At 42.2% G+C, this 56,674-nt stretch overlaps 1 protein-coding gene and 1 long non-coding RNA gene across 2 annotated transcripts; both read right to left on the reverse strand.

Annotated features, from left to right (window-relative positions):
• Window positions 1-11,074: 11,074 nt before the first annotated feature.
• LOC117470686 lies at window positions 11,075-13,709 on the reverse strand. Its single transcript, XR_004554712.1, has 3 exons — window positions 13,671-13,709; window positions 11,180-11,282; window positions 11,075-11,091 (listed from the first exon to the last, which is right to left on the reverse strand). It is a non-coding gene; the product is annotated as an uncharacterized LOC117470686 (long non-coding RNA).
• Window positions 13,710-25,972: 12,263 nt separating this feature from the next.
• LOC117470687 lies at window positions 25,973-38,172 on the reverse strand. Its single transcript, XM_034115513.1, has 2 exons — window positions 37,959-38,172; window positions 25,973-29,033 (listed from the first exon to the last, which is right to left on the reverse strand). The coding sequence occupies exons 1-2, from the start codon at window positions 37,964-37,966 to the stop codon at window positions 27,530-27,532; spliced, it is 1,512 nt and encodes a 503-aa protein (XP_033971404.1). The 5' UTR covers window positions 37,967-38,172; the 3' UTR covers window positions 25,973-27,529.
• Window positions 38,173-56,674: the final 18,502 nt, after the last annotated feature.

Below are 56,674 nucleotides of genomic sequence, written 5' to 3' on the forward strand. Positions count from 1 at the left end.
TAAAACCACCCCTTGTAAGACCACCAGGGCACGAGAATGACCATCCCTCCACAGAAGGGGGGGTGATGCCGTGAAGAAGGCCGCCGAATATGGATGCTGATGGGCGGACACAGAAGCACCATAAACCACCCCCTTGTAAGGTCACCAGGGGCACGAGAAATACCCTCCAGCCCAGAAGGGGGGGGTGATGCCGTGAAGAAGGCCGAATATGGATGCTGATGGGCGGACACAGAAGCACCATAAAACCACCCCCTTGTAAGGTCACCAGGGGCACGAGAATACCCTCCACAGAAGGGGGGGGTGATGCCGTGAAGAAGGCCGAATATGGATGCTGATGGGCGGACACAGAAGCACCATAAAACCACCCCCTTGTAAGGTCACCAGGGGCACGAGGTTCTGGTGGGTGTGAATACCTGTGTTTAGTCCGTGGGGGAGTGCTTAACTGTGGGGGCCCGGGGACTCAGGGTGTGCAAGGTTATGGAGGTCCCACTGTTAGGGGCCCATGCTGGAGGTAATTAGTCCGTCCTTGGGGCTCTGTGAGCGGGCAAAAAGAGGTGATTTCCCCCTGGTCTCTGCTGGAGGTGCAGAGTCCCACTGTTAGGGGCCCATGCTGGAGGTAATTAGTCCGTCCTTCGGGCTCTGTGAGCGGGCAATGAGAGGTGATTTTCCCGGTCTCCGCCCTGGAGGTGTGAAATAAACAGAGTCCCCCTGTTAGGGACTGGTGCTGGAGGTCTCTAGTCCGTCCTTCGGTGCTCTGTGAGCGGGCAGAGAGAGGTGATTTTCCCCTGGTCTCTGCTGGAGCTGTGAAAGAAACAGAGTCCCACTGTTAGGGGCCCATGCTGGAGGTAATTAATCCGTCCTTGGGGCTCTGTGAGGGGGCAGAGAGAGGTGATTTCCCCCTGGTCTCTGCTGGAGGTGCAGAGTCCCACTGTTAGGGGCCCATGCTGGAGGTAATTAGTCCGTCCTTGGGGCTCTGTGAGCGGGCAGAGAGAGGTGATTTTCCCCTGGTCTCTGCTGGAGCTGTGAAAGAAGAAACAGAGTCCCACTGTTATGGGGACATGCTGGAGGTAATTAGTCCGTCCTTGGGGCTCTGTGAGCGGGCAGAGAGAGGTGATTTTCCCCTGGTCTCTGCTGGAGCTGTGAAAGAAACAGAGTCCCACTGTTATGGGGACATGCTGGAGGTCTCGAGTCCGTCCTTCGGTGCTCTGTGAGCGGGCAGAGAGAGGTGATTTTCCCCTGGTCTCTGCTGGAGCTGTGAAAGAAACAGAGTCCCACTGTTATGGGGACATGCTGGAGGTAATTAGTCCGTCCTTGGGGCTCTGTGAGGGGGCAGAGAGAGGTGATTTCCCCCTGGTCTCTGCTGGAGGTGCAGAGTCCCACTGTTAGGGGCCCATGCTGGAGGTAATTAGTCCGTCCTTGGGGCTCTGTGAGCGGGCAGAGAGAGGTGATTTTCCCCTGGTCTCTGCTGGAGCTGTGAAAGAAACAGAGTCCCACTGTTATGGGGACATGCTGGAGGTAATTAGTCCGTCCTTGGGGCTCTGTGAGGCTCCGATGGTTGGTGCAACGGAGAAGGGGAAAAGGTCCCTGGGCTTCATTTCCCCTACCCTGTGAAAAAGATTCATCCATACTTTTCAAGCTACCGTCCGCACGAAATCGGAAACCCAGTTTTTGGGTGCACTCAGAAAAAAAACGGTTGTTGCAAATCATGGAAGAATGTATCCGCTCACCAAGCATTCCCAAGGAATGGAGGGCACTTTGCAGGTGACTCTACCCGATTTTGAAGCACTATCTTGGGGCATAATTTTTACATTTTCCTGGTTCTCCAAATACTTTAAGTTTGACATTTTGAGCAATGGAGGAATGCAAAGGCACTTTGCAGGTGACTCTACCCGATTTTGAAGCACTATTTTGGGGCATAATTTTTACATTTTCACCCTATTCCCTGGTTCTCCAAATACTTTAAGGTTGACATTTTGAGCCATGGAGGAATGCAAAGGCACTTTGCAGGTGACTCTACCTGATTTTGAAGCACTATTTTGGGGCATAATTTTTACATTTTCACCCCTTTGCCTGGTTCTCACAAAAGTTTGAGTTTGATCATTTCGTCCATGGAGGAAAGCCAGGGGAGTCGACAGGGGACTCCTGCGGGGTCATGAGGCACTATTTCCGGGTACTTTTTTTCATTTTCACCCAAATTTCCCTGGATGAAATTTTTTTTTTTTTTTTTTTTTTTTTAGCCCAGTTTTGGCCACAGCGTTGCCTTGAGGATAGGACCGAGATATGACAGACTCTCTGGCCGCCTCACAAGTCACTATTGTCGGACATTTTCTTTGCTTTACCCCGGTTCTATCACTCTTTCCTCCTTTGACCATACAACCCGTTTCCTGCTGGTTTGGTGCCTGGTTCCGGGGTACCCCAAACCCTCTCATGGTCAGGGCACCATGTATTGATGCATCGGACCCAATGTTGCCATCACCAGCACCGCGTTGGTGCGGAGGTGGGACCATCTGACCCGGTGATAACCCAATACCTCCCTTGGTCCATGCACCATGAATTGATGCATCGGACCCAGTGTCGCAACCACCGATCACGCTAACGCATATAAACGTAGAACTATAACATAATTTTGATCAAATTCATTGTGTGTGTTTCAGTAAGGATGTCATCTGAATGCCCGGTGTGCAGACTCTTCTATCTGGCATTGTACAAACACCTTAAGCACAAGCATGCAGTGCGGAACTTGGAGGAGAGGGAAATCCTCCTGAAAATAGCCAGTGGAAGGATAAATGTTCGGACCAAACCCTGTCCCATCGCTGGGTGTTCGTACGCTGGGAAGAGACTGGACCGTCATGTAAAATATGACCACCCTGAGTTGTCCCGACATGAGGCACAGCAGGTCATGGCAAGGCTGAAGCATAGTGTGGCACTGCAGTTGCTCCATGACCTCTGTGAGACTAACCCCATCATTGGAATGGCTACATCATTGGATATAGACAATGAGGAGGAATACCCCGGGCACCCTCCACCCTTCTCCCCACATACCGAGTGTGACAACGAGGACTGCAGGCAGGTGATGCTGGAAAACGTGGCATTGAGGGCTCAGAAGGATGCCCTCAATGATGAGGTGAAGACCCTGCGCTCCAGGCTGAAAAAGGAGCTAAAACCCAGGAAGCAGAGTGCTGCTGTGCTTGAGGAAGAGGACGAATGTATACGATTTAAGGGCCTGGCAATCCCAAGTACCTCCGGCATAAACACAGTAGCCTCAGGCAGCAATACCCCTGTGAAGAGCCCGGTGAAGACTGTCATGCTTGCAGTAGCCTCCGGTAGCGAGACCCCTGTGAAGAGCCCGGTGAAGACTGTCATGCAGTCCCCAGTAACCTCTGGTAGCGGGACCCCGGTGAAGACTGTCATGCAGTCCCCAGTAACCTCCGGTAGCAAGACCCCTGTGAAGAGCCCGGTGAAGACTGTCATGCTTGCAGTAGCCTCCGGTGGGAAGAGACCGGTAAAGAACCCTGTGAAGAGCCCAGTGAAGACTGTCATGCTTGCAGTAGCCTCCGGTGGGAAGAGACCGGTAAAGACCCCTGTGAAGAGCCCAGTGAAGACTGTCATGCTTGCAGTAGCCTCCGGTGGGAAGAGTACGGTCAAGAACCCTGTGAAGAGCCCAGTAAAGACTGTCATATTACCAGTTTCCTCCGGTAGCGAGACCCCTGTGAAGAGCCCGGTGAAGACTGTCGTGTTTGCAGTAGCCTCCGGTAGCGAGACCCCTGTGAAGAGCCCGGTGGAAACTGTCATGTTTGCAGTAGCCTCCGGTAGCGAGACCCCTGTGATGAGCCCGGTGGAAACTGTCATGTTTGCAGTAGCCTCCGGTAGCGAGACCCCTGTGAAGAGCCCGGTGGAAACTGTCATGTTTGCAGTAGCCTCCGGTAGCGAGACCCCTGTGAAGAGCCCGGTGAAGACTGTCATGCAGTCCCCAGTAGCCTCCGGTAGCGAGAACCCTGTATGCCGGAAGACCCGTGCGTCTAAGCTGGCTAAGGACTTGCCCCTCTCCCTCAAATTACTGGTCCACTGGGTATGGACGGGGGAATACCATGCGTGAAATCACGTTGCCTAGAAGCATGGAGGCGTACCTTCAGACATACTTGGATCATTGTTTGGGTGTCGCTCCGACAGTAAAACAGAAAGACAATGTTCTGTCGAAGATCAGCCGGATAAAGAACTTCATAGTATATATGGCCCATGGTGTTAACCGCCTGTCAGACTGGCTGTTCCTAAGAAACATGAAGATGATCCGTGGCTGGAGCGAGTATATTGTAAAGCCGGGCCGGGCAGTCACAACATCAGAGTTCTTCCTGAAGAATGTGAACCAGTTCATGGGGTACATGTCTGAGTCAAAGCCCCGGGGGTGCAGGCTCACCCAGTCTGATATGACCCACATAATGAGAGAGGTGAAAGCCAACATGAAACACTTGAATAAGGCAGTCACTCTACACCAGTTTAAGGTGAAGAGGAACAAACTGGATCGTCTGCCGAGCCAGGCGGAGCTTCTGGCCACCATGGCGGCCGCTGAGAAGCGCATCCCGGAGCTCCTCGACCTGATGGCCGGCACGCCGACCTCAACCACCCAGAAGCTTCTCTATGGCTATCTCACCCTCCATTGGAGCCTCCTGTATGGCCACCGTACGGGCGTGTACGCAAACATGAAAAACAGTGAGGTCTTAGAGGCAGCCATAAGGGGAACTGCTGAGGGCTACATCATCCATGTGCAGGATCACAAGACGGCCAAGACATATGGCGAAGCACAGCTGGCGCTTACAGTAGAGGAGTTTAGCTGGGTCATGCGGTGGATGGGGATTAAAGAGGCATTGCTGGGTCCTCAGAATGAATTCTTCCTTTTCACAAGGGGGAATCGGGCCTCCAAGAACCTGAACGCTCACTTGAAGAGGGCATGGGCTGATGCTGGGCTAGAAACAGCCGTCACCTTCACAACCTGCGCACTGCCCTGGCTGACAATATCAAGCATCACCAAGATCCAGAAAGCCGGTCGATTCTCGCCAGGTTTATGTGTCACGACGTAACCACGGCGGACCGGTTCTACGCGAATGCGCCAGGAATAAAGGAGGCATTGAGAATCCGCTCCATGTTCAGGGCGTCATCAGATGCGGCAGCAGCTGCATCATCATCAGAAGGATGTCTACCGCTGTCAGATGGGGAGACCTCCGAAGAGGCCTGCTATAACAGTACTGCTTCTTCTTCAGAGCACGAGCAACCTGATGGGTCATTGGAGCGGCAGCAGCAGCGGAAGCGGAAGCGGGAGGGAAAGAGGCCAATGAAGTCGGGACCGGGGCTGGTTGACACTCCTGATGATGGGGTAGGGGCCGTGGACTCAACCTGTTTGCCCTGGTGCACCGTACGAATTAGACGCCTAATTTGGTCCCCAGAACCCCGCTAAACATTGTGAATATGTATACCGTGTATATAATTATTATTATTATTATAGTCCCACTGTTAGGGGGCCATGCTGGAAGTCATTAGTCCGTACTTTGGGGGTCTGTAAGCGGGCAAAGAGAGGTGATTTTCCCCTCGTCTCTCCTGGAGGTGTGAAATAAACAGAGTGCTACATTTTGTAAATAGCAGTGTTTTTAAATGTATGGAACAGTGTTTTGTCTCTTTCAAAACTCTCCCGTCATTGGCCGGATACATGGGGACGATTTTATATTGACTATGACCATTAATATTCCAGTGAGACAAAGTACGTCCGGTGACGGGAGTGATCCCATGTTAATTTTGTCCAAAAACCAGAGCATTCCCTCATCTTATGTGAGGGTCCAAGGACAGAGGGGGTCCTATTCATATTCTGTACAAACTGCAAAGTGCACTGAGACAAATGTAAAATGTGTGATATTGGGCTATATAAATAAACTTTGAATGATTGAAAAGACCTCAGTCTCCTCAGTAGATAGTTTGCTCTTTCCCTTCTTGTACAGAGCAGCAGAGTGATCAGACCAGTCCAGTTTATTGTTCAGATGAACACCCAGGTATTTGTAAGATCTCACAATCTCTATGTCCGCTCCCTGGCCACCCAATAGCCGCTTTCACACCAAGTACTTTGCCGTACTTAGTGCCGGCATTTAGTGCCCCGGCACTTAGTACCCCCATGGAACTAAGTACAGATCGCGTTCACACCGGAATAAGTTCCCTGAGGGAAGATTACGCAAATGAGCCGCTGACGTCACTTCGTCTTCTTCTGCTTTGGGTTTACTGGCAGGCCGCAAACAACTTCACGGCGTATACTGCCACCCGGAGTCCCCGGCCGGAAGTCCCCGGAGTTGGGGACTGGCTTCAGTAGAAGCTGCTGGGACTCCCAGCAGCTTCTACTGAAGCCTTCCGAGTAAATCGCTAGAACGCCGACACCTCCTCATCACTCCACCGCTCCTATGTCTTTTTTTGTGTTGCCATAAGTTATTCTCTCTCCGTTGGTGCGCGGGGCTAATGCTAATGCTAATAATGCTAATGCCAGCAAATACAATGGCGGCTTCACCAAACCTTTCAGAGTTTTACGGGGCGTGGTTTGCAATTCGCCCAGCCAATAAAAATTGGTACTTTTTTCTCCCCAGGATAGTACCACCTTAGCAGGCACTAAAAATGGGGGTAAAAGTTAAGTACTCTTTTTGGTGTGAACGCAAAATAAGGGGTACTAACGGAACTAAGCGGGAAAAGTACGGGGAAAAGTACTCCGGTGTGAACGCGCCTAATGATTTACTAGTGATAGGAGACAGATAAAATATGTCAAAAGTTTAGCAAGGCCTCCAAACTTGGTACAGGGACACATGGGGCCTGTGGGTCACACCCACAACGTTTGGGGGCCATGCACACCTGTTGACCCCATTAACCTGTTAAGCCCGAGAGCCCCCGGTACCGGCGCAACATCTTGCAGGAAACAGTGTCTGAGGGCATGTTCATTTAATAAAACTATGAATGTTTTATATCCATGTAACGGGAAGAAACTCATCTAACTGATCATTTTTATTTTTTTTCAAAAGAAAACCCACAATGCTAACACTGAGCCTCTGAATTAGCAACGAGCGAAAAATGCTAACACCTTACTGCACCGAAAATCACTCACAAAACCTTATTATTTATCTCTTCTCGACATCCATGACATCGTTTCACATCGAGAGGTGACACAGAATCGATGGACACCAACATTACCACTGAATTATACGTATTTGCGACGTTATAAGCAAAAACCGACATCAAAACAGGTGACGCTAGGTAGCTAAAAATGCTAACATTTTTACCTTGGCTCTGTAGTCTCTCCAAAGTGGTCTTCAATGGCATTAAAACGATGAAAACGCCGCTGAAATTAATCCATAGGTTAATCTAATGTGTCTGTGTCCCTTTGAAATGATTTCTGATCATCCATAAGCATTAAAACTACTTTTCCGTTTCCAGATGTCAAAGCTAGAGATAGGTTCACTCTGATGGTAAATTACATGCGCGAAGCCCCCACCTCTTCTCTTCACAATGAGTGTGTGTGGGGGACTCCCCCTTCGATTCTATTGGCTCTAACGGTCAGAAAGAGGTGTCAACCATCAAAATCGAGCAAGGGGGGCCAGAGATATGGAAAATCCACCCAAATGACCCCAGAAGTGGTTTCTTTTTGCTAAATCTCTCTAAAAAGGTCAAATTTCACTTGTTTTGCTTCAATCTTGATACAGGGTACTTATTATATGTTGTACTTTGGATTCCTAAAGCTTTTAGTCTACCTTACCATCATCCAAGGGTGGTTTTCACTATAAGTAAAAAATAATCTTTGGACGGACACTATAATTTACAGTTTTTTACTATGTAAAATCTGAATTTTCTTTAAAATAAAAAACATCTATATTGATTCTGACTTTTCTACATCCAACTCACAGGTTTATCATTACTTTGAGAAAAAAGATTATTGATTTAACCCTTTTAGAAGGGAAGATATGGTAATTTGTTCTGGGAATGTCATTTTCGAGCCTGAGACCTGAAAAACAGGCTCAGGGCTTAACAGGTTAACACCAGTGGCGGCAGGTTGAAAATATTTTAGGTGGGGCTGTGGAAATGGTTATTTTTTTAGAAAAGACCCCCTAAATTATGACTTCTGGCGATGTTAGAGGGGGGGGGGGGGGGGGAAGAATTTGAGGCTTAAAAATATGAGAAGACTGATCAATACCTCCATAACTTCAGTGTGGTTAGCTATATATCTTCCAAAACTTCCAAACACCTTGTCCTGGACATAGTTTCTACAGCATAAACTGTGCTAACAAGCTGAGATTCCACAGATTCTAGAAATATAAGTATCATCACTGAGCGATCAGAACTCGCGACAGGGGAAGCAAATACAGACATCACACGACGTAGCTTTAGGTAGCAAAACACGGAGATATGCTCACCTTTTGCAGAATAACAATTCTGATCAAAAATGAGAAAAACGCAGCTGAATGTTAATCCAATGTGTCTGTCACTTTGAAAAAATGATTGATGATCCATAATTCCATTTTTATGTCAAAAACGGAGTTTTCATTAGCTGCTAATGGTAGCTTCCAGAGTGTATGACAGCTTCCTGTTTTGTCTCCTTGGATACGAGTCCAAACAACTCACCGACTGCACCGGGCGCTCACGTAGGAGCCCTGTGACCATCAGATTTGACGACGCTGATTGGCTGAAATTATGTTTCGGCGGCATAGTTTAAAGATAGCAACAGTTGGCTTCTGCTGCACTTGCTGCCCTCTCGTCTGGGCGCTGTACATAGCGCCCAGACGAGAGGGAGTAATGATACACGGGCAAGGCCAGGCAGGAAACATGTGACTTATCAGTAACTTTAGACATCGTAACACAATTTTAAACGAGATTTTATTGTAGATTATACATTTTACTGATACCAATTATATAATATTTACCTTGTTCATTAAAAATAAAAATAAAAATAAAAAATATATTTTTTAAATATATATATTTTTATTTATTTAATTTTTAATGTGGGAAGAGGGGGGGCGGTGCCCCTATGGGCCGGCCGCCACTGGTTAACACACTTGGGAGATATAAGTCCATGTCCACTTCACATACAGGACACTGTGCAGTTATGTATGCGAAGTGGACTTATAGACCTTCGATGTATGAAGGTCATCCTCCCTGATGTAAACTGAAGTGCTGCTATGAGTAGCTCAGTATACACAAAAGGATAATACTTTGAAGACTAAATGTTATTTTGATTTAAATGATCAAGGATATGGCTTCACACTAAGGAACAAATATTTGATAGGACTAGATCCTACGAAGGAAAGAAAAGCCAAAACATTAAGGCAGCCTCTTGTCATCGGTTTGTATTACCCAATGTCTGCCTGACTGGGTGTTCTTACTCCGGGGCTGTCCAGGTATCGTAGAAGGCAACTTAAAGGAATTTACCTTAGAAGATTGGCCGGGGGTTTGAAAAAAAATTAAACCTGTGAATTATTGATTATATCTCAGAAGTTTACTCCGGAGGGAAATAACTGTCCCAATGTAACGAGAGAAGTAAAAAAAACCCTGTTAAGAGTATAGACCATTTATTTAAATTAAACTATCCCACACATTTGGATTGGGAAAACGTTAAAGCAACTATTTGCCGTCCTCTCCTGTTTTAAGGTAAGATTGCACGACTGCCACATTCACACTTAGGTAGGGCCACACCTCACTACAGAATCCTCTGGGATCTCTTAAACAGATGTAGTCGTCTGCCTTCAAATAGCAATTAATTGAACCTGGTTCTCCAGAAGTTAGCAGAGGTAAGACCTTTCAGAGGTGGATCCGAGCCTGGCGGTGAACTTTCATAGACTCAATAGCTTCTGATAGGTCAATCAGTAGGTCTGATTAATAGTCAGAGATGAATACAGGTCCACCAACGCAACAACAGTTAATTTAAATAAGACAACATGTGATCATCTGTCCGTCTGAAGGCCTGCTGGTCTAAACAGAGCAGCATGGACACTGTCAGGACCTGAATGGTAGATCATCTGTAGTTCATAGTAAATGTATATTTGTACACACCATAAATATGGAGTCCAGGTCAGTGTGATGCTTCGGGGCAGACTGATCACTGGGAACCTCTGAGAACTCCTGCAAAACTCTGTGGAGAAAACATCAAGAACATTTAAAGACTCTAATCTGCACACAGCTGACTGAAGGTGTTCTGAGATGAAGACAGAATAACAGCGTAACTGTGGCTCAGCAGGTGGAGGGGGGGGTTATTCTCCAAAGAGAGTCAGATAGTAACAGAGTCCAGTTTGGAATTCTTACCTTTCATCAGCACTTTGTCCAGCTTTAAAGTTCATAGGAGACTGCATAGAAAAGTCACTCTTCATGGACACACAGCTGGGATCAGGTCTCTGCTGCTGGATCCTGATAAAGAACAGAGTAATAAAACCACCAGACACCTCACGCAGCCCTTCATGCCATTAAAAGCTCGCTTCCTGCCGTCAAACAGAAGGGGGGGTTCGTGATTCATGATTAATGTCTTAATTTGGTAGAGTAATCTGTCTTTGCTCATTGTACGATTCATAATACAAATATAAGTAATTAGAAACCAACTTAAGAGAGGTAATTTGGAGGCTGGAGCAGTCCAGTTTTAAATTATTACCTTTCATCAGCACTTTGTCCAACTTTAAAGTAAGGAGGAGACTCCATAGACCAGCCACTCTTCATGGACACACAGCTGGATCCTGGTCCATCTACAGGTACATTTACAGGTCCAGGTTCTGGTCTAGGTTTAAATTGCGGTCCAGGTTTCTTCCGCTGCTTCCTGATACAAACAAGTCAAAATGAACAAAGTTAGTTATAGCAGATTCTCTCTGGTTCCAGTTCATGGATCAGTTTGCTCTTCCTTTAGCTTCACATCAGTTTCAGCTGTCCAGTTCTTCTTTAGCGTCCCACTTGAGGACATCTGACTTCTAACAGAGAAAAAACAACAACAGGAAATACACAACAACACAAGAATCAAAGAAACATCTCTGAAAAGATGGAGTAAGTTAGAAGAACCAAAGAGCTAACAGAACAATGTCCGAGGGTGGTGTTTGCTCTGGGCTGGAACACAACACACAGAGCTCTGAGTGTGAGTAATGAGTGCTGAGCTGTGACACGGAGAAGAGTCATGGACAACTGGAGATCTCACCTCTGAGCTTTGGTCTGGTGGTCATGTTCCCCACACAGAGAGCTTTTAGAGGGGGGGGCTCCCTCCTCTCGGTCCTCACACTGATCCATAGCAGAGCCTCCACCTTCACACAAACACAACAACATGTTCATTCATTACAACCAGCTTTACATCACAGGACACATCAGTGCTCCTCCTCTCAGATATTCAGGCTGACAGGAACCTTGATGGAGCCTCAACAGGATCTGATCAGGCCAACATGTGTCCCTCAGCCCCAGGCCCACAGAGACTCAGTGTGTTGACCCCTAAATATATTTGGGGTGTTAGAGTTTATTAAAGCACACCCAACAACGTACTGTTATGTGTTGATCCACAAAATATTAACAGCCCTGCCTCCAAGAAAATGATGTTCCATAAAACAATCTGCACTCTCAATGATCTTTGGACGGAACAGATTCAAGATTCAAGATTCAAAGGTTTTATTGTCATATGCACATAAGCTACATTGTAGGAATGGCAATTCAATTCTGATGTTTGGAATAAAGGTTGTCGGTTTGTTACGACTCTGCTCATCTCTTCCTCTTCAGTTCTGTGTCTGCCTGCATCTGATTTGAGGACGCCGTCACACCCTCAGAAAAACACATCTGGTGTAACCAGTGCCAGAAACCCAGTCAGTGAGAGGTGATGTAGTTCTACCAGTTGACCACTAGATGGTGCTAACTGAACGTCTAATGGAATTAAGATTAGCACTGATATGTGATGAAGCAGCAGTGTGGATCACATGATTGTCTGCCTGACCACACACACATTGTGAGATTAATTATATATTTATAAAAACCTTTTCTTATCATTAACATTTTTGTGAAACATGTTGATAAAGCGTATTGTTTGACAGAGATGTCTGACCTACATCTGCTAACTCTTCCTGCAGCTGCAGCAGTGTGTAACGGGTTACACCATCTACACTCAAACAATGATGTGAACCGTCAAACAACCAAAACACAGCATGACAATAAATAATGGGACTCCATTTCCCAGAAGCATCCACTGGTGTCAAAGCCTCCATCACTACCTGTACCTGCAGCCTGATCAGCTGGTGAGGAAGACTAGCTCTGGAGTTGGAATTAAAACTGGACAATCTGGAGGAGGTGCTGAGGGGAGGAGGAGGAGGAGGAGGAGGAGGAAGCTGGACTGTATCCTGTAGAACCCCTCCCCCCCCTCCATGCAGAGAGAGAGAAGATGAAGAGTTCAGACTCGTCCCTCCATGCAGAGAGAGAGAAGATGAAGAGTTCAGACTCGTCCCTCCATGCAGAGAGAGAGAAGATGAAGAGTTCAGACTCGTCCCTCCATGCAGAGCTAGGGAAGATGAAGAGTTCAGACTCGTCCCTCCATGCAGAGAGAGAGAAGATGAAGAGTTCAGACTCATCCCTCCATGCAGAGAGAGAGAAGATGAAGAGTTCAGACTCGTCCCTCCATGCAGAGAGAGAGAAGATGAAGAGTTCAGACTCATCCCTCCATGCAGAGAGAGAGAAGATGAAGAGTTCAGACTCGTCCCTCCTCAGCTCAGCACCAAGCTTTCATGTAATACATTTCATGTTTTAACAGTTTGTCTTAACAGCTACTTACCTGTATATCATTTGTATTTTATTATCCTTGTGTGAATCTGAGCTGTCCTGCTTTTCTCTCTCAGCCTGTTGCTGCTTAAACTCCTGAGTTTCAACATGGGGATTAATAACGGTCCATCTCATCTCATCTGATCTCATCTCATCTCTTCACCCCAGGTGAGACCTTCCCATGGACCCAGGTGAATAAAAGCAGCAGCCTCCATTGTTCTCCTCTCCTCTGAGCATTACAAATCAGCCTCCCACAAAACAATGTTCCGGTACGACTGCATTCTCAATAACACAACAACACAACTACTGGGTTATGTTTAGAAAAATATACAAATAAGGAAGTTAGTTATGTAAATGCAGTTAGGGACTTTAATCACAATTACATTTTCCCTATGCCTCTTTTGTGGACAATTAGAGAAATATTCTTGATCGGTCAAAATCAGAATACAATAAGTAAAAGCAATTTTATTGATATTTATTTTTGATATTGAGGTAATCCAAAAATAACAGAAAGTAATCAGGATACATTACCCTTCCCACTTCATCCATGCACTTTAGGTCAGAGTATGAAGAGTTAAAAATAAATGCACCTCAGTCACATGATCAGAGTTCTTAGACCGGTTCTGACACACCCTGCATTTTTCACTGATGATGTGTGTTCTGTATGTTAGTGATCTAAGATAACAATCAGACTGCTGCTCATTCTACCTGAGAAACACTGACAACAGAACATGGAAATCTTTCTAAATTCATTCTGCTTTAACTCAGAGAGAAACACAATATTTCAAACAGATATTTAGAATCAGCATGAAGAAACGTGTCCAGGTAAACAGAGACACAGCACAATGTGATCAGAGTGATCCTGATGATGAGACAGATTCCTGTGGGAGCATTCTCACCTGCTGAACTCTCTCCAGGTCCACTCACAGACTCTCTCCAGGTCCACTCACAGACTCTCTCCAGGTCCACTCACAGACTCTCTCCAGGTCCAATCACAGACTCTCTCCAGGTCCACTCACAGACTCTCTCCAGGTCCACCCATAGACTCTCTCCAGGTCCACTCACAGACTCTCTCCAGGTCCACTCACAGACTCTCTCCAGGTCCACTCACAGACTCTCTCCAGGTCCACTCACAGACTCTCTCCAGGTCCACTCACAGACTCTCTCCAGGTCCAATCACAGACTCTCTCCAGGTCCACTCACAGACTCTCTCCAGGTCCACCCATAGACTCTCTCCAGGTCCACTCACAGACTCTCTCCAGGTCCACTCACAGACTCTCTCCAGGTCCACTCACAGACTCTCTTCAGGTCCACTCACAGACTCTCCAGGTCCACTCACAGACTCTCTCCATGTCCACTCACAGACTCTCTCCAGGTCCACTCACAGACTCTCTTCAGGTCCACTCACAGACTCTCTTCAGGTCCAATCACAGACTCTCTCCAGGTCCACTCACAGACTCTCTTCAGGTCCAATCACAGACTCTCTCCAGGTCCACTCACAGACTCTCTCCAGGTCCACTCACAGACTCTCTCCAGGTCCACTCACAGACTCTCTCCAGGTCCACTCACAGACTCTCTCCATGTCCACTCACAGACTCTCTTCAGGTCCACTCACAGACTCTCTTCAGGTCCACTCACAGACTCTCTTCAGGTCCACTCACAGACTCTCTCCAGGTCCACTCACAGACTCTCTCCAGGTCCACTCACAGACTCTCTCCAGGTCCACTCACAGACTCTCTTCAGGTCCACTCACAGACTCTCTCCAGGTCCACTCACAGACTCTCTCCAGTTCCACTCACAGACTCTCTCCAGGTCCACTCACAGACTCTCTCCAGGTCCACTCACAGACTCTCTTCAGGTCCACTCACAGACTCTCTCCAGGTCCACTCACAGACTCTCTCCAGGTCCACTCACAGACTCTCTCCAGGTCCACTCACAGACTCTCTCCAGGTCCACTCACAGACTCTCTCCAGGTCCACTCACAGACTCTCTCCAGGTCCACTCACAGACTCTCTCCAGGTCCACTCACAGACTCTCTCCAGGTCCACTCACAGACTCTCTTCATGTGTGGAGGAAACTCAGCTCTTCCTCGTCTGTCCTGTGTCTGCATGCATCTGATCTGAGGACGCCGTCACACCCTCATCAAAACACCTCAGAGTCACGTGGAAACCGGTGCAACAGGGACGAGCCGTCAGAGGAGGAAGAGCAACACCTGAGTTCAAATATATTTACCTACAAAATACACAGCCTGTAACATTTCTGTTTGATAGAGTCAACACCATCAAACTGGGCTACAAAGAGATGGAGGGACGGGCTCACTCCCCCATGTTACTCTCTCTGTATGACACCATTGTCATGTTTGTAGACCCAATATTACATGTTCAGCTACGACCTCTCTCTCACTTACAGAGGGGGGGGGGGGGGGGGGGGGGGGGGTTTCTACAACACAGTCACTGAAATGTTGGTCCAGATCAAGAGGAGCGTGGACTTTATTTATAAGTGAAGGTCTGACCACCTGTAGGCCTGTGTGAGTAAAGAACCCTGAGGATCCTCTCTCTCTCTCTCTCTCTCTCTCTCTCTCTCTCTCTCTCTCTCTCTCTCTCTCTCTCTCTCTCTCTCTCTCTGTGTCTCTCCGGCTGGGCGTGGCTGATCTATATTTGGACTTGCCACTACTCACCTTCACCAGTTTTTTCCGCCTGTTTGTTTCCCTGCCCTGAGGCCTGTACTACGCAGCAGGATTTGTGGTTAACCTGAAAATGACATTCCAAGAACAAATTATATCTTCCCTTCTAAAAGGGGTAAATTAATAATCTTTTTTCTCAAAGCAATGATAAACCTGTGAGTTGGATGTAGAAGAGTCAGAATCAATATAGATGTTTTTATTTTAAAGTAAATTCAGATTGAACATAGTAAAAATATTTAAATTATAGTTTCCGTCCAAAATAAAACCCATTACTTATAGTGAAGACCACTCTTGAATGATGGGATAGTAGACTAAAAGCTTTAGGAATCCAAACTATAACATATAATAAGTACCCTGTATCAAGATTGATGCAAAACAAGTGAAATTTGACCTTTTTAGAGAGGTTTAGCAAAATAAACCCACCTCTGGGGTCATTTGGGTGGATTTGCCATATCTCTGGAACCCAATGGTCGATTTTGGTGATTGACACCTCTTTTGAACCGTTAGAGCCAATAGAATCGAGGGGGAAATCCATCTAAACATGATGGTGAATGAAAGTGATGTGCAGCCAGCATGCCCAAAACCGGAAGCTCGGTTACACTCTATATGAAAACTACGTTTATTGACCTATATGTTATGATGGATTATCAGTAATCATTTCAAAGTGACACAGAGACATTGGATTAACCTTCAGCAGCGTTTATATGCGTTTTAATGCCATAAAAAACTATTATATTCGTAAAGTGTACAGCTAATATATATATATCAATTAATTTGATATAAAACAATATATTTTTGAGTGGGCTGTATCTGTCGAAAACTGCTAGCTACTGTCTGCTGTAAGCACCTACAATAGGTAGGAAACATGAAGGTCCAGTGTTAACAAGTTAACCTAGAGGCCGTTTTATGATAACGTACTTATACCATTGGAATCTGTGGAATCTCAGCTTTCATATGATATCTAGTTTGTGCAGATTGGAGGAAGCAAGGGTCGGCAACCCTTGGGACCGTAACCAGTGGCACACTAGGAATAAGTGTGCAAAATATTTAAATTGTATTTTCGGATCCTGAACGAGACCACCGGCAGAGAGCGTCTCCCCCTGCAGAAGGAAGCCATGCACGCAACGCAGCGCAGAAGGATATCTTCTATGCCCCGCTCTCTTGAACTCCAGTCAACTTTCTGCTGCTTTCCTCCATGGTGAAACGATCAGGGGTGTAGCGCACTTCACACATTGCAGTATAAGGAGCTGCACATGCCGCTTTTTTTGCGTGGCTGTGTCTTTAGTTGAAAGCCCAGTGGCGATCTGCTCATCCGACATTGAAAATAATATGCTACACAGCGGCGGACTGGCCAACTGTGTGTTCTGGAGAATCACAGTACGTCCGGTCGACAGCGAACCGAGCCGGTCGCCAGCGGGCCGTTGACGACTGGGCTCGGTTAGCTGACGGCCGGCACCGCCCTTTATTTATTTAACTGTGTTTAAACGGCATTGTGTAAGTTGCGCTGACAGATGACAGAGCCCCGCCCCCCAGTTGACAGTTCACGCCCCCCCCCCCCCCCCGTTGACAGTTCACGAGCGTCGACCTCCCTCCAGCTGTGGGGCAATAGTATGAAGCTGCAGCGTCGGAGGCTGCACTCTCAGGACCGCACCCTCAGGACCATAGTGGTTTTGCAACATCGCCACCTAACGGATTGGATGACCGCAAAAGTAGACACAACCATCTAAAAATGCATGAAAATCGCAAAAGTAGACATTTACAAGCATGAAAATATGTTTTTATTATTATTATTATATTTATTATTGTTTATTTTATTTATTTTTTACAACAACAATTTGTTGTTAATATCAAATGTATTTTGTATGTCAGATGTAAAAAGATAGTCTTTTATATTTGTCTTATCAAATTTGACATACAACGTAAATATATATATATTGTAGTAATAATGATATCATCTATTTATAATTGTAAATGTATATTGTATGTAGACATACATTTATTATATATATTTTTTTATTGTATTACACCTTCTAAATAAATCAAATCAAATGTGTCTCTGAAGAGGTGCTAGATTACTGAAAAACAACTGTTAGTGTGTTTATGCACCAGGCTGCAAAAGATAAACATACAATTTGACAGAGAGGCATTTCAGTGCAGAATACATTTATTGGGCACAATTTCCACACTGGATTCTTCAATCTGCTGTTGGTCTGCTGTTGACCACCTTCTCCTGGGAGATATCCATTCTGGCACTCTGTCGTGGCACTCTGAACACTGGCTGAAGGGTTCCCTCGAGCAAGCTTCTGGCCTCCAGAGTCCAGAAGGCAAACCTTTGGCCATGCCTTTGAAACAATAAGAACAAGATGTAATCTAAAGTATTGCATAGGGAAAGGCTAAGGCATTGGTGCACAATTGATATGCATAAATGATCTCAACAGATATTTCCATCCAGAGTCTTACAGCTCTTGTTACTGATGGTCTACTGATCTGTAGATGGTTAACCTAATATAACTAACAGATGTTATATTGACATGCTACTGAGTTTGTTGACAGATTGTAGATAATCTACAAGTGACCCTCAAAATAAAGTATTACTGAAATTAAAACACACATATTGTTAAGGGCTTTCATACCCTTGTGTTTCAAAACGCTCCATGAGAATAATAATAACTGACTAAAACACCTCATGCAATATTGCAAAACATGTCAGAATTATGAGACTGTCCGATAAACAGTAAACAGGCAGTCAGCACAGTTAAGATTATTTACAATGAATTCAAATAGTAATACAATGACTATTAAAGAAGCATTTACACTGAAGACAGAACTTATATTAGGCTACTGCTGATTTAATGTAGCGGACAGACAGATCATATTGACATGCTTTTGTCATCCTTTGAAGTTTAATTAATTAGCTGACTATAATTAATGATCAGGGTTGGGAAGTTTACTTTTTTTAAATGTAGTAGGTTACAGATGACTAATTACCCTGTTAAAAATAAGTAATGTAACTGACTATATAACTATTTGTATTGATATTCTAATGTTAATTATGGTTATTTTATGTTTTTTGTGAGTCACTTTGGATAAAAGCCTCTGCTAAATAACATAACCATAACATACGGTTTCATTAAACAAATAAACAAAAAGGCTAACAGTTGGTTTTGCAGCGAGTCATCATAGGCTAACAGATGACATTTAGCACGTGTTGCTTGTATTGCTGTCCAATTGAATACACCAGAATAGTTGTTAACTTTAAACAAACAACATGATTCACATTACTCACACTCTTACTGAAATTAGTGATTAAATCAACAATTAATGTAGGGCACCTAGTTGGGCTTGCCAAAATCACGCTACAGTTTCATTAAACAAATAATCAAATATGCTAACGAAACTAATGCTTTTGCTAATAATGCTTTTAACGAAAGCTATAGCTAACGAATAATTGTTTTTTGTGCCTTTAATACTGTTAGAAGCTATCATAAGCTAACATATGTTTGTTTGTATTGCCTTAAGACTATCATAGTTAATGTTAGCTAATTATACTTCATTTCAAGACCAGGAATTGTTATTAATGTTAAACAAATAAAACTTTAAAAGCACTTCACATGACTCACACTCTCTGCGTTGTAATTCATATTCAGGTCTCCTGCTCGCTAGGTGGCAGTGTCACGAAAAACTAGGGTCCTGGGAGTGCGGTCCTGAGTGCAGTCTCCGACGCTGCAGCTTCATGCTACTCCTGTGGTGGGGGAACCCGTTGACAGTTCGCGAACGTCGGCACACTAATCAGATTTTTTTTTTTAAATGGCACTTCATATCAAAAAGGTTGCCGACCCCTGGCATGAATTATAAAATATCTTTACCGTGAGTTCTGTGCTAAGTGCGTTAGCACCCTTTCGCTTTGTGCTAATTCAGACGCTCGGCGTTAGACTTGTGTTTTGTTTAGGCAAAACATTTTCATATCGTCAGTTAGCTGAGTTTCTTCCCGTTAAGTGGGTATGACACAATAATAGTTTGTTAAATGTTAAGAAGCCCTGAGACACAGTTTCGTGGAAATGGTTTTGTTTGCTCCCCCGCCGGCGGGGGCAATCGGGCTTAACTGGTTAAAGGTAACTTCAGGGTTAGCTCCGGGTTTTCGGTCCTACGACGCTGGTTCACTTCTTACCGGGGTAAATCGCCATGGTAACTTATGCTGAACACCTACCTGCTGACCAATCAGAGCTCTGTGCGGTGAGTTTAAAGAGCAACTTGCAGGTTTTTTTTTTGACTAGATTTATGCTTAACCTTGCCTGAAAATTACAATAAAAAAAGTTAATGCAGGATTTGATTTGTTTTACGAGACATAAGGGCAGGAATTCAGAGGGGAAAGGAGTCGTTTTGAGCTCTGCTACTAAAAACTGCTTTTATTTTTATGTCAAACGCGTCACATTGCGTCACATGGGGGAGCAACTTTCTCGGACTCCTTCTCTGCCCAATCCGCGGTAGTAGTTTGTAGTTGGTTTGAGCGGATGTGATTTAGTGAGCTGGTATTTTTTCCGTAATTTTACATTGCATTTCACCATTTGTAATCATGGTGAGCTGGACTTGCACAAACTCCAGCCTGTCAGGACATCGAGTCCACAGTTTCCCTAACAGGAAAAGGACCGGAGCTAGCTTTCCTTCCTGGGTGCGTTGTGCGAGGGGCATCCACCTCCCTGCAGCACATACTCTCCACAGCTGAGGCCTATCGAACAAAACGTTTATCAGGAAACCGTATTACATCTCTCTCCCCCCCTTCGCTCCTCTCTCTCTCCCCTCCGGTACACAGCACCGTAAGACCTAGGTTGTGGTCGAATAGTCCAAAAATCAGCTCCTAAGTTCTAACCCTATCGTCTATCCCTTGACCTCTGAGTGAAACGTCACAGGGTTAAGGGATAGTGGATAGGAGAATTCAAAAGGACTTAGGAGAAGAGACTGCGGTACTTTAGAGAATTGACTGCACTTTCACTATCCGACGTGTTTATGATGCGCCAGCGGAGGTCATAAATGTGCGCCTGCTGCTGTGGGGAAACTATGGAAACTACAGTTTTCTATACAGCGGACTACAACATGGATGTTTAATAAGAACGAGGGACTACTGTAAACTCATCTAGAGACTCTGCACCGTGCTCTGATGCTGTTATGCTTTATGAACGTGGACAACAGAGAAACATATTCTTCATGACCAAAGTTGGAATTGAAATAAAAAAGGAAAGTGAAACTTATGCTCGTCACCCTCTCCCTCCGGTCCACATTAATACAAATGATCCCAATACGTATGATTGTATGAAAAGATCTTAAAATCAATACAAATGTATTTATTATAAACGTTAGTCCTTAACATCTATCACTGTGTATATCACCATTCAAACATCTTTTAAAAGTTGAACAAACCCCACACAGCTCAGTAAAGACTGTGAAATGTTGACTTTATTTGATCATTTCTGTAAAAACTAACGTTCATATTTCTCTTTTTGATTTTAATACTGATGAACGTTCAAAACAAAGCACTTTGGCAACTTACCACATACGTTTTAAAATGCTTAATAAGCACCATAACTTTCATGATATCATTTCTCGTTCATAATCGGTTGTTTCCGTGAACGGCCGACTGTTGTGTGACGGCAAATGCTGCGGCCGCAAGGCATTGTGGGGCAGCATTTTCTCCTCTCCTTTCGGTTAGGGAGGTCCAGTGGTTCCTAGGCTAAAGGAGGTTATAAAGGAAGTTTGAAACCTCCTTTCCTTTCATTTAGAGAATTCGAACGGCTCTTATCATGGCTGCCACTGAGGGACTTCCGGGTCATTTCACTCCGTTAGGAAGGTTCCTAAGCTAAATGGACTATTCGACCGCAACCCTAGTGTGGAGTTGCATTAGGTAACGCTGTGGTGGCTGTACTCCTCCAGCCGTCTCCTTTGTGTTTGTTTGTTTTGTCTGTGTTGTTTGCGTGGTGGCTGTCACTCCTGGCTCCCGGCTCGACCTCCACTCACCTGCTGCAATCCGCTGTGCACCCTCCCCGACTACACACCTGCTTTCCATCAAGCCATTTACAACGGCATACCAACGGAGGCTCCACAACGGTTCTCCGCCAGATCGTTGTAAAACCACAGTGGTATAACTTCAAGGCTACTTAGTATTATAGCTATTTTCTCATACCTAGATGTTTTAGCTTCTAACGTGTTTTCTTCTTGTGCTCCAGGATCATTCTCCGACCGCCGTGTTGCCGTCACCAGCCGCCACGTCCTCGCCACTCCAGCCGGATTCTACTCCCCGCACCTCGTCCACTAATAAACCCTTTTTCAACACTCTGCCGTGTCCTGTGTTTGGGTCCTCTCAGATACCGTAACAAACGTGAGATACGGCTGATACTTGCGCATTAGTTTCTGTAATGGATCAGTATCAACAGTCCTGCCAGTAACGTTACTATATTATCAATACTACTTTAGTTATAGCCTGTTATAAAACGGACAAGTCAAATCAAGCAATCTGATTGGTTCTTAGCCGTGATATACTGAGCGTATACCACGGGTAGAATTGTAAGTTACTTTTCACAACAAGTCAGTATCCCTCCGCGTCTGAGAAAAACAGTATACAGTTGGGCTGAAAAGCAAACTGCTTGCAGTTTTCTTTTCAAACTGGAACAAGAAAGCAGCGGAGAAGTAACGGGGCAGAAACCCTCCTTTTTACGCAGCGGTCCAGACATAGACATCAAACGGCAAAAACATATTCAGTGTGCAGTTCCTTTGGCATTAGGGCAGGGATATTTAGATACTTTCCAAGGTTTGACATAATGAGTTGTGCTACTTTTAAAGCAAGCAACGATGTTTTCAAATCTGTAATCAAAAAGGTCCGCAAAAACATTTAAGATTAACTTCGACCTCCGGGGGGTGGGGGGGGGGGGGGTCTTACTATGGAGGAGTGGATTGAGGAGTGCGAGTGCCTATCTCCAGAACAAAAAGCACCTAAACGACGACATGTAGAGCTACGTGAAGAGCAGGTAGACCAACTGGAAAAGTATCACCATTCAAAAGCTTTCTGATGCGGGTCTTGAAACAAAGCAGAGAAATGATGACCGTTAGTGGCCACAGGTGCGAAAGCTCTCTCCAGAGCTACTGGAAGCCCAATCTCGGGGACCGGAGAAAGTGGAGCAATATTCTCGCCACGCCAAGCAACAGCCTAGAACAACCTCAACCTATACAAGTAACCACGTAAGCCATGCTACTGATGCTGGACAGGTTTTCAGTGGGTGCACAATAAACAGCAACATACACATTAATGTAAATAAATAGTCAAATAATGAATCAACGCTCTCTGTCTAATATGTTCGCTAGTTGTTGTTAGTGTTGTTGCATAGCAACCACCTCGCACTATGTTTCGTGCAGAAGGCAACGGACGGACTATTTTATTTTGAACATCATTATTTACTAATAACAACTATTTAAATTAGAGTGTGTATTTTTCTTTCATATTGCCACACTTGGTAACCGTTTTATAAAAGCAATAGCTCACTTCAGGCCGTGATATATGCTCATTATATCACAGTTAAGGGGGTTGTCGACCCTCCGCTGATATAATGGCCATATACCACGGCCTGTCGTGAGCTATTGCTTAAATATATGATAGCTAACTTTACAATGTTGTGATGAGACCGGCGTTAGCTAACATTAACTGTCTGTAGCTAACGCCGGTCACTCACCAAGACAGCTGCCCTGTTCTCCACTGGTTCTCCTCACACCACAGCTCCATTTCTCTCCGATGGCCGCTATTTCTTCTAATCCTTGGCTGCTCCTGGTCTCTTGGACGCCTAGCAGGCTCATCATTATAATGATATGCATTCGAATATTTATTTTCAACCTCTTCTGTGTCAAAACTAGCATTGTGATCCATGTTTATTACTACGTTAGACCGGCCGCTCTCCCCCATGTGACGTCACACGCGGTAGGTCACATGGGGAGGCTTTTTTTATGCGGAAGTGAAAATGTCTTACAAAAACGCCGCCAGATGTCACTGTAGTGTATATTTATGTATATTTTTGGGAAAATCTAGTGTATACATCATTTTCCTACACATTTATTCACTGGTGTCTCTAACCTGCAAGTTGCTCTTTAAAGCTATGAAGGCATACTCCAGGATATGAGTAACCTTCTGAAAAATGAAACAATGTAACAAACTGTGGTCTGGGGCCTCATTTATAACGCCTTGCGTAGGATTGACGTAGGAAGGTTGCTTACGTAGTACAAAGCACAAAAATAGGTACATACATTTTCCGCCATTTTCCGATTCACAAAACATTGCGTACCGGCGAGGGAAGTGCGTACGGCACTTCCTACGCCTGTTTCCCTTTATAAATCACAATCGACTCGTAACGCCCATATTTGCCTACAAATAGTCAAAGAAACGCCCATTCATTCATTCATTCATTCTGACTGCATGAAGAAGATCGCAGGAAATGAGGACAGAACAGCTAAAAAAGACATCTCACACCGTGTCAGATTTTGGTTATTTTGGGGAGGTGGAGATAAATCATATTGTTTGGTGGATGCAGTTTGAACCAGAGTAGCAGCATGGAGGTCGGATCGTCACCAAAATAAATAAATAAGTGGTCTGAAAAAAGTTAATGACAAAAGAAATACACATAACCTTCCTCAGGCAGTGTGTTTGTCCCGGGGACAGGAGACCCCCCCTTGATGAGAAACTGTAAGAAATGATCGGGGAATCCCTCCGGAGTGTAGTCATGACGACTGGATCTGAATTATTTTGTTGTATTTGGTGGTTTGTGTTCCAGCTGTCGATCAGCAACTATATATCCATAATCCACCAGTTAAATGAAATACAATGTGTTGTGTTATATTAGCTGTACAATTTAACACATATGGTGTTCTTAGTTTCCATACCTCCTGGGTTTTACGAGCGACTTATCAAGTCTTGGCAAACGGCATAAAACACGATTAAACGTGATAGTATATAAAACCATGCTCGTATCTACAACCTATAGAAATGCAAAACAGCGTCAGTTTAGACGTAATTCTGTCCTCCTGCTTACCGCATCATTTATGAGAAAACATTTCATAACATTAACACAACATATTCAAGGTGGTTTTAAATAACATATCCGTATTTATTTATTTCTCCAAGTTATGTGTTTGTGTGCACTGAGGAGTCTCAAACAGGCGTTTGTTTAATCATTTTAAGATTGGCTTTAATCAATGTTTGAAAATGAATTCTTCATATTTGATAAATGAGAGGTAACATTTTATTGATGGTATTATTTCCACATATTTCTCTCCATTCTTCCTTCTGCCAACGGTGTCGCAGTTTCTCGTCTCTCCCGTTTGTGTGCTTAGTGCGTACGCATGGGTTAGAGTTTGCGTGGAGGACCGCACATTTTCCTGTCAAGTTAGTATTTTATAAATCGCAAACATTGCGTAGAAACTGGCGTACGCCATTTTTGGAGCGTATATCCCTTTATAAATGAGGCCCTGGTGCGCACCAGAGAAGCGGACTATTAGGTGTGAATGCACCCTAAAACTGATGTTTAATCTCCAGGAATTTACCGATCAGCTGGAGGAAAATACTTTCAATGTAAGTATAGTTTTTAATTTACTCAAATATTTGACACCTACACCAAACCCAGGAGGCCTTAAAGGATACATCTTCAATAAACATATAAAATATAAAAACGATTGTCTAAACTATTTAATTAATAACTAAATGTTTTAATATAAATTCTTTACATTTACATAAATGTCATTTCATTAACAGATCATCATCGCCTCACACACACACACACACACACACACACACACACACACACACACACACACACACACACACACACACACACACACACACACACACACACACACACACACACACACACACACACACACAGGGATTGGAACTAAGCAATAGCATGAATTGTATGTTCTACAAATACAATTTTTACTAAAAATACTATATTCTGATGTAACCCTTTTGTACCCCTCTATAACAGATGTAATCACTTGTATTTAGTTATTTACTTACAGCACTACATGGAGCTAGTTACTCTAAATGTTTCATATTGATTCAAATAAAGAACCAAACTTGTGCTCTTATATTAAATATTCATATTCATGCACATGTCTAATCTAATCTAAAATTAAACTTCAGGAGACGTAATGAAATGTCTACCCTTTAGCATATTTTAAAAACATTTATTTGCATGTTTTTGAAACATATCTTCAGGAGAAACAAAATCACCTACTTTGCATATTTACTACTTTTGGACCAAATGTAAAAAATGAGGAAGTCTTTTAAATAATGTTTTTGTTTTTTTAACTAAATATCTGTGGAGAGGATTTCTAATTAGGTTCAACACCTGATTTGCATCTTTCTGATAACTTTGAAAGATTTGAGTGATTTGACATCAAATGTATTTATAATGTAATTATACATTCATCCAAACCCCAAGAGGCCGTATGGAGCTTTGTTCAGAAGACGATAATAGAAGAAGCTGCTGTCTTTCAGTAGACCACATCAGTCTACTTGTTTTTATTTACTCACTTGATATATGGTTACAAATGATTACACATGATAACAATGATTACATGATAAAGAAAAACAATCTGAACTAAACTGCTGAAACTCAAGTCTCAAAATAAAACCATAAATGCTTAATATCTAAAAAGGTAAAAATGCAAAGTAACTGAATGCAAATCTGAAAAACAGGAGACTTTTCTTTCAAATCTGTCGTCACTGACACCTGTTTCATATCCAACACATTCAAGGTGTGATCATCATCATACATGGTTAAAGAAACACCACACACATCAGCATGTTATGCAAACATGATCAAATGATGAAGAAAAAAGATGAACTCAACTGACAACAATCAAGTCTCAAAATAAAGCAACTACTGATGAACATCTAAAAAGTAATAAATGCAAACTGCTGAAATGCAACTCATAAACAAACTAAAATGGAGGCTTTTCTTTGTTCTACTTCCCAGCAGAAAGCTGCGTCTCTTTTATATGCAGTACATGTGATGAGTGTGATTTGGAAGAGACTGAGCTGCAGGTTAAACATCCTCATATGTGGAGAATACACAATAACATCAGAACAAATGATCACACATCGTCTTTTACACCAAACATAGTTTAAATATCAGTAAAAAGCCTCAAGAGCTGCAAAGTCTTTCTGCAGAACTGTCACCTAAAGATTCAAAGGCATCCTTTTCTTATTCCAAAAGTATATGCCTCAGTCAATTTACTTTACATGAAAAGAACAATTCATGAAATAATGCATTGGTTTATTTGCCATACTTTGTATATAGAGGAGAGAGAGCTGCTGTAGCTAGCATTGAACAGCAGGGGGGGCTCTTTCCTCAATTTGAAACCAGAGCAACAATTGAGGGTCTGTGTTCGTCTGGAGCTCCACAAACTCTCTCAATTATATTCATGCTGGTAACGACGAGTATCCTCATTCAACATCTCTTCCAAACAATCCTTCAGTTTGTTTTCTTCTTCTTCTTCTGCTTGGTAACCAGCTGGAGGAGCATGCACAGTTAGCTACAGTTTGGGCTGCATGCGGAACTTCACGGACTTTGTGAGGAGAGACTTTGGGTCACAAAGGACAAAGGGAACCCGCACGTGGAAAATATGAATTATATAACGTAATAACGTGAAGTAAGGATTGGTTATTGACCGGTAAACCACAAAGGGTGCTGTTTGCAGGAATTAAAACATTTAAAAAAGGTGATGACACGTAAAATATGAAAACATTATATCAACATCACACTTGGTATAATGAAATACCTTTCATCAAAGTGTAGAGCTTTTTTTCTACTCAGCTGTGTTCCCTCTGAGGAGATCCCTAGTGGCTTTACCAATAGCTGTTGTTTTACCAGACAAGTAGCTCAGCGCTGATTTGACTCTTGGATTTTGATCCGTTTTGCTTTTCATCCTTTCCAGTTTCTTGACCTTCTCTGTTTCTCCATTCTCCTTCATCTTCTCAATCAGGAAGTCCAGGTGGACCTGAGTGGCCAGAGAAACAACATTCAGAGCGATCTTCTCCAGTTACACAACATGTTGGAAAGACTCTTCCAGCCGCTGATCTTTGTCTTTCTGGAGCTCTGTCATTTTCTCCTGGAGAGTTTCCAAAAGGCTCACTGACTTCTCACTGTCTTTTTTACCCTTCTCAAACATCTCTTTCATCTGTTGTATGGTCTTCTTAACTCTCCTGGTCTTGTTCACATATCTCCAGTGTGTTTTCAGATGATCTGGATCACTGCACTCATCCTCACATGCAATGCATTGTTTTTCGTTCACGTGGTTGGATACATGACACTGACCAGTACACACCGTGCAGTAGAGCTCATTCTTATGGCCTGATACACTACACTTTTTGTTGCATATTGTGCATTTGTATTGCATGACCTCACTCTGTCTTGGATACAGGGTCACTGGGCATGGATAGTGACAAGTCTCCTCACAGACTTCACAGCAGACAGCTCCTCCATAGTTGAACGCCCACCATCTACTCTCACTGACAGGTTCTTTACATGTATAGACTTCATCAACTTCTATTGTGAAGTCCTTGTTATTCTTCATGTCTTGTTCGTGTTTCTTCAGACCTTCCTGAGTCTGTTGGATCTCTCTCTGTTTCAGTTCAATGAACTCAATCCTCTCCTGCAGGTTGTGGATACATGCTGTCAGTCTGATGCGTGAATTCAACACTTCAACAGTTTCTTTCAGGTTCTTTGTTTGTTTGTTTTTCAGGAAATCTGCGAATCGACCAATTTCTTTGTCTGTTGATTCCCATGCATTCTTTAGAGCACGCTCATTTTCATTTCTCTTCATTCTCTCTATATTCTGCCTGTTATTAAACATGAAATGAACAGGCTGACCCTCCTTGTCTTTTGCACACCCGATTTGCGCATCTTTCAGAGCTTGTAGAACATTATCAGTGCTCAAAAAATCTGAATATGTGATGAGGGCAACAATGTTCTTCTCTATGTCTTTTCCAAACAGAGACACCACTGAATCAAAGACGTATGTCAGTCGGTCACTCAGTCGATTGTCAATCCCTTTCAGCACCAGACACACTGCATCGATCTCATGAACTCCATCTGTTGAGCGGAACAAGTCCAACAATCTTTCGCTGACGAGGACATCTTGTTCAATCCCTTTGGTATGTCCAAACCCGGGGGTATCGATGATGGTCAGAGAGAAGGGCAGAGTTCTGTCTTCATGACCAAAGACCTCGTACACGATCACGTCTGACGTCTGAGTTTCTGATTGACTCTTCTTCTCTTCCTCTACGATCTGAAAACAGACATTGTCCTCAAACTTAACTCCCAGGGCGTAGTTAACCAGAGCGTTGATCAGAGATGATTTTCCTGTTTCTGTTTCACCAACAAGCAAGATGGTTTTGTTTATCTTTGTTGGATCTCTTTCCCCGAGAGTCAGTCTTCTTATAGAGCCAATGTTCTTTTGTTCTGGTATCAGCCGGTAGACAGAAGGAGATCCTGGAATGATCTCAAATCTGTATTTGGTGTTATCATGTCTGTATGAGATGTTCCTGTAGAAAAGTACAAATATTAGCTCCAAACTACTGAACATAGAATTACAAAAATACCACCTCACAAAAAAGCGGTTTAGTGTCTGGATACCTTAATCCTCCAAGAACTCTCAAATATGATTATTATATATGAATATGTTTATATATATATATATATATATATATATATATTTATATATTTATATATTTCAATACTAATTACTCAAAGGCCACACCCTATTTTACCTGGAACATGTAATAATGTCATAATCTTGTAATTAAATTGAAAAGGTTAAGGGTTGTTATGTCTTATCACTATTTGAGTCACTATGAGAAAGACAGTTTCACTCTCACAGCAGGCTGAAAGCAGGAGGCCTCTACATTAATGGAAATGTACTGTATGCGTTCACTTTCACTTTCATAAAAGTGTACTTGTACAACGTGAGGCTTGTCCAGACATGTCCAGTCTTTGACTACAAAGGAATAACATGACTTATACACATATAAGGGTATAAATGGACATGTATTTGCTTCTGCTTCTAATGGGAAATATAAAGTCAGCCTTTAGTGAGACACAGGAGTAGAAATGTACTGGTGGCCTGAGGAAGAATGATCGGAAGGTCAAACACTTAAGGAGGGAAAACTTAACTTAAAAGGGACCGATTATGCACAATCCACTTCTCCATGTCTCTTCTACATCAACATGTGTCCCCTCTTCTTCATGTCTCTTCTACATCAACATGTGTCCCCTCTTCTTCATGTCTCTTCTACATCAACATGTGTCCCCTCTTCTTCATGTCTCTTCTTCATCAACATGTGTCCCCTCTTCTTCATGTCTCTTCTTCATCAACATGTGTCCCCTCTTCTTCATGTCTCTTCTACATCAACATGTGTCCCCTCTTCTTCATGTCTCTTCTACATCAACATGTGTCCCCTCTTCTTCATGTCTCTTCTACATCAACATGTGTCCCCTCTTCTCCATGTCTCTTCTACATCAACATGTGTCCCCTCTTCTTCATGTCTCTTCTACATCACCATGTGTCCCCTCTTCTTCATGTCTCTTCTTCATCAACATGTGTCCCCTCTTCTTCATGTCTCTTCTACATCAACATGTGTCCCCTCTTCTTCATGTCTCTTCTACATCAACATGTGTCCCCTCTTCTTCATGTCTCTTCTACATCAACATGTGTCCCCTCTTCTTCATGTCTCTTCTACATCAACATGTGTCCCCTCTTCTTCATGTCTCTTCTACATCAACATGTGTCCCCTCTTCTTCATGTCTCTTCTACATCAACATGTGTCCCCTCTTCTCCATGTCTCTTCTACATCAACATGTGTCCCCTGTTCTTCCTGTCTCTTCTACATCAACATGTGTCCCCTCTTCTTCATGTCTCTTCTACATCAACATGTGTCCCCTCTTCTTCATGTCTCTTCTACATCAACATGTGTCCCCTCTTCTTCATGTCTCTTCTACATCAACATGTGTCCCCTCTTCTTCACGTCTTTTCTACATCAACATGTGTCCCCTCTTCTTCATGTCTCTTCTACATCAACATGTGTCCCCTCTTCTTCATGTCTCTTCTACATCAACATGTGTCCCCTCTTCTTCATGTCTCTTCTACATCAACATGTGTCCCCTCTTCTTCATGTCTCTTCTACATCAACATGTGTCCCCTCTTCTTCATGTCTCTTCTTCATCACCATGTGTCCCCTCTTCTTCATGTCTCTTCTACATCAACATGTGTCCCCTCTTCTTCATGTCTCTTCTACATCAACATGTGTCCCCTCTTCTTCATGTCTCTTCTACATCAACATGTGTCCCCTCTTCTTCATGTCTCTTCTTCATCAACATGTGTCCCCCTCTTCTTCATGTCTCTTCTACATCAACATGTGTCCCCTCTTCTTCATGTCTCTTCTACATCAACATGTGTCCCCTCTTCTTCATGTCTCTTCTTCATCAACATGTGTCCCCTCTTCTTCATGTCTCTTCTACATCAACATGTGTCCCCTCTTCTTCATGTCTCTTCTACATCAGCATGTGTCCCCTCTTCTTCATGTCTCTTCTACATCAACATGTGTCCCCTCTTCTTCATGTCTCTTCTACATCAACATGTGTCCCCTCTTCTTCATGTCTCTTCTTCATCAACATGTGTCCCCTCTTCTTCATGTCTCTTCTTCATCAACATGTGTCCCCTCTTCTTCATGTCTCTTCTACATCAACATGTGTCCCCTCTTCTTCATGTCTCTTCTTCATCAACATGTGTCCCCTCTTCTTCATGTCTCTCCTTCATCAACATGTGTCCCCTCTTCTTCATGTCTCTTCTACATCAACATGTGTCCCCTCTTCTTCATGTCTCTTCTACATCAACATGTGTCCCCTCTTCTTCATGTCTCTTCTACATCAACATGTGTCCCCTCTTCTTCATGTCTCTTCTTCATCAACATGTGTCCCCTCTTCTTCATGTCTCTCCTTCATCAACATGTGTCCCCTCTTCTTCATGTCTCTTCTACATCAACATGTGTCCCCTCTTCTTCATGTCTCTTCTTCATCAACATGTGTCCCCTCTGTGGAAAGAGACTCTGAAAGTTTCAGGAACAAAGATTCTCTCTCTTTTTGATCCATTTCTATAAAAACCTGTCTGAAAATGAGCTGATCAGATTTTGGCCACTTGATGATGTCATAACGATGTGTTGTCTTGTGTAACCATTAGCCAATCAGCAACCAAGGTACCCCCCCCCCCCCCCTTATCACCTGAATCTCCTCCTAGAGCACCATTGAGTTCTTTGTAACCAAATCTCTCTCAGAGGGGCGTGGGGAGGGGCTCCTTATTTTCATCTAAAGTAATATATTAGACGTTAAGTACTTTGTCAGGCTTCATATTTATCTGTAGATACAAATGTCACTGTGTGTGCTGTGTGCTCTGCATGTGTGACCATCAGAGGGTTTCATCCCTCCATATTCATCTTCTATACCCCCAAAGCTTTTTTCTTATTCAAAAGAAGACTTTAACCTAAAGTATTCTTTAATGTTTAAATAAAGCCTTATTAGTTTGTCTGTTTTGCACATCCTCCTATTAATATCTAATAATAAAATTATAAAATGCAATAACGTGCTTTAACCAGTAGGTGTCCCTTTCTATCAGCTGTGCACCGTTATGGCGTAAATACAGCCTATCTACCTTGACATAACGTCAACATACGCCGACCTGGGAGTGAGGATGTGTTCAATTAATATGGGTTTTACATTTGGCAATTGTATTTGTAACCATAAAGCTTCTATTTCATTTTTCATTAGGTCGTATCGTACTTTAGCTGGAATATGATTTTGTACATAGATCAAAACTCCGCCACCATTCTTATCTCTATCCTTTCTGAACAGATTGTAACCATGCATTGCAACCTCTGAATCATCAAAAAATGAGTCCAGGTGTGATTCTGAGATAGCCAGTATGTGTATATTATTTGATTCTACCAAATGGCATAGTTCATGCACCTTGTTCCTCAAACTACACACATTCAAGTGAGAAAGTAACATTCCCTTCTTTGGCAGATTAACAGAATGTGACATTATTGTCATGTGGTCATAATTAGTTCATATCAGATATACCTTAAAAGTCCAGTGATACAATGTGTGTGTGTGTGTGTGTGTGTGTGTGTGTGTGTGTGTGTGTGTGTGTGTGTGTGTGTGCGTGCGTGTGTGTGTGTGTGTGTATGTGTGTGTGTGGCACGAGCTCATTTTGTTTGAGCGAGTGAGAGAGAGAGCGGTACCGGGGATTATTGCTGTTAGCATTGGGTTAGCTAGCTATGCTAACGGACATAAGGAGCTTTTTCTACAACCAGGTGGAAGAGAGCTCTCTCCTGACAGACTGAGAGGCTGATAACCTCAGCTCAGTGAGGTAAAGGCACACCTTGATATGATCATTATAGTTATAAAAATATAAGAGAATAAATGAAAAACAGGTATAAAATACTATCTGAAAGTAAAAAAAAGTAGTTATTAATAAACAAGAATACAGTTTGAAAGGGGAGTGATTTGTAAAATATCCATAAAGAAAAAGAAAATCTGTTTTATATGGGTGTTGAGACATGTATCCATAGATCTCTTAATTTTGCTCTCAAAGTGCACCAGATTGATGCTTTTAGCTTCAACATTTAAAAGATAATCTTCCCGGACCACCCTAGTGGAGGTGAGGACCCCCCTAGAGGAGGTGAGGACCCCCCTAGAGGAGGTGAGGACCCCCCTAGTGGAGGTGAGGACCCCCCTAGAGGAGGTGAGGACCCCCCTAGTGGAGGTGAGGACCCCCCTAGAGGAGGTGACGACCCCCCTAGAGGAGGTGAGGACCCCCCTAGTGGAGGTGAGGACCCCCCTAGAGGAGGTGAGGACCCCCTAGTGGAGGTGAGGACCCCCCTAGAGGAGGTGAGGTCGCCCCCCCCCCCCCACTTAAATCATGTCCACATGGATAGGAAACTAAATACATTTGCACACATCTTGTGTCCATATCTTTCTGTTTTGGTGGTCATGCCACACCGTGCACGTGCAAAAAAAAAAAAAACGTTCCCCACCCCTGCTCTAAATTAACAGTCACAATAGGTGCGTTCACACCGGAGTACTTTGGTGTACTTTTCCCACAATAGTTAATCAGAACTACGATATATTTGCGTTCACACCAAAAAGCCCCAGGAACTAAAGTAGCTCAACTTAGTTCTTCAGACCCGCTTTTCAGGCCCTGCTAGAGAGCAGGGCCTGTTGTGGGAGAAAGTAGTTCGTACGTCTGATTGGCTGTGCGGAATGCAAACCACGCCCGTTTGACTCTGAATTTTTTGTTGTAAGCGGCCATTGTATTTCCTCGCTTCGCAGCACACCCGAAGAGATTCCTTTTGTGAAAGCAGTTATTATAGCAACACTAAATAAATCAATTGGAGCGGTGGAGTGATGAGGATGTGTCTGCGCTTCTGGCGATTTACTCGGAGGACGCGAAGCGCCACATTCAGAAGCTTCTACTGAATGCAGTTTCTGTGGCTCAGCAAAGTTAGCAGACCTGGCAAAGTCATGTCGGGACGACTACCAAGGTAAAATAAAATACATGCACTGCACTGTTTTAATCTGCACAATACTGGTCTTAGATGTACTTTTATTTGCTCAGTAGATCGAGCTAGCCATGCTAGAACTTGCTAACGTTAGGTCCAAGCTGGCTAATAACATCTAGCTAGCTAGCTATTCTCATCCATGCCCGCTATGAACACGTTTTGACTTGTGAATAAGTGTGCAATGTTCTGTAATTTGCTTCACTAACTCATGGCACTAATCGTGTGTTTCAGGCGAGGTGTTTCTCTCAGGATTAGAAACTAGTTTTCCCCTCCGGGATAAACGATAATATAACGTTAGCAATTAGCATGCTAGCTGGACATAATGCTACCTCTGTGGCTAATGCATAGAGGTAAACAATAGATTGTAGTTGCTATAATTTCAAGTAATTTGCAACATTCATTCTACATGTTAATGGTAAAAGCTTAAACAGTTGATTACCTGCATGCCACAAAGACTGATGTTCTAATATTTTTGCACATTGAAGTAGAAATGTAATTGAAATTCTATTTACTGCCTAAACATTGTTCCTTGTATTATCCTAAATAGTTTGACCTTGTTTCCTCAGAAGGCTTCTCAGACTACATGGAGGATCCCTCAGAGAAACACAGTTTCCACGTTCAGTTCCCCCCCCGCTGAGAGTAGGCAGCTCCACACCCTGTGCCCGGTCAGCGGACACCATCAGGACTACCATCCTGACCGCTGCTGCCATACTGCCGCAAACAGGAGGGAACGGAGGTGAAAACACACTTTATACATTTAGATATGTGGAGCACAAAGAAAAGCATTGCTAAAAAACATTTAGCAGCTAAACTGTGGATAACAAGTAAACCACATTGGTTTGTTATTCAATATTCAAAAGCTTTTTGAATCATTACATGTCACTTGTTAGACGCTTTTATCCAAAGCTTACATACTCAATACTGTGGGCAATCCCCACAGGAGCACTTTGGGGTGAAGTGTCTCAGGGACACAACGACATGCTGACTGCAGTGGGGTTTGAACCTGTGCTCCCCTGATCCCAACACCAATGCACTTATCCACTGCGCAACACGCCTCCCTATCATGTCCTGAGAGCCCTCCATCCCCCAATTGCTAGTGCCTTCACCATTTAAAATGTTAATAGTCAAATCAAAGGTGTTCCCCGTGTTTCTCCTGTTGTGTGCCTGCAGAGACAGATTTGGACAATGTTGTCTCGTTGTTGCGATTAAACTGATCTTGTATCTTGCATATTTCACCTTAGGAAAGTGGGCACGCGATGACAGCTTCCTTGACGATGGACTGCCGTGCCATGGTCAGCAAGGAGAATGAGGACCTGCGTGCCAAGGAGATGCACGACGAACGGCTGCTGCATTCACACAAGGCCCAGGAATCGAGGTGGAGCAACAAAATACCTTTCAGGCTGGGCTTCTGGCAGTGCTAAGCGAGCTGATTAAATCCAACAGGCCTTCAATACAAAAATTAAGAAAAACTTGTCGTTGATAAACTGTACAATGACTTGTTGGGAGGCGTGTGGTGCAGTGGTCTGGTGCGTTGGTGTTCGGATCAGGGGAGCACAGGTTCAAACCCCACTGCAGTCAGGATGTCGTTGTGTCCCTGGGCAAGACACTTCACCCCAAATTGCCTACACCTGGGACAGTTAATTTTGTATTATTGTGATTATATATATATGCCACTGTTATTAATACTGACACCTAACTTTGCACTAAGGTGTGTCTGCTGCTGAGCCTACCTATTGTTATTATTTATATATATATATATATATATATTGCCACTGTTATTATATTGTTTTGATACTACTGACACTTATTGATCTGCTGCTGATAAATAAAAGAGAACCTACATGCACGGCACTAGCATCATGACTGTCTTTGTTTAAACCAGCAGCAGTGCAGCGGTACACAGACTAACCTGTGTGTGTGTAACGTAGTTCTTCAGGTGTGCATGCTTAACATGTATGTTAACATGTATGTATACAAAAGTTTTTAAAGAGCTTTCAACTCATCCCATTGTCTTTAACACACATTTAACATAATATACTCATTAATATACAGTATGAGTACTGTTTTGATACTGACATGTAATCTTTGCACTAAGGTGTGTCTGCACTATTGTAATTGTGTCTGTTGACTGGTAAATAAAAGAGAACCAAATGCACTGTACAAAATATCAGCTTTATTGTCAATTTACAATTTCCATGCTGTTCAGATGCCTCTCCCCAACGTTGCTTCCAGGCGAATACAGAGGAGTTGAAAAGAGCCCTTGGACATTCGGAAATCTTCGATCCACTGCACACGTTGGCACCACCTCCCACCAGGCCGACGTTCTATTGTTCACCCAGAGTTCCGTAGTATTCGCATATCTGGAACACATACAAAGACACAAATTAGCCCTACATAACTCCATAAATCCTACATTAGATAGTATTAATGTGATTTAATGAACGTACTTTGGGCGTGATAACGGCCATCATCCTCGGCTGTACAACGGCGAAACATGTCCATCGCGTGTGATTTCGTCGTCTAATCCTTTTGTTAAGGCTTCTTAACCGCCTTCGCCTCCGACTCAGCATTTCTATTGCATTTGAATGGTCGATCTGTATTTGTATTTGTGGCTGAGTTATTGGCTTAAATAACTCAGTTACGAAGCTGTATAACACGAGCACCAAAACGTCAACTCCATACCGTGTCTGAGGTCGGAAGGTAAACAGAAGCATACAGTGGAAGCAGAAGTTTTTTTTCTTCTTCTCTCGGTTTTTTGGCGAATTGCAACTTTAAGGTGCATACCGCCACCTACTGTACTTGCCGTGAAGTTGTTTGCGGCCTGCCAGGAAAACCAAAGCAGAAGAAGAAGAAGTGACGTCAGCGGCTCATTTGCCTAATCCACCCCCAGGAACTCATTTTGGTGTGAACGCGATCTGCTTTAGTTAGTCAGAACTAAAAGAACTCTCATGAACTAAAGTTCTCATGAACTACTGTGGGAAAAGTACTTGGTGTGAACGCGCCTATTGTAATAAGAAAGGTTAAAACCTCGGGACCTACGGGGCCACTTAAAACGTTTTTTCAAAATGTTAAACGGTGACATTTTTTTAAATTTCAAACATGAAATCATTCTTGTGTGGACCAAAATACAATACGAATTATTATTATTATTATACAAGTGACTATTCTTGACCAAAGTGACAGAAATGGCATAAAAACACATTGATTATAATATGGGTCATTTTTGACCCACTTATGGAAGAGTGTAGGGTCCAATCACTCGTGCATCTGAAGGTAAAACTGATTTATTCTGTTGTCTGCTTTAAAACAGCAGTTAGTTGAACCTGGTTCTCCAGAAGTTAGTAGAGGTAAGACCAGTGTTTCCGCCAGACCAGGGCTGACAGGGACACCCCTCCTGGCATGGAGGTTATTGGGAAATGCAGCGTTGTTTTTCTGCTCAAAACTTTTTCTTTTTATCTTTTCGTCATTTAAAGCAATAAAAACTCTTGATCTTCTCTCAATTTTTCTTTTTTTATTTGGACGCCCTCGGCTCGAGTTCAGGGCGTTCCGAGCTGAATAAGGGCGTGAAATGACGGCAAGACGCCCGTGGAAACGCTGGGTAAGACCTTTCAGAGGTGGATCCGAGCCTGGTGGTAAACTTGCATAGACTCAATAACTTCTGATAGGTCAATCAGTAGGTCTGATTAATAGTCAGAGATGAACTCAGGCGAAACAACAGGCTGTGTATTAAGGCATTTTTCAGACACTTTAAATCCACAATTAAGTTGTAAATTAAATCAACATGTAAAGGAACATTTTATAAAGCAGCATTTTACTGTCTTTTCAGAATAAAATGATAAAATGTTTAGTATTACTCACACTGCCATGGTGACTGGTTTACAGGAGGATGAGGATGGATCACCTGATGAGTTTTCTGCATAAAAGAAAACAGATTTTTAAACTACACAGATTTTAAAATCACACTTATTGAGAGAAAGTGATATTTAAAACCTTTTTATCAAAAAACATCAGATTTCACAGCTGCTGGAGTTACAGCAGAAATCTGTCTGGAAGGAAGAACATCTATCTAATGGGGTCTCCAACCTCTCTCTCTCTCTCTCTCTCTCTCTCTCTCTCTCTCTCTCTCTCTCTCTCTCTCTGCTCCTCCGTGGCGATGACGGCTTGCGTTAAAAATGTAAAGTGGGGGGGACATGTCCCACCTGTCCCTAGTGGAAATTACACCATGTGTGCTGTATGTGTGTGTCAAGTGCAATAAATAAATATGCAAGTTGCAACACACACACACAGAGTAACACTCTGCCCCTCATGTGCTGTACAGGCTGGCTCAACTAGGCTGTTCAATGGGGCTGATGTGTTGTGTAGATTCTGCCGATATTCATTGTGGGGGGGGGGGGGGGGGAGGGGTGTTAGATAGATATAGAGTTGTAGTAAGTAGATAGAGTTCGCTATGATTGAGGTTGAGGTTTGGCGAAAGGCCTGCTCACCACTCCAACAGTACATAACAGCCTAATAATGATCTTAACCTTCTCCACATCGCCTCCTTCAGACAATAAATCAACAATACAAATACAACTACAGATTATATAGGCATTTCGTTCAAATGCGATTTCAAATGCTCAGGTTTTACACCTCTTATGAAATGTACAATACATTTATTACGGAGTTTATGCCCGAGCCAACAGACTCACAGATCGTTGGCTACTGAAAGATATGCAAAATACACCGCATAGTACGACACAAACCTCCGCTGTGGATTTTCAAAACAAAATACAGTAAAACTATGGTCGCAGGCCCAAGTTCAACTCTCTGAGGTCTAAGCCCTTTTTCACATGAAAAAATGCTATTAAAACATGAACCTTGGTGACCATTGGGCTGGCCTGCATGGTCTGCCTACAAAGCAAAAATAAAAAAACGTTTATGCAGCCCCAACAACAGCCTCTGATTCATCAACAGACTTCATGCAATGCTTCATCGGATGCATATATTAGATAATAATCTCTATCTCACTCCTAACATCTAAATCTACTTCCAGCATGGGTAAATGTTCATAAAAGACATCCATTGTGTTAAAAACCAAGCTAATTGCTGCTATTTTGAAAAGTGATATTGAATGTTAAAACTAGAAGTTTAAGCACAAAGGAAAACTTATGTTGAAGACCAACCGAAGTATTTTTTGTATTTTTGATGACTGTTATTTGAACCATTCCATTTTGATAGTATGTTTTTTTATATGAGTTATGTACTATGCAAAGTTCAGATGAAGAACTCATTGATTTCAGTATTGTGTTCACACCTTAAAAGGTGTGAAAGGAAGGATTGTTAGAAATTAAAATCAATGTTTTATGGCATAATTTAGTCTAAAACATACAGTCAGTTTAAAAGCAGTCTTATGAAGAACTCATTGATTCCAGTATTGTGTTCACACCTTAAAAGGTGTGAAAGGAGGGATTGTTAGAAATTAAAATCAATGTTGATGTGGCGTAATTTGAATGAAATACACTATTTCATTTAAATCTGTTTTATTCTGAAAACTGAAGATTCACATGTGACTTCCGGTTTTTCCGCTGGTGAATTTCGTCATTTCCGGTTAGCATTAGCTTGTGGCGAAATGCTACGTTTTCAAACCGTGAATTGAAGGTGAAATAACGTGATGTTGTACACTAAACACCCTGAGTTTAACACTCATTTATTGACGCTGGAATGAGATTTATTAGGGAATGTTTAGATGACCACAGACATCAGAGTGATGTAATTTAGCAGCAGAAACCGACAGGATTTGCATTGGACACGCCCCCGTCGACGCCGGCCAATAGGAGAAGACTACAGGTCTTACCCGGGAGACCCAAGGAGGATCTCGCGCTCTCTCCTTGCCCGCAGCTGACCCGGACGGACGGGACCAAAACAGCTGGGAGGAGCAAACCACCAACGAGCACATAACTTTTGTAAACCACCGCATCTTTTGTGTAATTAAATGCTGTTAACTTGTATAAGCTTGCCTTGACTCTTTTCAGTCTCTCCTGCTCTTGGGGTTCAAGAATAACTAACAATTGGCAACCACGAAGGGACTCTGAGACTGGAGAGTGCTGGAAGAAGGGAAAGCTGCAGCTAACTAGCATCACAACAGGCGGCAGATAGAGGATTTTTTGGCTGGGCCGAAATCACAGGTGAGACAGTTACCTGTTTAATTAAAAAACTGTATAGTTAAATAACTTGCATTAGGTGCAAGCGTTGGTGGTGCGGTTTTGTTTATAGTGTTTCTTCGGCGCCGCCCGATTAATGTGAATATTAAAGACCTTTGGGAAGGCACTAGAGGTTATCTGGTTTACATTGGACTGGCTCCAAATAGTGTTAAGATCTCTGGGGAGGTACGAGCCATGCTCTGTTTTGCACTGGACTGGGTCCGTTCATGTTAGTTTATATGTTTGATGTGTTAAACCGGCGTAGTCTCGTTTAATAAAGTATATTGTGTGGAGTTCTTAAGCCGAAAAGTATATTTTTGTGTGATGTTCTAAGCCGGAAAGATTGTGTACAAGATTGGTATAAGATCAGCTTTTAAGGTCAGCATCTATAGAATTTAGAGCTAAGATAAATGAAGTTTGTATTGGAGTGTTTCAAGCAGTGTGGTTTTCAATTGCATCAAATGTTCCCATTGTTCCCCTCCCCTTCCCCCAGTCACATGAGGTTAATGCTAAGCTAGTTAGCTAGCCAGTTGGCATTACTAGGTGATACAACTGGTAACTATTGGGATGGTGGATACACAGGGATGGTGTAGATTAAGTTGTTTTTGTTTTTCATGCTTTTCAAAGAAAGTAATTTGAACTTTATTTGGGTAAATAAACCGGAAGTAGGTTTATGAACTGGAAGTATTAGTTGATACATTTGAAAGGAGTTACAAATAGAACAGCTCCCCTAGCGGACATAAGTGTTACAGTCAATACATTCTTCACCACACACAGATAAAGATTACATGTGGTTTCTCTGAATTGAAATATTGTAGTTATGACATTTGCATAATTTCATAAACTTCAGAATACACTGTACACAGTTTATTTGAATTTTCATATTTTAAAGGTCAAAACCATACACTGTACATTTTTTATTTTTTAAATTTCTGATTTTAAAATTTGCATAATTTCTAATTTACTTTATTAATTTTTTATTAAAAAAAACAAAACAAAAAAAGAATCCCAGATATTGAAGTTAAGTTCGGATGACATAGGATATTTTTTATCAGGACAGAAGGTACTATTCAGTAGATTAGTGATTCATCTTTGATACATTTAATAACTATATCCAACTACTTAAGAAATATGTCACTAAATGACACTAAGTTAAGAGCATTCTCAATGCCAGGCTCAACTGCAGATATTAAGGAGAGGGTAAACATCAGGTCAGATGCTATGACAGCGCCAAAAGATAGACAGAAGACATGGAACAGAATAGAGAAACTGTTCGAGCAGTGGCAAACGAGAGGATTGATTCCAGCAGATGATAAACCTGGACCAACGAAAGCCCATAGAAAAGCAGTAGTTGAATATGAGAATGGAGAATACCTACAACAGCAAGAGGCATGGATCAAAGCTGGACGACCCTCGTGGTATGGACCTGGAAAAAGTGCTATGAACAAAGCTGAAGAAAGAAAAGCTAGAGTTACAAGTCTGATACTCCATCTAAAATATGCCAGCCAGGGATTGACAACAAGCTTACATTTGGTAGAAGCAGCAGATCTGCCAGTAAATGAAGACACAGCAGAAATAACAGAAGAGGCTCCAGTTATCCAAACTCCAAAGCAGTATCCAAGCCTGACCGAAGTGCCTCCTCCCGACATATCAGAGAACAACCCTTCTCACCAAGCATCAATTCAAGCCCCAAATGTGAAAGAATTGGCGTTTGAGGTAAGAATCCTATCCAGTGTCAACCAGCTGATGGAAGCAGAACTCATCAGAGAGGAAGAGTTCAAAAGAAGAATGGAAGCAGAACACATCAGAGAGGAAGAGTTCAACAGAAGAATGGAAGCAGAACTCATCAGAATGGAAGCAGAACTCATCAAAAGAATGGAAGAAAGACAAAGACAAGAACAAGAAGAAAGGAAAATATGGGAAAAAGAGCAAGAAGAGAAAAATTACCGAACTGGTTGCTCTCCTGAACCAACACATTCTGCAGATGAAAGATTCCAAGAAATTAAGGAAGAAAGAAAACGACAAATAACTAAAAAATGGGGAGAATCTCAAACAAAACGCAGAAGAAATTACTCTCCTGACAAAGACTATTCCAAAGGAGATGAAGATGAAGATGACGACGGCAGTACACAGTTTGTAACCAGTAGACACTCCCCATACCAAGAACAGTTACACCAACGAAGCAGTATTGTATCTTCCCCAGAGAACAGTAGTAGTGACGAAATCGAGCAACAGCACCCTGACACATGCCCCAAACCTGTAAGAACCAAGACCCGTGTTCACACCTCCATGCCATTGATAGCGGCTGGAAGAGGAGGATTTGACTACCAACCATGGACACACAGGGACATGGAGTCGTTAGTGGCAAAGCTACCGCCACTCACCCAAGGAGGACAGAAGTGGTTGAATGATCTGGAGAAATATACTGTCCAAGACCACCTGTGCCTGGGAGACATAAGGGCACTGCTTGGACGGATAGAAGGAAGACTAGAGGCAAGAGCAGTAGATTCCAAGGCCAAATGCACCAACTCTCCAGATGACATTTCGTTCAACCAAATCAGGTCGAGGTATTGGGCTGCTATTCGTAGCATCTACCCAACAACACGCAGTTTACAAGCCCTCAACAGCCTGAGAAAAGAACCGGGGGAACACATGCATGCGTTCCTGAAGAGATGTGAAGGACTGTGGGAGGACTGCACTGGAGAACGACATGACGCTTCTCCGGCTGTCATAATGTTGTGGAAGAATGCGGTCATTAACGCCCTTCCTAAATCAGTCCAGGAACGCCTAAGAGACGTGGTGGGACTAGAAGTGAAACCCCCAGAAGAATGGAGACTACATCTCATTCACCATGACATCAGGAATTAAAGGAGGAAGATGATGAAGATACAAGAAAACTAGCAAAAGACTTTTGAAGATGCAAGTAGCTGAGAGAGATGCCGAAGCTCATAAAAACAGGAAATCGACAAAGCAGATGGCCATACTAGCAGAGAAGGCAGGGCGAACACCTCCAACAGTTCAAACTCAGGAAGAACCAGAGAATCAAATGCAGAACCAACAAAGCGGAGGAAGAAGTCTCCAAAATGGTGGCTGCTACACATGTGGTCAGACGTCACATTGGTCCAATGAATGTCCCACACAACTCCAGCAACAGCAAGCACCTGTGTATCTTCCTACCCAAGTACAGCCACAAGCACCACAGTATCTTCAACAGCAAACACCTGTGTATCTTCCTACCCAAGTACAGCCACAAGCACCACAGTATCTTCAACAGCAAACACCTGTGTATCTTCCTACCCAAGTACAGCCACAAGCACCACAGTATCTTCAACAGCAAACACCTGTGTATCTTCCTACCCAAGTACAGCCACAAGCACCACAGTATTTTCAACAGCAAACACCTGCATATCCTCTTACCCAAGTACAGCCGCAAGCACAGGTATACCCTCCCATACAACAAAAGGGACAATGGAGAGGAAAGCAACGATCAAGAGGGAGAAGGGATGATGGCTGCTTCATATGTGGTGATTGTAGACATTTGGCCAGAGATTGCCCCACTCAGCAATATCCACCACAATGTAGCCCCTCACAATACAGAGGAGAACCAGTGTTAGATATTAGGAAAATTGAGGCGGAAGCATATGCCAGGTCCATGATGAATATTTCTGTTGGATCAGGTGATTGGGTGAAAGTAAAAATCCACAAGATTAACTCATTGCAACCTGTATGGAGTGGACCATGGGAAGTTGTAGAACGCACTGCAGATGCACTCCGGATCAGAGTTAACAAAGGCACATGTTGGCACTTTCTTGCAAATTGTGTAGCCGTACCGCCACATTTCCAGAAACTGCACGGCAGTTAGAACTGATTTTGAAAAAACTGGTACAACACAATAAGTAATTGAACATCTTTAGGAAAGGCACCACCAGAGAAAAAACACATTTTTACACTCAAACTATTTCCAAGTCATAGACAAGGAATTTAGATAATATAAACTTAATGTTCACACAATATTGGAGAAAGTATGGAGATGTTCTTTCGTAGTGTGGGGAATGTGATGCTTGAAACATGTAAGTATTTCAATTTATAGGAGAAAATGGTTTCTTGAAAGAGTTATGTTGGGTAAATATGTAACAATGGTTGAAGTAATTTTTAGAAGGAGATTTTGTAATAACATTAGTAGACATTAATTGTGTTGTTTAGATGGCATTTAACAACTAAGACGGATAGTATGATTAGAAAAAGACAGAGTGGAAAGGGTTGAATTTTTTTTAACCTCAGTGTGCTAGACTTCCTATAGGTAATGCGTCCCGAGACCTAGACTCCCCCTCTGAGTCAGAAAGGCTACGACCCCGACCCTCCAAGCTGACAAAAGACCTAACCCAACAGGAGACTCCTCCTTCTCCATCGAACAGACAGAGAACCAGAGCTGAACCAACAACAACAACAAGACTGCAGCCAGAACTAACTCCACCTGTGGCATCCAGAACCAAACGGCATGCTGACATACAGAGAGATACTCATCAGTCCCTCAGACAGGACATGAAGTTCCAAGCTGAGCCACGAGATTTGGCACAAGAGCAAAGTGTGGGACATGAGAGCAGAATCCGCCCTCCATAAAAACAGTAGAGAGACTGTAAAGGAGGAGATGAAATGCAAAGCAGTACAAGAACAGTGGCATGATGTGGGCTGCAGATGTAACCGGGCCAAAGGCTGCCTAAAAGAGTTACAGCCGATGGATTTCAAGAGCTGATGGACTGAAGAGAAGACAGAATCAGAGGAGTTGGCATGGTCGATTGGAAGTGAGGAGGCCGGGGTCACGGCTTGAGAAAACCAGGGGAGGAGAACAGGAAAACGGGAATGAGTGAGTTTACACATAAACACACTTATTCACAAAACGCACATAAAAGTGACCACATTTAAAGAACTTGAATTGACTTAATAAATACGTAAAGACAAAAAGATGTATTAACCAAAGACAAAATGATGTATTAACCATGAATTAATCAATTGGTAAATTAAAATAGCAGTAAAAAGGAAACCATTAAAGTAAAATGAGAATCATTCTAAAACACACTGAGGGATAAAGGGGGAGACATGATGGAAACATTCACTACACTTTAAGCAGTGGGTGTTTGAGTACAGAGTAGAACTATATTCTTCAATCTTTCCATCATGTTAACAAATTGTTCGTTAAGAGATTCTTATTCATGTGTGAATAAAGTGGTGATTTAATTTGTTACAATATTGATCTACAGATTAAAGGGATAGTTTTAGGAACCACTGTATAAATTCAGACACATCTTTATTTGTATGGATAATGTTAAAGGGAGAGCTAGGACCAAGCCAAATATAGTATTCCAATCTAAAGTATTGATTTCACCATTGTGGCATAGTTATCACCATAGGAGGCCTTTAAGATGGAAATATGAAATGACTTCTGTTTTAAATCCTTGATGAAGGAGGGAGTAATTGCTGCATGTTCGAACACCCAAGGTTCCACACACTGCTAAGGGGATTAACATTGTTTTTTAAGTAGACCAGAATAATACTAATTAGGTGTAAATAAACTGCAGTAGTAGTACTATAAGGAAGTGAATTTTGTACCAAATTTCAAGAAAGGTGGGAGGCAGAAGTCCCAATGAAAAGTTAGAACCATCTTGAAAATCATAGTTGAAATCGTGAATGAATAAGGAATGGCGCTCCGCATACGACACATTTTTGTAGATAAAGGGTACCCGCCTATGCTGAATTACCTCTGTAAAGACTCTGCAGAGCACGACATGGCCAAAAGACCGAGACCAAATGACCTTTGACCCTGACTGACAGTGTGACAAAAGCACTGTCAATGACTGACTCTGGGGTGTACCTGACCACACTTGACTTGACAACCAGACGGTATGAGTGTGAATGAATGCCGGCATGTGATCAGTGTAACTGCATGATTCTAAAACAATAACTAACCAAGCATGTTTTTGGACTAACATATTATTTTGGAGCTCCAAGGGAAACGAGAGGTTTCCTATAATTCCACAAAAATGGGAAACCGCACATGGGACCCGTTTCTAATCTACTTGATGATATTTTACTCCCACAGGAGTTGGCGTTTTGCAAATGAAAAACTCAAACTATAATCTGAAGATTCTGTTTCTTTTAGGACTGAAAGATGAAGAGAAACATTTATTTTCACTGAGGTGTTTACTGTGGAAAGATAATAATAATAATGGATGTAAAATTGCTATGTCCCTAACCAAAATGTAACTGAAAGTTTCCTCTCCTCCCCTCCCCATTTCAGGATTTTATTACACATGAGTTCATGTGTAAAAAGGGGGGAGAGTGGATAATGTATAATGTCAACATGGCTGTCAAATTCACAACTTCAATTTTTCTTTTAGGGATTGAAAGAAACCTTCCGCCCCAACCTAGATGTTCAAACTGAGCATTGAATGATAGTTTTAGAATGAACCTGCTCCATATCTGGGGATAAGATACTGTTTGATGAATGTTGACATGTTTCTAAGTATTGATTGCATTTTGAACAGGTAACACAGAAGCAGTGGCCAATGGGCTACTGTGAGAGATGTAATTCCAGAATAGAATACAGAAGAAGTTGACCTGTGATAATGAAACAATTTTGTAATATTTTAACAGACATTAGAGTAACTGAGGTTTGAAATATAGAAAGAACATATTACAGTTAAGCTAAAACATAGTAATGTAATGACACAGAATTGAATTTAGACAACATCTTGTAACTAGCCTGGTAAAGAAATAGAAGTAAAAGCCATGGACTTTATTGTTTAGGTCATTATGGGGATATACATTGAATTTATAATAGAAAGACATTTGATGACAGTATGTTGGAATTCTGTATTCATTTTTCAGCTTGATAATAGACAGGTAGAAGCAGTATTGCCAGGTGCAACTGATGGGATTTCTGCACACGAGCCAAGCAGAGAATGACGTACCTTTTATAGGACAGATACACTCAGGAAACCACACTCTGACAGCATTATGACTTCAGTTGTTTTTAAATCCATAATGAAATTGTATTACATAACGTTAGTGTGTGTCTTTACCACAAACAGGAATAGTTCATTGTTATATTTAGATTTGAAAAAGATTACAAGGATTTTATTTAGGAACAACACAGATGCTCATCAGACATTTCGAGCTATTGAAATATGTTATTTAGTTCACCATGAAGATGTTTTATTTTGTTTGTAACATATGCCGAGTATTAAGATTCAGATATCAGCAGGTTCTGAATTATTATTCCTCTGTCCCACAACCAACAAGAATGTGGATGGGGAGAACTATATCTGATATAACCAGCAGAGATTCCTAAATCACACCAGAGACACAGTAAAAGGATGACACAAACAGTCACATAAAAACAGACCGATAGAATAGCGCTAGACATTAGTTGAAAAAGGGAGTGTGCAACACTGAAGAGGATAGGATTGTTTAAATAAAGAGTAATATTTTCAGATAGTTTTATCCTTATATTTTGTGAAAGAACAAGTGCATTTACACCAGATACAGTATGAAGATGATATATATGATGTGAAAGGAGGGAGTTTGACGTTTTCCATACCAAGCTAATTGCTGCTATTTTACGAAGTGATATTAAAGGTTTAAGCTAGAAGTTATGCACAAATGAAAAACTTCGCATTTATGATGAATATGTATTGTTACTATTTGTATTTTCTACCCTTTATGAGTTATGTACTATGCAAAGTTCAGATGAAGAACTCATTGATTTCAGTATTATGTTCATACCTTAAAGGGTATGAAAGGAGGGATTGTTAAAAACCAAGCTAATTGCTGCTATTTTGAAAAGTGATATTGAATGTTAAAACTAGAAGTTTAAGCACAAAGGAAAACTTATGTTGAAGACCAACCGAAGTATTTTTTGTATTTTTGATGACTGTTATTTGAACCATTCCATTTTGACAGTATGTTTTTTTATATGAGTTATGTACTATGCAAAGTTCAGATGAAGAACTCATTGATTTCAGTATTGTGTTCACACCTTAAAAGGTGTGAAAGGAAGGATTGTTAGAAATTAAAATCAATGTTTTATGGCATAATTTAGTCTAAAACATACAGTCAGTTTAAAAGCAGTCTTATGAAGAACTCATTGATTCCAGTATTGTGTTCACACCTTAAAAGGTGTGAAAGGAGGGATTGTTAGAAATTAAAATCAATGTTGATGTGGCGTAATTTGAATGAAATACACTATTTCATTTAAATCTGTTTTATTCTGAAAACAAGATTCACATGTGACTTCCGGTTTTTCCGCTGGTGAATTTCGTCATTTCCGGTTAGCATTAGCTTGTGGCGAAATGCTACGTTTTCAAACCGTGAATTGAAGGTGAAATAACGTGATGTTGTACACTAAACACCCTGAGTTTAACACTCATTTATTGACGCTGGAATGAGGTTTATTAGGGAATGTTTAGATGACCACAGACATCAGAGTGATGTAATTTAGCAGCAGAAACCGACAGGATTTGCATTGGACACGCCCCCGTCGACGCCGGCCAATAGGAGAAGACTACAGGTCTTATCCGGGAGACCCAAGGAGGATCTCGCGCTCTCTCCTTGCCCGCAGCTGACCCGGACGGACGGGACCAAAACAGCTGGGAGGAGCAAACCACCAACGAGCACATAACTTTTGTAAACCACCGCATCTTTTGTGTAATTAAATGCTGTTAACTTGTATAAGCTTGCCTTGACTCTTTTCAGTCTCTCCTGCTCTTGGGGTTCAAGAATAACTAACAATTGTTTGTTTGATACGCTTCTTGAAATCCTAAAAAACACATTGTTTTTCTAGAACAGATTACAAATCGCCTGGAAATGGTACAAGCAAGTGGCAACATGTGTGACGAAGGTGTTGCGCTGGGCTATATCAGGCAATCGAATGAAAACTTAAGCTCGCTCCATTGCGGAGATATTCCCGCGAGAGTACAGAAAACTTAAATCAATTAATTTATTTCAAATGTGAAATTTTACAAATATACTCACGGACCACCAGTGGTCCGCGGACCACACTTTGAAAAGCACTGATCTAATGGTACGTTCACACCGGACGCGATGCGAATATGTCAGCTGTGTTTACTTGCATCATTCAAACAAGACGCGAGGTGAGGGGACCAACCCGGTATCATGGCAAGACGTGAACATGTGACGATCTACCATGCTGGGAGACGTGAATATGTCACGGTTTCGTCCCTGCAAACGTGACAGTTACACGGTATTGTTAACATGGCCCAACCAGTGGAGAAATACCCGGAAGTGCCAAGCAAATGCTCTACGAAGACTATTGGTCGGTTTTTATTGTCAAAATGAGATGTTTTTAATTTATTTTTTAATCGTCACACTCGATTTTGCCGATTTTCTTGTGGCCCTAGCTGGTCGACACCTCTTTTAGCAGAAACAAAGGCTACATGAATGTATTAAATCCATGTTAATCCATGTGTGTGGATCATAGACTGTATATATAAAGGTGTGGATGTGGAATTAACAGACGTGACATTGTGCGATTGCGTTGCCAGGCAACAGCTTCGGTTCATGTTAATTTACAAACTCTTCAACTAGAACCGTAGTTATATTGAAAAACATTTTAGAAGGCCTCACGAAATACTTTAATGTAAATGTAAATGTGAAGGAATTTGTGTATAACAAAATACAAACGTCATAAAAAATACCGGAAACAGACGTAGGCAAGGTCCTCAGCTAAGTGATTCGATGGTTTAGCCGCAATGCACGTTGGGAAATGGTGTTTATGCGATGTGAAATCCGAAAACATTTTTTTTAAATAATACTTTATTCCGAGTGTGCTTGCTTTTCTCTTTGGAGGTTATCACATAACGGCATTGTAATACACGGTTCGGCTGCATTAAATATTACATATCTGCCATAGTTCTCTATTTATAGATCCCTGATGAGAAGACTTCTGGACAAACAGGAAGCAGTGCCGCCAAAACTGAAAACGTGACGTGGATCATAAATATATCAGCAATTAAACAACATCTTACATTTCTTTTCACACAATACGTCTCCTTGCAGTAGCAATACTAATTTGGCTGAATTTTATATTTGATCCAATTGGTAGATAGGCTGTATTTACACGATAACGGTGCACAGCTGATAGAAAGGCACATCTAGTGGTTAAAGCACGTTATTGAATTTCATTATTTTATTATTTTTCACAAAAATGAAACCATCAATAGCAGAAACAGAATTAACTGTCATTAGTAAACCACTCAAATAAAAAGATCATAAAGGTTTTGTTTTACATATATTTTAAGGATAATAATAGCAATGTAACACTGTCTATGACACTTACTGTATAACACTGATTTGAAAAACATACAGAAAAAACTAATTCACTGCCCTTAATAAAGTATTTAAATATACATTTCAGGTGTGCTGTTTTGTTTAGATCATTGACATCTGGAGCTCTTTTAATGTCCTTTTTGATTATTGTTACACCAGGTCTTGTCAAAACCTTTATTCCATATTCAATATCCATTACTAAACAAAACAGCAATTCTACTCCACTACAATTCAGAGGTTAACCTGGTATTTTTACTCCACTACATTTATTTAGTTACTTTGCAGATTAATGATGTGAAATATAAACAACCCTTAAATCAGGCTTTAGTTACACCTGAGTAAAATTCAGGGAAAGGTGATTGTCAAGTGCCAACAATCAGGAGAGATATTTGATAGTTGCTGCTTGAGAAGACTAAACATTTATCTGCAGATCCCTATAAAGTATATTCATTACCCGTTATTCTCTCTACTAATAGTTAATTAAAGACTGTATATAACCTGTTAAGCACCAAGCCTGTTTTTCATGTTTCAGGCTCGAAAATGACATGCCCAAAACAAATGACTAAAAGTTAACTTCTAAAAGGATTATATGAATAATTTCTTTTATCAAAGCAAGGTTACATCTGTGAGTTGGATGTAGAAGTGTCAGAATCAATATAGATGTTTTTTATTTTAAAGAAAATTCAGATTTTACATAGTAAAAAACTAAATGATAGTGTCCGTCCAAAGATTATTTTTTACAGATAGTGAAAACTACCCTTGGATGATGGGTTAGTAGACTAAAAGCTTCAGCAATCCAAAGTACAACATATAATAAGTACCCTGTATCAAGATTGATGCAAAATAAGTGATATTTGACCTTTTTAGAGAGGTTTAGCCAAAACCACCCCACCTCTGAGGTGATTTTGGGTGAAAATGTTTTTTTTTCCATATCTCTGGCCCCGCTTGCTCGATTTTGATGGTTGACACCTCTTTCTGACCGTTAGAGCCAATAGAATCGAAGGGGGAGGCCCCCACACACACTCATTGTGAAGAGAAAAGGTGGGGGCTTCCCGCATGTAAATGTGCACATATTCACGTCTCCCAGCATGGTAGATCGTCACATGTTCATGTCTTGCCGTGATACCGGGTTGAAGGGGACGGGGCTTATCTCCATGTAGATACTATGGTAGATACCAACTACAACAAAATGACATATTTTACAGTGATTTAATGGTAGGCTATACTGCATGTTTCAAAATTATGCCCAAAATAACACCACACTGATACCGGTTTGTAAAAACCATGAATTAAAGGTCCCATGACATGCTTTTCCGGTTATTACCCGTCCCCTTGTGTTATGAAGGTGTTTCTGCATGTAAACGGTCTGCAGAGTCACAAACCCTCAAAGTACACCCTGTAGCGAGTAAAACTCTAACACAGAAAAGACCTGTCTATGCTGCCCCAGAACGCCTCGTTGGACATTTCTCTTTTTCCATTTTCTTCCCCTGGTCACAGTGACGTAACGACTTGGACCAATCCATGGAGCTCTTCACACACCATGATCCCTGGGCGTCACTATCAATGTGCGGATGGGGGTCTCGCAGATGGGGGTGCTGCAGCCCCCTCAGCATTCTCATGTTTGTCATTACTGGTGTCATTTTCTGGTTGCTAACAAACGCCATTGTAACACATAAACACACATCAGAGCACAGTGGGCTCACAGGGAGGGGGGGGGGGGGGGCAGGAGCTCCAACAAGGCATTTATACACATACTATACAGAGATGCTGTATGAGAAACCAATGTGAGTTTGGAAAATTGAACAATTTAAATATATTCTAGTAGACCTCAACAATGGAATTATGATCAGTAGAAATGGCCATGACATGGGACCTTTAACCTGTTAAACCCTGAGCATGTTTTTCAGGTCTCAGGCTCGAAAATGACATGCCCAGAACAAATGACTATATCTTCCCTTTTAAATGGGGTAAATTAACAATCTTTTTTCTCAAAGTAATGATAAACCTGTGAGTTGGATGTAAAAAAGTCAGAATCAATATAGATTTTTTAAATTTGAATGTAAATTCTGATTGAACATAGTAAAAAACTGTAAATTATAGTGTCCGTCCAAATTTCTTTTTTTACTTATAGTGAAAACCAGCCTTGAAGGATGGGATAGTAGACTAAAAGCTTTAGGAATCCAAAGTACAACATATAATAAGTACCCTGTATCAAGATTGATGCAAAACAAGTGACATTTGACCTTTTTAGAGAGATTTAGAAAAAGAAAACCCACTTCTGGGGTCATTTGGGTGCATTTTCCATATCTCTAGCCCTCCTCCTTCAATTTTGATGATTGACACCTCTTTTAACCGTTAGAGCCAATAGAATCGAGGGGAAGTTCCTAAAATCCATCTAATCATTACCCATTGGTGAATGAGTGCTGCGCAGCCAGAATGTCCCGGAAGCTGCGATACACTCTGGTGGCTATCATTAGCAGCTAATATAAAATCTCCGATTTTTACATAAAGATTGAATTATGGATTATCAATATTTTTTTCAAAGTGACAGACACATTGGATTAGCCATTGGATTAACCTTCAGCAGCGTTTTTATCGTTTTATTGCCATTGAACACGACTTTTGATCAGAAACCAACAGCTAAGGTGAGAATATCTCCGTCAATGCTCCATGATGCTACGTGTTGTGATGTCTTTGTTAGCTTCTCATGTCGCGAGTTCGGATCGGTCAGTAATGATACCAATACCTGTCGAATCTGTGCAATCTCAGCTTGCTAATCGATATTTTGTTTTTGCAGATACAATAAGTAATAAGGGTATTTTAACGTGAGTTCTGTGCTAAGTGTGTTAGCATTTTTTCGCTCAGGGCTAATTCAGAGCCTTTGTTATTACTCTTATGTTTCGTTTTGCTAAAAATGGTTAATATTGTCTGTTAGTTTCTTCCCGTTAAGTGGGTATGACACATTAATAGGTTTTTAAATGTTAAGAAGCCCTCAGATGCTGTTTCTTGCAGATGTTGCGATTTTCCCCCCGCCCGCGGGGAAATGGGGGTTAACAGGTTAATGACTACCGCCCCATTGCACTCACACCTGTGATCATGAAGTGTTTTGAGAGGCTGGTGTTACATCACATAAAGGCCTGCCTTCCCCCCACCTTCGACCCACACCAGTTTGCCTACAGAGCAAATAGATCCACTGAAGACGCCATAGCTCTCCACTCTGCACTTAGCCACCTGGAGCATCGTGGGAGCTACGTCAGATTGCTCTTTATTGACTACAGCTCAGCGTTCAACACAATCATCCCGGACATTCTAGTTTGCAAACTATCAAACCTATAAGCCTTCCCCCACCCACCTGTTCCTGGATCAAAGATTTCCTCACTAACCCCCAGCATGTGAGACTTGGCCCCCATCACTCCTCCACCCGCACTCTCAGCACCGGCTCTCCTCAGGGCTGTGTGCTGAGCCCTCTCCTGTACTCGCTCTACACCCACGACTGCAGTCCAGCCCACCCAGAGAACATCATCGTCAAGTTTGCTGACGACACCACTGTGGTGGGGCTTATCTCAGGAGGAGACGATTCGGCCCACAGGAGTGAGGTACTGAAGCTCTCAGCGTGGTGTTCAGTGAACAACCTGGCGCTGAACTCCACAAAAACCAATGAGATCATCGTAGACTTCAGGAGGAATACTACCGACCTCGCTCCCCTCTACATTAACGGCGAGTGTGTGGAGAGGGTCCACACCTTCAAGTTCCTCTGCGTACTCATCACCAACAACCTTTCCTGGAAGGACAGCTTCCATCAAGAAGGCCCAGCAGCGTCTGCACTTCCTGAGGGTGCTCAGGAAGAACAACTTGGCCACTAAGCTGCTTGTGACCTTCTACCGCTCTACCATTGAGAGCATATTAACATACAGCATCACAGTGTGGTACGCCAGCTTCACTGAGGCCGACAGGATGAGGCTCCAGAGAGTCGTAAAAGCAGCACAGAGGATCATCGGCTGCCCTCTCCCCTCCCTGATGGACATTTACACCTCCCGCTGCGTCAGTAGAGCCACAAACATTGTTAAGGACAGTTCACACCCGGCTTTCACCTGTTCGACCTACTGCCCTCCGGCAGGCGCTACAGGTGTATCAAATCCAAAACAAACAGACTCAAAGACAGTTTCTTCCCAAGAGCCATCATTGCTCTTAACACCTGAACTCATACCCCTTAATCATCCTGCATGTGAAATAAATGTGACTCTGTATATATACATATATATCATTATTATTATTATTATAAATACATACCTACTATTATTATTTATTACATTTTAGATTTTATTTTGTATACCCCTGGAAATAATTACTGTACTTTAATCCTTATTCCTAAGTATGTATGCTGCGTGTATTCGTTGTCTTATGTTGTGATGTTTTTTGTTTTGATGGCACCTTTTGAAAGGGAGAAGCATTTCTTTCTCTCATTGTACGTGTATAATGACATTAAATGATTCTATTCTATTCTAGTTGTTTTGCAACTACTAGTCTACTACACAGCGAGTCTCATAGACATTGTAATGCTTGTTATTAACGATCTAAAAATGCATGAAAATATTTTTAGGGTGATTTAGTTTTATTTTTTGTCTAACTTTCTATTGCTGGGAAATGAGGGTGGAAGTGAATCCCTCGCCCTGTCCGTCCCCATCCTCCCTCCCTGTTCCCGTTCTCCCAGACCCCTCTGGAGTAATATTCAAATATATTTCAATAAAAGACATGGGAATTATAATTTAAGGGGATTATTTAAATTCCCTAATGTTAGGGTGCAAGCAAGGTTTTTGTATTTCTGTTTGTGGGGTGAAGCTCTGGAACAGTTTGAATGAGGAGCTCAGGGGATGTCCTAACGTAAAACTGGTTAAAAAAAGGAAGGACATGATTTTCGGAAGATACAGGGATGAAATTGTTTAATCAAAACTGGGTGTTTACGTTTTATTTATTTATTAGTGCGAATGCTGTGCCACAGCATTCCACTATAGTACTTCAACTCTTTATTAGTGCGAATGCTGTGCCACAGCATTCCACTATAGTACTTCAACTCTTTATTAGTGCGAATGCTGTGCCACAGCATTCCACTATAGTACTTCAATTTCTTTATTCTTCCCCTTAATATTATTATTATTTCACCAATACTTTGGCTCTCCATAACTTCAGCTTACTTTCAGCTACAGAAACCATTCAAATATCAAACTATTCAGCCTGTTCAGGAATCAATTGGAAACCTTCAACTTTTTAAAGATATTTTATACTTTTTGAAATATTCAGCTTTTTAAACTCTTTTTTTTAACATTGAAGTCAATGGGAGATGCCTTCAAATCCTCTTTTCCTACACTTTGCGCCAAATGCTTCTCCTTCCACATAATTTCAGCTAGACACTTCATTCCAACTTTCAAATGATCACAACACCTTCAGCTATAAAACTTGTTATTCAGATTCTTCATATATTTTACACTTCTTGATATATTTAACTTAGTTTGGAGCTTGGTAAAGAGGCTTTCTTCAGATTTTAACATTAGTGTGGATGGAGCAGCTCGTTAAGTCTAGAGTGCTTTGATCTCAAAACAGAGTGGAAGAGTGCTTGAAATTCTCCCAAAAAAAATGTTTTAAACCTGCCATAATTCCCAAACCCTACACTCCTCAGACATCATTTTTCATGAGAAACGTAGGAAAACATCTCGTAGCTTGAAAAATGACAAATAATTAAGCAAAATAATTAAACAAAATGCCTCTTGAGGGCATGAAGTGACAAAAACGTTCAACATGTCTCCATTAAAGCCCATTGTAATTTCAGGCAGATATTTCCTCACAGCAGCAGCCGCACACCTTTCTTAAACTGCCAAAAAAGCCACATTATTAACCCGAAAGTAAACAAAAATTACACTTCAGATACTCAACTTCCTTGACATGCTTCACGTTTTGAAATTTCACAGATATCTGTTATCGTTCTTCCACAAAACGTTCACATGTAAGAGGTTCATCTCTCATTCAGAACAATGAAGCCTTTGATCTATACATAGC

The sequence above is a fragment of the Trematomus bernacchii genome, unplaced genomic scaffold (genome assembly GCF_902827165.1).
Source record: "Trematomus bernacchii unplaced genomic scaffold, fTreBer1.1, whole genome shotgun sequence".
Lineage (NCBI taxonomy): Eukaryota > Metazoa > Chordata > Actinopteri > Perciformes > Nototheniidae > Trematomus > Trematomus bernacchii.